Source organism: Acipenser ruthenus, chromosome 50 (genome assembly GCF_902713425.1).
Source record: "Acipenser ruthenus chromosome 50, fAciRut3.2 maternal haplotype, whole genome shotgun sequence".
NCBI classification, from domain to species: domain Eukaryota; kingdom Metazoa; phylum Chordata; class Actinopteri; order Acipenseriformes; family Acipenseridae; genus Acipenser; species Acipenser ruthenus.
In genome coordinates this window covers 1,225,474-1,297,562 of record NC_081238.1, presented here as the reverse complement: position 1 = coordinate 1,297,562, position 72,089 = coordinate 1,225,474, and the positions used below count along the sequence as shown (strand labels likewise).

The 72,089-nt window shown below is 41.2% G+C and overlaps 5 protein-coding genes across 6 annotated transcripts in view; 3 read left to right on the top strand and 2 right to left on the bottom strand.

Annotated features, from left to right (window-relative positions):
- Window positions 1-5,376: 5,376 nt before the first annotated feature.
- Window positions 5,377-8,304, bottom strand: LOC131722047 (probable G-protein coupled receptor 148). Its single transcript, XM_059015622.1, has one exon. It carries the CDS (start codon window positions 7,986-7,988, stop codon window positions 7,050-7,052), a length of 939 nt encoding a protein of 312 aa, XP_058871605.1. The 5' UTR covers window positions 7,989-8,304; the 3' UTR covers window positions 5,377-7,049.
- A 6,482-nt stretch (window positions 8,305-14,786) lies between these two features.
- Window positions 14,787-22,598, top strand: LOC117967923 (cornifelin homolog A-like). Its single transcript, XM_059015623.1, has 4 exons — window positions 14,787-14,841; window positions 19,202-19,417; window positions 20,246-20,382; window positions 21,122-22,598. The coding sequence occupies exons 2-4, from the start codon at window positions 19,222-19,224 to the stop codon at window positions 21,254-21,256; spliced, it is 468 nt and encodes a 155-aa protein (XP_058871606.1). The 5' UTR covers window positions 14,787-14,841; window positions 19,202-19,221; the 3' UTR covers window positions 21,257-22,598.
- Window positions 22,599-25,682: 3,084 nt separating this feature from the next.
- LOC117404430 (E3 ubiquitin-protein ligase RNF217-like) lies at window positions 25,683-31,767 on the top strand. The gene is made up of 4 exons (XM_034007262.3): window positions 25,683-25,834; window positions 28,193-28,278; window positions 28,592-28,741; window positions 29,706-31,767. The coding sequence occupies exons 1-4, from the start codon at window positions 25,729-25,731 to the stop codon at window positions 30,159-30,161; spliced, it is 798 nt and encodes a 265-aa protein (XP_033863153.3). The 5' UTR covers window positions 25,683-25,728; the 3' UTR covers window positions 30,162-31,767.
- Window positions 31,768-61,166: 29,399 nt separating this feature from the next.
- Window positions 61,167-67,462, top strand: LOC117967608 (zinc finger protein 501-like). 2 transcript variants are annotated; one of them, XM_034914829.2, is made up of 3 exons: window positions 61,167-61,305; window positions 64,250-64,757; window positions 65,237-67,462. In XM_034914829.2, the coding sequence occupies exons 2-3, from the start codon at window positions 64,277-64,279 to the stop codon at window positions 66,079-66,081; spliced, it is 1,326 nt and encodes a 441-aa protein (XP_034770720.2). In that variant the 5' UTR covers window positions 61,167-61,305; window positions 64,250-64,276; the 3' UTR covers window positions 66,082-67,462. The 2 variants fall into 2 exon arrangements, with proteins under 2 accessions (XP_034770720.2, XP_058871290.1); XM_059015307.1 differs by having other exon boundaries at window positions 64,247-64,757.
- Window positions 67,463-70,975: 3,513 nt separating this feature from the next.
- Window positions 70,976-72,089, bottom strand: part of LOC131721944 (zinc finger protein 79-like) — a 1,714-nt gene continuing 600 nt past the window's right edge. The window contains exon 2 of the mRNA XM_059015310.1: window positions 70,976-71,672. Coding sequence (XP_058871293.1) covers window positions 71,332-71,672 — 341 coding nt within the window. The 3' untranslated portion in view covers window positions 70,976-71,331. The remainder of the gene's footprint in view (window positions 71,673-72,089) is intronic.

Sequence of the window (72,089 nt, the reverse complement as noted above, 5' to 3'; positions counted from 1 at the left end):
GAAATGTCTTTATAATATCTAGCGCTAGACCCTGATATTGATGGGATCCAGCCCTCTGAAATGTCTTTATAATATATAACACTAGACCCTGATATTGATGCGATCCAGCCCTCTGAAATGTCTTTATAATATATAACACTAGACCCTGATATTGATGCGATCCAGCCCTCTGAAATGTCTTTATAATATATAACACTAGACCCTGATATTGATGCGATCCAGCCCTCTGAAATGTCTTTATAATATATAGCACTAGACCCTGATATTGATGCGATTCAGCCATCTGAAATGTCTTTATAATATATAGCACTAGACCCTGATATTGATGCGATCCAGCCCTCTGAGATGTCTTTATAATATATAGCACTAGACCCTGATATTGATGCGATCCAGCCCTCTGAAATGTCTTTATAATATACAGCACTAGACCCTGATATTGATGCGATCCAGCCCTCTGTAATGTCTTTATAATATACAGCGCTAGACCCTGATATTGATGCGATCCAGCCCTCTGAAATGTCTTTATAATATCTAGCAGACCCTGATATTGATGCGATTCAGCCCTCTGAAATGTCTTTATAATATATAGCACTAGACCCTGATATTGATGCGATCCAGCCCTCTGAGATGTCTTTATAATATATAGCACTAGACCCTGATATTGATGCGATCCAGCCCTCTGAAATGTCTTTATAATATCTAGCAGACCCTGATATTGATGCGATCCAGCCCTCTGAAATGTCTTTATAATATCTAGCAGACCCTGATATTGATGCGATTCAGCCATCTGAAATGTCTTTATAATATATAGCACTAGACCCTGATATTGATGCGATCCAGCCCTCTAAAATGTCTTTATAATATATAGCGCTAGACCCCGATATTGATGCGATCCAGCCCTCTGAAATGTCTTTATAATATCTAGCACTAGACCCTGATATTGATGCGATCCAGCCCTCTGAAATGTCTTTATAATATCTAGCAGACCCTGATATTGATGCGATCCAGCCCTCTGAAATGTCTTTATAATATCTAGCAGACCCTGATATTGATGCGATCCAGCCCTCTGAAATGTCTTTATAATATCTAGCAGACCCTGATATTGATGCGATCCAGCCCTCTGAAATGTCTTTATAATATCTAGCAGACCCTGATATTGATGCGATCCAGCCCTCTGAAATGTCTTTATAATATCTAGCAGACCCTGATATTGATGCGATCCAGCCCTCTGAAATGTCTTTATAATATCTAGCACTAGACCCTGATATTGATGCGATCCAGCCCTCTGAAATGTCTTTATAATATCTAGCACTAGACCCTGATATTGATGCGATTCAGCCCTCTGAAATGTCTTTATAATATATAGCGCTAGACCCTGATATTGATGCGATCCAGCCCTCTGAAATGTCTTTATAATATATAGCGCTTGACCCTGATATTGATGTGATCCAGCCCTCTGAAATGTCTTTATAATGTACAGCGCTAGACCCTGCTATTGATGTGATCCAGCCATCTGAAATGTCTTTCTAATCTATAATGTGCTCAGATACGTCAGTAATTTCTATCCCACGGTTGCAAATTCAAAATCAGAGCTATGAAAAAGTAGATGAGCATGACTCACACAAACAGTATATACAGAACAGAATAAGAAGAAGGGACATTTACAGAAGAGCTATTAAGTAAGATGATGGATTGTGAAGCCATGGTTAGCAATCCTCTAGCCAGTGATAATGCTGCGGGTGCTAACAAGAGGAAATCCAATCGATTTCAAAGCCTTGTTAGTAATTATTTTAAAGAGGGGCAGTGCTAATGTTGCTTGCACCAGTAATAAAATACATTATAAAGCCTGGGTTTGCATTCCTATAAGGGGAGGGGGTGAGCACACTCCTTTAAGGATCATTTGACCCCTCAGGATTGTCTGTGCGATTTTAGTTTTAACTCCATCACTGTATTGTTCAGTAGTTTGTTTCCAAACAGAAGTTGTTTGTCAAGCTCTTTTCACTTCTGCTTTCAAGTCCCAGTCCAACAGTTTGAAGGATTTGCGATTTTTTTGGTTTTAAAGAACTACTATTACAAATGATAAGCTTTTTTATATTTATCTTCAGCGTTGGTGGGGGGTCTAGTTGTGCCACAATCTCCTTTTATTTCTGGCTGTGTGATTAAATATAGAAACTGTGCATTGAATCCAGCTCTGGCCAAAAGTTTCACCTATAGAATTTTAGGATTGAGACATCATTGAAAAACTATATCATATATATTTATTTTATTTCACATCATGCAATCAAAGAAACTACTTAATGATCTTGCAAAAGTCTACCAGAAGCCATAATAGTGGTATAGTAGTATTTCATGTTAGAGTTTGAAATGTCACATTTTTCCATTGTCAGTTTTTCGTTCAGTATATGGAAAACTACAAAGCGGTGTGTAATTCAATATGTTAACGTGACATTATTCAGCAGGTTTCATTTTTATGAATCATAATGAGTTAATTATATAGGATGATGCAAAGTGTTTGGCCACAGCTATACACAAAGTAAGAGGGAAGTATTTGTTTTCCCTGGATCTGGATCTGGTCTTAATTATTATTATTATTTATTTCTTAGCAGACGCACTTATCCAGGGCGACTTACAATTGTTACAAGCTATCATATTATTTTTACATACAATTACCCATTTATACAGTTGGGTTTTTACTGGAGCAATCTAGGTAAAGTACCTTGCTCAAGGGTACAGCAGCAGTGTCCCCCACCTGGGATTGAACCCACGACCCTCCGGTCAAGAGTCCAGAGCCCTAACCACTGCTCCACACTGCTGCCCATTTAAAAGTGCTCTAAAGGACATTATAAGGACACATGCACGTACGAGAGAAGGCCATTCGGCCCATCAGTGCTCTTCCGGTTCCTAGCAGCTGATTAATCTCATTACTCAAGTGAGTCTTTAAGGAGCCCAGTGATTCAGCATCAGCAACATGACAAGGTAACCCCTTCCATCCCCTCCCCACTCTCTGTGTGAAGCAGTACACTGCTGTGAGGGTACATACAGTATGAAAGCATACAGGGCCCTATTTAGCAAATATGTGCGCAGCCGCTATCGCTAGGGCAAAAATGACTGCGTTTGTGCGCGCTGCGATAGCTCACGAAAACGTGATTTTGAAGTCGGGTCTCACGTCTCATCAAATAGCGAATCATGCGCCCCCAGCCAATCAAAGCATAGTGAGCGGAGCAAGGTTAGCACCAATAAGTATTCAACATTCCCTTTAAGAGGACCTGTGCGTCTGCAATAGCGAATGTAGGTTATTTTGAAACCAAAAAAAGGAAGGAAGGAAGGAAGAGAATTAAGTGTGTCAAGCAAGGCTATATTTATTTATACCTTCGCCAGGGGTCCTGGGGTTGAGCAGCGGTCTCAGTCGTCACCGCTTCAGGAGATACCCGTTGTCAACCAGCCTCTCAGACTGCCATACCGCTGAAACGCAGCTCGCCACTTGCAAATTGGCATGGATAACGAAGTCATGAGCTCAACAACGATAGCTTGCACACACGTTTGTGATGTGGCTGTTTGCGTCACAGATCACACACTACTTGCACGTTGACAGAAGTGCCTCTTCTGTGTTGGTGCGTGTACTGTAATGCTGTAGATAAACAGTGTGCTCTCCGAGGGTCTCCTTCCAGGACAGCCTGAAGCAGATATCTGAGACTGTGGAGGTGAAATTGCTGCATCCATTGTGCGTCAGACAGGCTCAGAAAAGACAGATACATTTTAAATATTTGGGGACGTCTCCTCCACTCTTTGTCTGGCCACGTTGAAATAATAATAAATAAATAAATTAATAAATAAATAAATAATAATTATTGATGTTGTAATAATAATAAAAACAATAATTATAATAATAATGACATTATTATTATTATTATTATTATTATTATTATTATTATTATTATTATTATTATTATTATAAACCTTAATTATTTTATAACATAAAAGTTTTTTTATGGATTTCACTTCGTTTCTTATAAAATTATTTTTGAATTTTAGTAACATTAAAATGTTATTACAAGGATCGACCTCTTATTAATAACCGGTCAGAACTATTAATAACAGCTATAGATGCAATTCAGAGTGAAAGAGGTTGTTTCATCGTGCAAAGAAATTGAAATGAAACCCTCGATGCGCACTCATCACACAGCGATCCACAGAAATAGGAGAATTCAACTTCCTAAGGAGACAGAAATGCGTACATTTCCCTACTTCCGTGTTTTAATGGAAGCGTCGTCTTTCACCAGCTCCGGTGTTCTGTGTGGTGTTTAGCATTATGAGATGTGGTAAATAATTAAAGATGTATTGTTTTAAAGATCACACTAAAAACATACTGTGGGGGAAAATTGCACATGGAAATAAATAAGACAATAGTCAAGTTCTGCAAATACATCCATTCTGTGTAACCGCTTAATCCTATAGAGGGTTGCGGTGAGCCAGAGCCTAACCCGACAGACAGAGGGGCGCAAGGCAGGACTGCACCCTGGACGGGACGCCAGTCCATCGCAGGGTCTGCAAACACAGCCGTGTGCAAATGCATTAGAACCCCCCCATTGCTTCTGGAGTGCTGATTGGCTGTGCGTATGAAATCAAACCACTGGAACCGAAAATCTAGGAAAACTGTCAGATTAGTGGTTGTCTAATTTAATTGTGTGCCCACACATACGATTTAAAATAGGAAAAGGAACACACAGCCACAAATGGTAAAATGCCTGAGACTCTTTAAAAGTTGTTTCAGCACAAAGTGGTCTAACATTTTTACACACCACTGCCTATTGTTTCTATATAGCAGGCTGTGTGGTCCAGTGGTTAAAGAAAAGGGCTTGTAACCAGGAGGTCCCCGGTTCAAATCCCACCTCAGCCACTGACTCATTGTGTGACCCTGAGCAAGTCACTTCACCTCCTTGTGCTCCGTCTTTCGGGTGAGACGTAGTTGTAAGTGACTCTGCAGCTGATGCATAGTTCACACACCCTAGTATCTGTAAGTCGCCTTGGATAAAGGCGTCCGCTAAATAAACTAATAATAATATATCACTGATTACTGAGTGGAAATTGAAATTCTCGCACCCAGAGGTGTTCATGCAAGAGGGTATATAAAGGATATCAGTGACACATCTTGAGGTGTTCGCATGCATTGGCACACGGCTGTATATTCTATGGCAGTACCATTAAATATGTCATTTTTGGCCATCAAGACCTTTGTCCTTTTATATATGGCTAATAGTTTATTTAAATGCAACAGCTTCACGACACAGCATCTGACCTAACAAGCATATATTCATGATATGTAGTCACATTTTTTTTTTTTTACAAACCTAAATTACTGGAATTGGAAATCAATCAATCAATCAATCAATATTTATTTTATATAGCGCCTTTCATAGTGGACCACCATCACAAAACGCTTTACAAGATAGTGAGGAACAATGTATAATACATGCGCTATCAAAGAAGTGCAGCTTTTAAAAAGCATTTCAGCGTAGTCATTAAGACGTTTACTCTAATTCCTGATCACATCATAGAGAGGGATGGTAAAGCACAGGGAAGCATTGTAAAGCACAGAGAGGTGTGGTAAAGCATAGGGAAGCATTGTAAAGCACAGAGAGGTCTGGTAAAGCATAGGGAAGCATTGTAAAGCACAGAGAGGTCTGGTAAAGCATAGGGAAGCATTGTAAAGCACAGAGAGGTCTGGTAAAGCATAGGGAAGCATTGTAAAGCACAGAGAGGTCTGGTAAAGCATAGGGAAGCATTGTAAAGCACAGAGAGGTCTGGTAAAGCATAGGGAAGCATTGTAAAGCACAGAGAGGTCTGGTAAAGCATAGGGAAGCATTGTAAAGCACAGGGAGGTGTGGTAAAGCATAGACAAGCATTGTAAAGCACAGAGAGGTCTGGTAAAGCATAGGGAAGCATTGTAAAGCACAGAGAGGTCTGGTAAAGCATAGGGAAGCATTGTAAAGCATGGAGAGGTCTGGTAAAGCATAGGGAAGCATTGTGAAGCACAGAGAGGTCTGGTAAAGCATAGGGAAGCATTGTAAAGCACAGAGAGGTCTGGTAAAGCACAGGGAAGCATTGTAAAGCACAGAGAGGTCTGGTAAGGCATAGGGGAGCATTGTAAAGCACAGAGAGGTCTGGTAAAGCACAGAGAGTTATGGTAAAGCACAGAGAGGTGTGGTAAAGCACAGAGAGGTATGGTAAAGTATATTAAAAAAACAAACCATGGTAAACTAACCCTTATAAAAGTTCACCATAGTAAACGCACAGCAAAGTTTTATAAAGCCCAGTGAAAGCATGGTAAAGCATAGTGAAGAATAGAGTTATGGTAAGGCATATTTTAAAAAAAAACTTTTATAATGAAAAAGTATTTTTCAATGTCTGCGTCTATACTTGTATTGAACACATTTAAAAAAATGACTTTCAGACACAACGTTTTACTAAGTTTCTAAATTAGTGTTTTATAGTTCTGAATAAAGCTGCACTGGACCTAAGATAAATACTGGAAATAATTAGAAATAAATGCTGATAAAACTGAAAATCTAGGTTATAATTCAGGTTTATTATTCAAACCATTTGAAATGCAATTCACAGAATCCACGCCAAGGTTTCTGAATTGTTCTCAAAGTCATCAAAACGTTTTGAAAGTATTTGTGATGCAATCCCGTTGAACACTTCATTCTCCCCCACGTTTGAGTTTATAGAAAATGAAATCCCTTGCTTATTGTTTATTGCATTCTTCCATAATATATCCTCGTGTGTGAGGCAAGACTTGTTGGCACTCCAGTTTGTTTACAGCCAGTTTTTTTCAAGCCCATAAAATCAAAAATATTTAAATCCATTTTTAATATCAAATATGTTTTTTTATATTCCAATAATTCCATATTTCGCTTTACATGAAATCTTTTTGATAGCATTTGGAGAAGACACTACTTATTTTCTTAGTTCATCTTCTCTGTGCAGTTTGAATATTCAATATATCCGTCCCGAGCCGGCAATCCTTGTCAAAAGAATGCCCTTGTCCGTCACCTGATATGAAAACAGTGTCTCAAACTAGCGGTGCGAGCCATCCACTCCAAAAACCCCTTGAGGTTACAGGACAGGCAGGGAAACTTGTGATAAAGCTCTTCCAGTAGCTCCTCCTTGCGCAGTCCGTAGATCACAGGACTGATGCACTGGGCAAGGCTGAAAAAGGCAAAATTGACCTCCCCGAACAAGTCTCTGGTCTTACTGTCCAAATACCCGGCACGGGCCAACAGAAAGATAACATAAAGGACAAAGTTTGGGAGGATATAGACAGCCAGCTGCACCCCGTGCATCAGAATAGTTTTTCTCCCAATCCGGTTGCGTCTGTTCAGAACTCCGATTCGTCTGCCTTCAAGAAGGATCTTCACGTAGCTGTATACAATCAAACAAGTGCAACAGGAGATTAGTAAAATCTTTAAAAGCTGCCCGTCTTTCATTTGGGCTCGTGTGCATCTTGCTTGATCGTCTGGTTCTCTGTCCTGGGTCACCAGGTATAGCGGGATAAGCAGTGCCAGGAGCCAGGTCACCGCTCCCAGTAGCCAGGGCCGGTGCTTTCCGCACAGGGCACTGTACTTGAGCGGGAAGCAGATCGCGCTGTAGCGGTCCAGCGCCATGGCGGTGAGGGTCAGCAGGATGTTGGAAGCGCTGGTCATGAGGATGGTGATGAGGGTCAAACAGGAGGCCTTGGATATTTGGAAGCGCATGTAGCTCTGCAGGTAGAAGGCACTGCTCAGGCCGAAATAGACCAAGCCGGAAAAAAGCAGGTGGAATATGAGGACGAACCTAGCCTGGGTGCGGAGCCGCTCCTCGCTCACAATGGTGAAGTTGATGACCAGGTTGAAGAATGCGAGGAGGATGAAGGATATCATGGACGCGCACAGCCGCACCTCGGGGTACTGGTTGCCAGACTCGTTGGTAGAAGAGCTGCTCTCGTTCATTTTGAGATTTTATTTTTAGGTGATAAACGAGATGAGCAGAAGATGTAGTTTTAGCATGTCTTCAGATCTTTCCAGCGAAAAGAAAGTCTGTCGAATACAAATTCTTCAGCGTCCACGTTTGTCTCGGGAGCAACACAGAAGCGAATTAAAGAAACTCTTCCTCCTTCTTTTCTGAGCCGGCTCTCTGAAAACCCCCTTCTGTTTGTTAATTCATTTTTTAATTTTTCTTTTTGTAAAACAAATTTAAAAGCATCATTTTTTTTTTCTTAACACGGTGTTTTCCGTCTGTCTGTGTGTGTCTCTCTCTCGCACGCTCTCGCTCTCTTTCTCTCGCTTTCTCTCTCGTCCCCCCCCCCCCCCCCCTCTCTTCCTGTGTGCAGTTCAAATGTTTCCATTTGTGCTTCTCTGATAAAACCACACGCAGAACAGTAGTCGTGAGCAAAACAGCTGAAAGCTGTGTTAAAAATGAAACATTTCCATTGTAGTGGCGCTGTCCTTTTGCATCGCCATTGAAGATCATTTGGGAAGGGTATAGCCAGCAGACTGTGGTCCCATTCTACCAATACTAGCCTCATCCCATTGTAGCTGCCCTAGACTTGTGCTAGCACTAGCTCTTCTTTTTAAAAATAGTGAGTTTTCAGTTTATCAATTATTTTTCTTCGTTATTTATATATAATATGAGCTCCTAGAACTCTCAAAACACATTGATTAGATTAATTATTCGAAGGAACTGGAATTTCTATTTTAGAAACCTAGTTATTGATTTTTCAACGGCTTTCATTTGAAACCGCTTTAATGGAGAACAAACTTTGACTTCAACTGAAGTAAAATGTCGCCACTGTGAGAATTTTTTTTTAACAGAATGGGAATGGGGAATTTGAATCGGAGTTTAAATGTGAGATCGGGGAAGTGAAACTGGAATTGAAAAACAGGCATTGATCCCAACCCTGATTCGCACTGTAGATTCGTTTAGATCTGTCTGTCAGCTTCTTCCACCGTATAGAAAAGAGAGAAACAGCCAGTGGAGGGGATATCCATTTTAACGCCTGCCACTTGCTACTAAAATAGTTTTAGGAAGAGGACATGCATTTATTATTTTTTTTGAGGAACTTATTCAGCATGTGACAGGCGCAGCTGGAAACGGTTATATTTAGAAAACTCCGATTCCAAAGCTTAACCCCTAACAGACCATTTATTCTCTATTCCGCAGATGCTGAATTCTCTAATTCTGGACTGCCTTACCTAAGGTTCCATTAGGTAGTCCAAGATTAGTGCTAATCGGGGTCTGTGAAACCAGCCGTGAATGCTCCCCTGTTTTTCATTGCGTTGTCTATATGTTGTTTAACCTTTAATGGAACTGCGTGTATCACACCCAGTGTAGGCCCTTGCTGCTATTGAGCTTACTTTAAAGTCTGTTTTTGTTTTGTTTTGTTTTGTTTTTTAATCTGAGCGTTACCTTTAAAGAACTCATATGTCATAGATATTATTATTTATTTCTTAGCCGACGTCCTTATCCAGGGCGACTTACAATTGTTACAAGATATCACATTATACAGTTATCACATTATTTTTGCATACAATTCCCCATTTATACAGTTGGGTTTTAACTGGAGCAATCTAGGTAAAGTACCTTGCTCAAGGGTACAGCAGCAGTGTCCCCCCCACCTGGGATTGAACCCACGACCCTCCGGTCAAGAGTCCAGAGCCCTAACCACTACTCCTAATAATAGATAATTATTAGCTCTGATAGATATTAACAAGGGATATTGTTCAAAGATAGCGCAAACATTTTTAAAAATGGATTCCAAGTCTATATGACCTTAAAATAAACATATTTGCACCTGCAAACGATTCTGTCACTGGTCTATTGAAAAAGTTTTTTGTTTTTTTTATGGTTTGGAAAATCTCTAAAACTTCCTGGACTTCCCCCGCCCCCTTGTCAAATTGACAAAGGACAGTCCTTCTCTTCAGGGAACGAAATCAAAAACATTGTTGTAGTGTTTCACTGGGAGCAAACTACAATAGCGTAGTGGTTAGATCTGGGGGGGGGGGGGGGGGGGGGGGGAGGGGAGCAGTGTGGCTCCAGTGGTTACAGTTACAAGTGGGGAGGGGAGACAGTGTAGTTTTCAATTATTATTTATTTATTTTACAGTTAATTGCAATTAAATGGGAATGTTGCCCTCTAGCGGATTTCGTAGGGAGTGCCAGATTTTCAAGTGGTATTGCAATGCTTTTCTATTGAAATGCAACAGTTTGCTGCAGTTCAATGATTAGACATTCCCACGGCAGTTTATCTTACCCACGTGGTAACGCCTGCAGCCACCCCACATCAGAGCCCATAGACTCTAAAGAGTGTGTAGCTTCAGGGGTGCAACACCAGACTGTATTACAATGTTTAACTGTCCAGTCTCCATGCCTCAAGCCTGCACTGAACTGCAATTTCTTCAAATTCTTGGGTACCGTTCTACAAGTGAAAACAAGCTATTTTTAAGAGACGTTTTTCATGTGCAATTAAAATACAGATCTAATTCTACAAGAGGCGGAGATAGAGACCGCGGAGTCGTACTTTGTAATGACGTGTGTTGAAATCTAGGGGAAATGTTTCCCTTGGACTAAACCCGGTGCCGTTTCATTTTCATTACAGCGCGTGAACCAAATGAGAATAGGGCATTTAAAACCATCTCCACAACAAGGTGCTAAAGTTCAATATACTTCTAAATATGTTATCCCTAAATATTATCCCTAAATGTCAGGAATTGTGAGACTGATGCTGCGTAATAAGAGAACTCGCAGCCTGGGAAAGCAGGGCGCTTCTCTGTCTAGCTTCACAGAGCGCTCACCCGCCTCAGTTTTGAATCGACCCCCCTGTTGTTTACCGAGATGGAGCGAAATATCGCAAGGTTACCACTTCTCGAAAAGATAAAAAAAAGAACGACACTACATTTTTTTTTTCCAGAGTGGTTATACACACATTGGACACAATTCTCAGAAGGCCTATGCCAACAATAGCGGACTACTACTACTACAACGACAGTTCCCGTTTCAATATCTCCTTTCATCACAGGGACCCCAAAGCGCCGCACACGCACACGCACACGCACACGTTTGCATTCCTATATCTATGGGGACTTCTCAATGACTCTCACTATATTTTTAGTTACTATTTCTAACTCCAGTCAGACAAAACTCCACACAGAGTGAAAGTCGACAACAAACTAAATATTTTGGCACTTTTTTTTTTTTTTTTTTTTTTAAATGCATATTTACTTCTTAAAAAGGTGTTTTACAAAGTGGGGCGCCCCCACAACGTCGTTATTTCAGGAGTTACTATCTTTGTGGGGACATTTTCTCAAATTTTGTCCGCACATTGACAGTAATACCTGCCTACGCACGCACGCACGCACGCACGCGCACGCACGCACGCACGAACAATTAAACCATTACATTACATTAAAACAGTCGAATACAGAATCTGATAAGACTGACATTTAAAACGAGATACACATTTGGTTTTGTAGAAACAGACCCATTAAAATAGTCTAAAACGGATATTGAATAATACATTTGGAATTTTAAAAAAGGACAGAAAGCAAATAGGAAAGATAGAAAGATATTTAAGAAAAAAAAACACCTTTTCACTCTTGATTTCAAAACAGTAAGCTTTCCTGTGAGAAGGCAGAGCGTTCTATAATTTAGGAGCTTTACAGAAAAGTCCCTTCACCCTATTATTGTATACCAAAGTACACTAGATACAGCTATACAAGTGTGAACGACACAGAATCTTTAATAAAACGCGCAGATTTGGTGTACTTTATATTGCGCTTCAATTGTGTTGAGACACAGTAACCAAACACTGTTTAAAACACGCTTAACCCAGCCTCGGCACAACACCGACATAGGGCTCAAATCGCTACCTACGCCCTATTCACTTCGCCCTACGTAGTGTAACTCCCTTCGGCAGCAATTTAAGGTGTGGGGCGCTTGGCAAAAATATTCACTTCGGGACACACGTCTGGATCAAGCGGTTTAATGGACGTCGGATGTTGTAGCCGCTAGAGGGCGCTAAAAGCGATGTTGAAATAATAGTAAAAATGACTTTAATATGAACACAGTTTAGGGGTTGAGATTAGGTTTAGGGGTAGAGACTGGGTTAGTGGTAGACATTAGGTTTAGGGGTAGCGGGTAGATTTAGGGGTTAGGAGGCTAGTAGGTACCTACTGGCCCATTGATATGGGCTGATTTTGCTTGATAACGTGCCACTGAATCGACTGATCCAATCGTGTATAAAGTCCTATAGGTAAAGTTGTGTTTGGTGTTCTTTGGTGTGATACAGTGCGCATTTTATTCTTGCTTAGATGTGTTTTGCAGTAGTTTTTTTTAAAAAAAAACGGGACTCCTCATATGTGCTGGAGCAACTTTGAAGCTGTGAAATATATCGGAGAAAATATATATTTTTAAAAGCGTTAGTGGTAAACTGACTCGTTTTGACAGTACAAAAACCTCTAACAACCCCAATCAGATGTAAATTCACCAATTCGACCAAACGACCACATTGTTTGAAACGCCCTTCTGGGACGTTTGCCCCATGAGACAAAAAAAAAAACACAACATTTTCATTTTTTGTATTTAAAAAAATTAGTTTTTGTGCCTCTGACTCTATCGCAACATCGATGCCTTTTGTTTCCGTAAAAACGAAATATCCATTTCGCATTTCCATACAGCTTTGGCAAAAAGGTTTTATATCACTATATAATTAGCTGATTTTGCTTCATAAAGTCGAATTAAACCTGCTGTTTGTTACGTTAACATATTGAATTACATACCGCTTTTTTCATGTACTTGACAAAAAATTTCAAAATCTAACATGAAATACTGCTGTACTATGGTTTCCGGTAGACTTTTGTGATATCATTTTTCTTGATTACATGATGCTAAATAAAATATCTAAATTATGTTCATACGCTTCTTTTTAAAATGATGTCGCAATCCTAAAAGTCTAGGTGATGCAAAACTGTAGGTCCCAAATGTGTAGTTTTAAAAGAGACGCGTGTTATAGAACGTTTTATTTTCAAAAGATATGGGGAATAAACATGTATAATATTTTGAATTGGTTCATTTACTCCAGATTTTGTATACTCGGTATGTTGTTATTATTAGTTTATTTAGCAGACACCAGAGACAGAGACTAGGGTGTGTGAACTGTGCATCAGCTGCAGAGTCACTTACAACTACGTCTCACCCGAAAGACGGAGCACAAGGAGGTTGAGTGACTTGCTCAGGGTCACACAATGAGTCAGTGGCTGAGGTGGGATTTGAACCGGGGACCTCCTGGTTACAAGCCCTTTTCTTTAACCACTGGACCACACAGCTTCTGTATAATGATCTAACTGCTGTTTATACACGTGCTATGTGTGAGTACCATAAGACAGCAAAATAATGACATTTCTTTCGGCATCAGCATTTTAAATTGATGTATACTGTGAAAGAAATACCGTATTTTTACGGTAAATTTAACTTAATAATGACTTAATAAAAGTCATTATACAGTATTTTACACTAATATTGAACAACTATTAACCCATATATATGTGTGTATTTATATATATATATATATATATATATATATATATATATATATATATATATATATATATATATATATATATATATATATATATATCAAATGCTTTATTATTATTATAATTATTATTATTATTATTATTTATTTATTTATTTATTTATTTATTTATTTATTTATTTCTTAGCAAACGCCCTTATCCAGGGCGAAAGTCTGTATTTTCTCAACTATGATGAAATATGAATTTCAATAATCCTGATTAATATGAAACGTAATTTCCTTTCACGGAAGTGTCCGTGTTCTTTGTATTTATAGTTTGTGCTTGCACAGTTTTCCTGTTTATTGAGGATCGTTTTTAATGTAACAGTTCTTATGCGTTCATTTATATCAACTTTATAATGATCTTATTATAAAATAGTTTTATATGCATGGATTATATGTAATAAATGTTTTATTTTGACTGTGTAAGCATTTAAAAATGAAACTTTATTGCTGTCATACCAGACTGTTTATAAGCTGTCGCATTCTAAGCAAAGGATAAACATGATCATGGTTTTAGATGACATGTTAAGCTTTTGTATTGTAGCTACAAAAGGTATTCATCTTTTAGAAATCTCATTGTGTCTACATGTTTAATTACATTTATAACTGCCTTTAGTTATTTAAAAAACAAGGTTTTGCAGAGTGTTGCTTAGTTATGACTAATACAATCAGGCAAAGTCGATATACAAAAAGGGGGTACAATTAAATAGGGGCAGGTGACATTATTACAACAGTGTGATTTTTTTCCAGGGGAACAAAACGGAATTATGAAACGTGTAATCTATTCTGTGCTGGGTACTCTTTATATGTGTGATCAATATGTTGAAAGAATTGAAAAAATATAACCTTAGAACCAAACCATATTACGCGGTTCTTTAAATGGTTTAAAATGAACCCACGTGTTCAGAAAAAAAAAAAAACGTTATTATAAGGTTAGGTTCTTAATTAAAGGTTATTCCTGGAACTAATTCTTCTGAGGGTGGGGGACAATGAAAAGTCGCCGTTTTGGCACACCAGCCGCAGCGAAGGGGTTAATTTAGAAGCGGACTTGGTTTATCATTTTAATTTCGGCACGCTGGTGTGTACAAACCACACGCTGCGTGGTCGTTGACGTACAGACGCGGCCGTCTTCAGCTCCTTATAAGGAGCGGTGTCGGTGTTCTGTATTAACTCTGAGGAGCACGCGTGTGACGGACAGTCTTCCAACACAGAGACAGACGAAGCATAACTAAGGTAAGGGGACTCCTCGGAGGTAACTGGCTTGTGCCATTTTAAAAAACACTGCGCATATTGATTTATTTCATATTCAGAATAATGTTGTGTCTTTAATATTTATCACAGCACCGTTATTATTATTATTATTATTATTATTATTATTATTATTATTATTATTATTATTATTATTAGTAATACATGGTAAATATTTTAGCCTTTACTATACAGTATCATATTCCTCTTTCTTCATCCCTGATGAAGTCGTAATGGCCGGTTTTCTACATGTGAATATCGTGGTATACATTTACAACGGGATACTGTATTACGACACACAGACGACTTTGTTTCATTTTAAATAATAATGTATTTTTATATAGTACTATTATGTGAGGAAGCTATCGACACTGGTTAATTTGTTTAATGCTGACAGACAGACAGCAGCAATCGTATAGAATGTTTTGTGTGATTCTGGGCTCTATTCAGTCGTGTAAAGTGAAGTCTCACGCCTGTGATGCGATTGTTGCTGATGCGTCCGACTCTTCTTTCTCGTTTCTTACAGTACCGTGCATTTTAGAAATAAATATCGCTATTTAATATATATATATATATATATAGAGAAAACACCTCTGTTGGGTAAATAGCGGATTCGATCTGTTTTAGACTCGCTCGGTTGATTTGTAAGTTCTGTAAATAAAGGCTGTCCGCATAATTAAGCGAGTGAGTATTTAGCTTTTTTGTGAAAAGTGAACATACTGATGAACTTGGTATGACATGAAAAAAGACGGAGTTTTATTTTTTATTATTATTATTATTATTATTATTATTATTATTATTATTATTATTATTATTATTATTATTATTATTATTATTATTATTATTATTATTAATCAACACTATAGGGGCAGCAGTGTGGAGTAGTGGTTAGGGCTTTGGACCCTTGACCGGAGGGTTGTGGGTTCAATCCCAGGTGGGGGACACTGCTGCTGTACCCTTGAGCAAGGTACTTTACCTAGATTGCTCCAGTAAAAAACCCAACTGTATAAATGGGGAATTGTATGTAAAAATAATGTGATATCTTCTAAGTCGCCCTGGATAAGGGCGTCTGATAATAAATAAATAATAATAATATAGCAGAGTGCCAGACATCCTAGAAATATCACCTCAAACGAAATATTAAGAGAGGAGGTTACAAAACAAGTCAAGCCCCTTCAAAAACAAAAAGGAAAGAAATTGCTATTAAAATGACACTGAAAGGCTATGGGCAGAATGTGTAAAATTTGGTTACTGTCTCTTTAAATAAAAAAAATATTTAAAAATAATTTAAAATACAAAAATCTATGTATTTGATCAGCTTTGTTAGTTTCACGCTTGCAGAGTCGTGTTGGGTGTACTTCGGTGTGATACAATGGCAATTATTTCATTTCGTTAATACTTTTTACTTTTTAAAAACTGCAAGCGCTATCAGCCCTACAAGCAAGCCCAGAATCCAGTGCGGGTGTCTCTTGAGTTTTCGTTCTCATAATTTATCCCGCTGTATCTAAACTAGATTTAATCTCACCGCTCGGTGTTGGAAAACAAGTATTTATATTTAAAAGCGTTAGTGGTAAACGGACTCATTTTCACAGTAGAAAAACCTCTAAGAACCCCAATCACATGTAAATTCGACCAAACGCCCACACATGGAACGCCCTTCTGAGAATGTTGTGACAGAGTACCATTTTCTGACGTGTACCACATTCTGACGATGTACCACTTGCTGATGCTACGGTAACATCAATCCCTGGTAGTTTTGGCTTGCACCGTTTGGACAGTGAAAAACACAGACACGTCCGGTATTGGAGGGTATGATCACTCCCCAGGAAAGCGATCATTAGTCCACATTGCCTCCATTTAAAGAGCTCATATTATCAAGCTAACGTAAAAATTCACCGCTGTTTACTGAAAACATTTTGATACTCGCTCTATAAATATCCATTCGTTACAAAAAACAATTCCAATGCGAAAAAACGCTGCGAATCTGGCGCAATTTCTGGTACTGCTTTATCTCGATTTATCTATTTGGGCTCCTAAGAAGTCTATGTGAGAAAAACACAAACTAACAGAAACTAGATGCGCATCACCAAACGCGACCACATGTTCACGCGGTTTTGTTTTATCAGCGTGTTTAATGTTGCCCACAAGCACCCAGAACAGCTTAAGATAAACCGGATCCTGCTGTCAGAGGGGCGCTTTTGAAATTTTTGATGTTGGCCCTTAGCAAAGGACAAGTGTCGGCAGGATTGGAATTATAATTCGAAATATTTAACCAAGTATAATATTTGAAGGTCATTTTTCTTATTTTTTTTCTTATCTTAAAATAACTTCAAGTTGCATTGCCTAACATTCAGAGGTATTATAGAACAATAAAATATATTATTATTTATTTCTTAGCTGACGCCCTTATCCAGGGCGACTAACAATTGTTACAAGATCTCACATTATTTTTACATACAATTACCCATTTATACAGGTTTTTACTGGAGCAATCTAGGTAAAGTACCTTGCTCAAAGGTACACTCCACCTACAGAGCTCATTCTACATGCTGATACCAAACCAACCATGTCTGCGTTTGTACTCGTCCCCTACTCCCAGGAAACTCGTCCTGTACTCCCAGGAAACTCGTCTACAGTTCAACACAGTGTCCGTCTCATTCTCTGCAACTGCACAGCAAGACACCACACTGTGTACATCCCTGATTGTTAAATATCACAAAATAATTTCTTACAAAGGTGATATATTGGGACACAGAGTCAGTCAAGATGTGAAAAAAATCTGGTTCTTCTGGTTGACGGATCCCCTTGCACGCCGGCGTACTGGAGATGAACTTGGGAACGTAGCACTCCAATTCGTTATTTATTTTTTTCAGTTTAATTGACACATGCAACAACATCCTATGGCCACTAGGGGCTGTAGAGAGGGACACATGCAATTATTATTATTATTATTATTATTATTATTGTTGTTATTATTAATTTTTTAGCAGACGCCCTTATCCTGGGCGACTTACAATTGTTACAAGATATCGCATTATTTCACATTATACACATTATACATTATTTCACATTATAAAGATATCACATTATTTGTACATACAATTACTTATTTATACAGTTTTTTTTTTTTTTTTTTACTGGAACAATCTAGGTGAAGTACCTTGCTCAAGGGTACAGCAGCAGTGTCCCCCCACCTGGGATTGAACCCACAACCCTCCAGTCAAGAGTCCAGAGCCCTAACCACTACTCCACACTGCTGCCCCATATTATGTAAACATGACGCTAGCATAAAACAGGATTCAAAGTGTAGGAAAGACCAGCTTCACTAATTTTAAGAAGCGTGTTTGCATGTAATCTATAATGCAGAGAGCTAGTTACCAGAACTAGTTATTTTTTTCTTCCAAATTTACTAAAGATTTGCAAAGGTTCCGGTCCTAAAGTTGTCTCTTAACTCATTTGAAGACATTGAAAATGACTTCTAGTCGAAAGGTTTGCCATTGAATGTTCGTTTCTTTTACTGTTTCTAAATCCAGCACGATTTAGTTTTTAATAGTTATGGATTATTAATTCCAGCTAATAAACTTAGAGGTCTCAGATGTGCAGTTCTGAAAGAAGCACATAGTATAACAAGCGTGCATTCTCATCTTACAACATCTGGTACTGCCCGAAGTTCTCAGTTTGCTTGCGTTGCCTTTCAGGAAGTCTGTTACTGCTTCGCTTACTTGGTCACTCCAGCAGTGTCTTCTGGGTCATGTCACTGGCTGAAAGCCTGTCAGTCAATAGGGAAATCGGCTGATTGGTTATTGACAGGAAAGAAGCCAGTGAAGGGGCGGGGACAATTATTATTATTATTATTATTATTATTATTTATTTCTTAGCAGACGCCCTTATCCAGGGCGACTTACAATTGTTACAAGATATCACATTATACATTATTTCACATTATACAGATATCACATTATTTTACATACAATTACCCATTTATACAGTTGGGTTTTTACTGGAGCAATCTAGGTAAAGTACCTTGCCCACTGGGGATTGAACCCACAACCCTCCGGTCAAGAGTCCAGAGCCCTAACCACTACTCCACACTGCTGCCCACAATGTCATTCACCGGGTGACCCAGGAAGACCATCTAAAAGCATGGCTTGTACAGAGTTTTCTTTAAACCAGTACAGCACCAGATATCATGCTATGAAATGATAATACATGTGTTCTATGAACTGCACATTTGATATCTGTGTAGCGAATGGCTGTGCGTGGGGCAGAGATTTGATGAAACTATCTTGTTAGCTACAAGGACCTTAACTCACTTGGATATTGTCTCCCCGTTTTGCTTGTTTAGGGTCTTCATATCCTGTGGCAATGGCTATGGTAGTGGCGCAGCCTGTGGCAGTGGCGCAGCCTGTGGCAATGGCGCAGACTGTGGCAGTGGCGCAGCCTGTGGCAGTGGCACAACCGCAGGTCATGCTACAGCAATCTCAGACAGTGGCACATCTTCAGGTGAACCCCAGAAAGTGGGACTCTGGCATATTAAGCTGTGCCGAAGATATGCCAAGCTGTAAGTCCATCATATCTTCTTACATCTTAGAATTTAAGGATTGAGACATTGTTAATATATATATATATATATATATATATATATATATATATATATATATATATATATATATATATATATATATATGTGAACATAATTGAGATCTTTTATTTAGCATCATGTAATCAAACAAGAAAAAAATGATCTCTCGAAAGTCTACCGGAAGCCATAATAACAGTACAGTAGTATTTCATGTTAGATTTCGAAATGTCACATTTTTCCATTTTTGTCAGTTTATCGAAAACTACAAAGCGGCGTGTAATTTAAAGTGTTAACGTAACATTGCTTCAGCAGGTTTATGAAGCAAAATCAGTTCATTATAATCCGGTGAGGCAAAACTTAGCTGTCTGTAGATTTGCTGATATCTTAAGAGATGTTAATACATATTTCCAATCTGATAAAGTTTAAATATGTTTCATACTAAAGTTTAAATGTTTCGGTAATGAAACAGACTCCCCCCCCCCCCCCCTCTAATTGGACTGCATTACCTGTATTTCTGTGTTCTGTGTTCTGTATTTCAATGTGCAGTGTTCTGTGTTCTGTATTTCAGTGTTCTGTGTTCCGTATTTCAATGTGCGGTGTTCTGTGTTCTGTATTTCAGTGTTCTGTGTTCTGTATTTCAATGTGCGGTGTTCTGTGTTCTGTATTTCAGTGTTCTGTGTTCTGTATTTCAGTGTTCTGTGTTCTGTATTTCAATGTTCTGTGTTCTGTATTTCAATGTTCTGTGTTCTGTATTTCAGTGTTCTGTGTTCTGTATTTCAATGTTCTGTGTTCTGTGTTCTGTCTCAGGCTGCTTTGGAATGCTGTGCCTGCCTCTCCTGCAGATGGAGGTCGCACAGGCCATGGGAGAGAGCTGTTTGGTGACCCTGCTTTGTGGGACCTCTGTGGCTATGAGGACTGGATTCAGAGAGAGACACAAGATCGAGGTATTATTATTATTAGTTTATTTAGCAGACGCCTTTATCCAACGCGACTTACAGAGACTAGGGTGTGTGAACTATGCATCAGCTGCAGAGTCACTTACAACTACGTCTCACCCGAAAGACGGAGCACAAGGAGGTTAAGTGACTTGCTCAGGGTCACACAGTGAGTCAGTGGCTGAGGTGGGATTTGAACCGGGGACCACCTGGTTACAAGCCCTTTTCTTTAACCACTGGACCACACAGCCTCCCATGAAAAAAATCGAGGATGCGCCATGAGGCTCATAGTCCTGTCGCCGTTCCACGAACGAGACTGAAATAAACACCGCGCTTTGTGAATATTCATGGGATATTCTGTACAGCTATGGCCAAAATTTTATGATTGAGACATGATTTAAAAACTATAGGAACATCATTTTTTATTTAACATCATGAAATCAAAGAAACTGCATAATGATCTTGTAAAAGTCTACACCGGAAGCCGTAATCGTAGCTCAGTAGTATTTCATTTTAGATTTGGAAATGTTACATATTTTAAATTGGTTTAAGTATATAGCAAAACCACAAAGCGGTTTGTAATTCAATATGTTAACGTAACGTTATTCAGCAGCTTTCATTCGACTTTATGACTTAAAACTTTTGATAGCTGTAAACTGTTTCATTAAATGAATCGCTGTCATTAATCAGCTGATTGGTCAAATCACCTGTCCATCCCGTTTTGACCCCGCCTGTCTTCTGTCTCCAGGGATCCATTGCCGATGACTGGTTTAATATGTGTTTGTTCCACCCTTGTGCCTGGTGTCAGATGGCTCGGGAGGCCAAAAAGCGTAAGACGACAGTAGTTGGTCTTGCTGGCCCAACCATGTTTGTCGGACGCTAGAGCCCAGGATCGGAGCAGGAGGAGGGGGCTGGGAGCCCTGCAGGAACCCCCTCAGCTTACAGCACAAGCAGATGCAGCAGCAGCTTTCTCATCGAGTTTATATGGAAGTGTCTATATTCACAGCACGACCTGGCAGCAATATAAAAATAGCAATGTTGTTTATGGAATAGCCTGTGAAAAATGTGATGAAATCAAATATGTTGGAGAGACTGGAACTACTTTATATAAAAGAATTCAGAACCACCTTTCATTAATTAGAAATAAAAAAATGAATGAACCAATAGTACAGCACTTCACCGGTCAGGGACATGACATAAATGATGTAAAGTTTGTAGTATTAGAACAGCTCAAATTAGACAATGCGACATACAGAAGAATAAAAGAAAGTAAATGGATAAATAGACTGAACACGATTATGCCAGCGGGACTCAACAGAAAAGAATGAATTAATTAACTTCAATAAATATATAACATTTAAATAAATAAACAAAATTCATTCAAAAGTTGTGCATGCTGATGCGCTGGGGAGGCCAAATCTAGACTGATCCTCAGAGCCAGCATCGCATGATATAATAAAAATATAAGTTTATATAAAGTAGTGTTAATTAGAATTAATACAGATTCAAAGATAGAAGTACAAATGATGTCACAATATATAGAACACCATTACATCATGTAAGAATAAATCATGAATTTGAATGTAAACAATAACAAGTAGTTGTCATGCTGTCAAAAACCTATAAATACCTCCAATGTTTGGATTCAAACACAGGCTCCCTTGAGAAAGATATGTACAACATATCGAAACGTTGGGCAGCTGGCTCTTTGAGCTAATATATATATATATATATATATATATATATATATATATATATATATATATATATATATATATATATATGCATTTCTAAGTGATTCTAAATAATTGATCACCAAATAGGGTTGTATTGTGGAATTGCTTTTCACTTGAGCATTCTCTTGTAGCGTTTGGTGCACCGAATCTGTGCCCAGGATTATATGCAGTGGGAATTTGACAGGCTGGTTTCACAGATTTCACATCACGGATATACCAGCGCTGTCCGAGGTGCTGAAAATAAATTGACACACAAGCTGTGTAAGTTTCTTAATTGACCCGTACATTTTAATGCTTACAAATTTGCTTCTGATTGCACCTATATATGTATTTATATATAGTTTATATATAGTTAGTTTGTTACCCTAATTCCAGGTAATTGTTATACATAAGGTGCACATTTAACCTTTATATAATAAGGAGCTGTTTATGTATTTCTGTAATAAATAAACAACACATTTTTGAAAACGGTATATTTTAATAAAATGTTCATTTTCAATAAAAGAATTGCATTTTTTTTTCAAGCAAAATAGCAATGATTCCATGACAATATAGAATGCGGGTGACGTACAAGCTGTTAATTGACAATGACACTCGTCATCGCTGAAGAATCTACACCCCTATCTGCATATGTGCCTGAGAATGCAGTATCAAATATATCCAGCAGGTAGCGCCAAACTGCAAAGTAATTACTGTATGATTTAAAGGTGTATTACCAAAGGTTAAGAATTACAACTTTGTGCCCGATGTCATCACAGTTTAGTTTTTCCTTTATTTTCACCATTTGACCTGTTGTCATCACTGTTGTCATGAATTCTTCTAGGTACACTTGCACACAGTTTTTGAAGGAACTCGGCAGGTAGGTTGGCCCAAACATCTTGGAGAACTAACCACAGTTCTTCTGTGGATTTAGGCAGCCTCAGTTGCTTCTCTCTCTTCATGTAATCCCAGACAGACTCGATGATGTTGAGATCAGGGCTCTGTGGGGGCCATACCATCACTTCCAGGACTCCTTGTTCTTCTTTACACTGAAGATAGTTCTTAATGACTTTTGCTGTATGTTTGGGGTCGTTGTCATGCTGCAGAATAAATTTGGGGCCAATCAGATGCCCCCCTGATGGTATTGCATGATGGATAAGTATCTGCCTGTACTTCTCAGCATTGAGGAGACCATTAATTCTGACCAAATCCCCAACTCCATTTGCAGAATTGCAGCCCCAAACTTGCAAGGAACCTCCACCATGCTTCACTGTTGCCTGCAGATATTCATTCGTGTACCGCTCTCCAGCCCTTCGGCGAACAAACTGCCTTCTGCTACAGCCAAATATTTCACATTTTGACTCATCAGTCCAGAGCACCTGCTGCCATTTTTCTGCACCCCAGTTCCTGTGTTTTCGTGCATAGTTGAGTCGCTTGGCCTTGTTTCCATGTCGGAGGTATGGCTTTTTGGCTGCAAGTCTTCCATGAAGGCCACTTCTGACCAGATTTCTCCGGAAAGTAGATGGGTGTACCAGGGTCCCACTGTTTTCTGCCAATTCTGAGCTGATGGCACTGCTGGATATCTTCTGATTGCAAAGGGAAGTAAGCATGATGTGTCTTTCATCTGCTGCAGTAAGTTTCCTTGGCCGACCACTGCGTCTACGGTCCTCAACGTTGCCCGTTTCTTTGTGCTTCTTCAAAAGAGCTTGGACAGCACATCTGGAAACCCCTGTCTGCCTTGAAATTTCTGCCTGGGAGAGACCTTGCTGATGCAGTATAACTACCTTGTGTCTTGTTGCTGTGCTCAGTCTTGCCATGGTGTATGACTTTTGACAGTAAACTGTCTTCAGCAACCTCACCTTGTTAGCTGAGTTTGGCTGTTCCTCACCCAGTTTTATTCCTCCTACACAGCTGTTTCTGTTTCAGTTAATGATTGTGTTTCAACCTACATATTGAATTGATGATCATTAGCACCTGTTTGGTATAATTGTTTAATCATACACCTGACTATATGCCTACAAAATCCCTGACTTTGTGCAAGTGTACCTAGAAGAATTGATGCTGTTTTGAAGGCAAAGGATGGTCACACCAAATATGGATTTGATTTTTATTTTTTTTCTGTTCGCTCACTTTGCATTTAGTTAATTGATAAATATAATCTATTAACATGTCTATTTTTGAAAGCATTCTTTATTTACAGCATTTTTTCACACCTGCCTAAAACTTTTGCACAGTACTGTATATATATATATATATATATATATATATATATATATATATATATATATATATATATATATATATATATATATATATATCCACAAGAAGTAATAACATTATTTTATTTATTTATTTATTTATTTTAAGACACAGTGTTGCTTGTTTTAATAAGACGTTAGGAAATGGATTTTTAAAACCTGGATTAACGCATCTTTAAAGGGGATAGTGTTGCTAATCAAATAAGAGTTAGGAAAACAGGTCCTACAGCCTTGCTTGGCCCTCCCTTAGAGAGGGGGCAGCGGTAATGTTGTCAGTGATAATAAGGAGTAAGAAAACTAATCTGATTACTGGTGGCGCTCCTTTAAAAGTGGATCAACTGGTTTGTTTGTTGTCAGTGCTAATGTAGGGATTTAGATTTTAAAGCATAAGGTTTTTTAGAACATAAGAAGAACATAAGAAAGTTTACAAACGAGAGGAGGCCATTCGGCCCATCTTGCTCGTTTGGTTGTTAGTAGCTTATTGATCCCAGAATCTCATCAAGCAGCTTCTTGAAGGATCCCAGGGTGTCAGCTTCAACAACATTACTGGGGAGTTGGTTCCAGACCCTCACAATTCTCTGTGTAAAAAAATGCCTCCTATTTTCTGTTCTGAATGCCCCTTTATCTAATCTCCATTTCCCTGGTCCTTGTTTCTTTTTTCAGGTAGAAGATGTCCCCTGGGGTCGACATTGTCAATACCTTTTAGAATTTTGAATGCTTGAATCAGATCACCGCGTAGTCTTCTTTGTTCAAGACTGAATAGATTCAATTATTTTAGCCTGTCTGCATACGACATGCCTTTTAAACCCAGGATAATTCTGGTTGCTCTTCTTTGCACTCTTTCTAGAGCAACAATATCCTTTTTGTAACGAGGTGACCAGAACTGAACACAATATTCTAGGTGAGGTTTTACTAATGCATTGTAAAGTTTTAACATTACTTCCCTTGATTTAAAATCAACACTTCTCACAATATATCCGAGCATCTCGTTGGCCTTTTTTTATAGCTTCCCCACACTGTCTAGATGAAGACATTTCTGAGTCAACATAAACTCCTAGGTCTTTTTCATAGATTCCTTCTTCAATTTCAGTATCTCCCATATGATATTTATAATGCACATTTTATTGCCTGCGTGCAGTACCTTACACTTTTCTCTATTAAATGTCATTTGCCATGTGTCTGTCCAGTTTTTATAACACTCCTTTAAAGCGGACTGGTGTTGCTAGTGTTAATAAACACTTCAACGTGTTTTACCTCTGATAAACATATCAATAAGGGCTTGAATTCCCCTTACAGCTGTTCTTTTCCTGCCTCGGTGCTGATAAGCAACTAACACGGTTGTTTAGTTTAGTTTATGGTCTTCCTGGTTTTAGTTAAAAAAAATGGCGTTCCCGAGCAGGGATGTTGTATTTTCAAGAAAACCGAATTTGACGTTAATTCCAAACGCGGACAGAACATATCGACTCCTGGAGCCGCAGAGAAAGAGAGGTAAGCGGGGTTTGAGCTCAGAGTACAGAAACACGGGGAGAAAGTGGGAAGCCTTTTACAAATACTGAATCGAAACAGGACTCGACTTTATTACTGACATTATAACACAGCATTTCATTACTCATAATACTGCAGTTTTCCAATGCTTTCCTGATGGTTATACAATTAATTAATTGACCAAGTTTGCCATGTTTTTTAATTTGCTTTATCAGACCTCTCTGTGCTTTACAATGCTTCCCTATGCTTTACCACACCTCTCTGTGCTTTACAATGCTTCCCTATGCTTTACCAGACCTCTCTGTGCTTTACAATGCTTCCCTATGCTTTACCAGACCTCTCTGTGCTTTACAATGCTTCCCTATGCTTTACCACACTTCTCTGTGCTTTACAATGCTTCCCTATGCTTTACCATACCTCTCTGTGCTTTACAATGCTTCCCTATGCTTTACCACACCTCTCTGTGCTTTACAATGCTTCCCTATGCTTTACCATACCTCTCTGTGCTTTACAATGCTTCCCTATGCTTTACCATACCTCTCTGTGCTTTACAATGCTTCTCTATGCTTTACCACACCTCTGCTTGCCTGTGCTTTCCCCTGTGCTTTATCGAACTTTGATGTGCTTTAACTCCAGGGAACTTTGAAAAGGTCTACGTTTCATAGAAACAAAGTCTACTCGATAAACACACACACCAAGAGAAAGGGGTCTATTAATTAATACCGTTCCGTTTTCGCTGTGCTTTTTTTTTTTTTTTGTTAAGAAGGAGAAAGACGCGAAGTAAAAACAAAAAGAAAGTGAAACGTAGTTCGGTTTTATTGTGCTTCAGACAAACAAGAGAAATGACCAAAGAAGAGTTTGCAGAAGTGCATGCTTACTACAGACACACAGTCAAAACTCAGCACGGTGGAGGTGACGGGCGAAACCCAAGGTGGTTTCGCACGACTGAACAAGCACCGGCCGTCCTGAACTGCGGAAGATATGGCTGCGTATTGGTGAATGCACCTGGAGTGATAGCGATTGGGGATTGGAGGTTTATGGTGCGCATTGTAGGGTATACATGCATATGCTTTCGCTTTTGATTTTGGTTCGGTTTCAGTTTGAAACGTCTTAAATATACAGCTAGAATTACAAGAGGGCGTATAGAATGTGTAACATAGGACGGTATTGTATTGAAATAGGTACTATTTTTTTTTTTGTTTGTTTGTTTATTTAGCAGACGCCTTTATCCAAGGCGACTTACAGAGATTAGGGTGTGTGAACTATGCATCAGCTGCAGAGTCACTTACAACTACGTCTCACCCGAAAGACTGAGCACAAGGAGGTTAAGTGACTTGCTCAGGGTCACACAGTGAGTCAGTGGCTGAGGTGGGATTTGAACCGGGGACCTCCTGGTTACAAGCCCTTTTCTTTAACCACTGGACCATACAGCCTCCTCCGTACTATAGTTAGAACGTAAGACAGTTAGAAAGTTATATCAGTAAAATGCCCTCGGATTTGAGTAAGTTGTTTTTCAGTTATCAGTAGACGGCAATGCAATTAGAATACTCCCCTGACTGTGTGACTCCCCCCTGCACACCACACAGCCGTGCCTTTACCAGGGGAGACCCTCGGGGACCCCTGCGCTCCCCTGACTGTGTGACTCCCCCTGCACACCACACAGCCGTGCCTTTACCAGAGGAGACCCTCGGGGACCCCTGCGCTCCCCTGACTGTGTGACTCCCCCCTGCACACCACACAGCCGTGCCTTTACCAGGGGAGACCCTCGGGGACCCCTGCGCTCCCCTGACTGTGTGACTCCCCCCTGCACACCACGTGGCCGTGCCTTTACCAGGGGAGACCCTCGGGGACCCCTGCGCTCCCCTGACTGTGTGACTCCCCCCTGCACACCACGCGGCAGTTCCTTTACCAGGGGAGACCCTCGGGGACCCCTGCGCTCCCCTGACTGTGTGACTCCCCCTGCACACCACGCGGCCGTGCCTTTACCAGGGGAGACCCTCGGGGACCCCTGCGCTCCCCTGACTGTGTGACTCCCCCCTGCACACCACGCGGCTGTGCCTTTACCAGGGGAGACCCTCTGGGACCCCTGCGCTCCCCTGACTGTGTGTCTCCCCCTGCGCACCACGCGGCCGTGCCTTTACCAGGGGAGACCCTCGGGGACCCCTGCGCTCCCCTGACTGTGTGACTCCCCCCTGCACACCACGCGGCCGTGCCTTTACCAGGGGAGACCCTCGGGGACCCCTGCGCTCCCCTGACTGTGTGACTCCCCCCTGCACACCACGCGGCCGTGCCTTTACCAGGGGAGACCCTCGGGGATCCTGCACCAGCACTAGTTCACGTTTGTTCTTGCTTGTCTCCTAGGAAACGCCCAGTTCCCTCTCGCTTCCTGTGGCCACAGTGTCAACCCTGCTGATGTCACTGAATCTGTCAAAAGCCTCCTGGACCAGGTAGACATCTGGGGTGTGAATCACCTGTTTTATTGCATCTTTTCTTTCTGTGTGAATATGCTATACAACTGAACATTTGGGTTACGTACACCACCCGCCACTAGGGGGGTGAACTATGCATCATCAACAACTGCAATTGACCTAGACTTCCAATAGGACCTCGTTTGTTTTACGTCTCATCCGAAGGACGGAGCACAAGGAGGTTAGGTGACTTGCTCACACACAGGGATTCAGTGGCTGAGCTGGGATATGAACCTCCTGGGTTCAAGCCCCTTTCTTTAACCACTGGACCTCTTATGTTTTTTTTCTGCAGAAGAGTCTCGAGTTTCGTTGCCCGGTCTGTGGTAAGGAGTGGTCCTGGAGAGAGACCCGGAAGCTGACCCAGCTTCCAGAACCAGAACTCTGTGCCCTGGAGGAGAGGGTCAATCTGATCGCACAGGACCGGCCAGAACTCTACAAGAAGGTACCTGACAGTCTGGGTTTAAAACCCATTCACTTCCATTTACCACTGTCACTGACCCCCTGAGAGGAGAGCTCACCCAGGTTTTACCACTGTCACTGACCCCCTGAGAGGAGAGCTCCCCCAGGCTTTACCACTGTCACTGACCCCCTGAGAGGAGAGCTCCCCCAGGCTTTACCACTGTCACTGACCCCCTGAGAGGAGAGTTCACCCAGGCTTTACCACTGTCACTGACCCCCTGAGAGGAGAGCTCACCCAGGTTTTACCACTGTCACTGACCCCCTGAGAGGAGAGTTCCCCCAGGCTTTACCACTGTCACTGACCCCCTGAGAGGAGAGCTCACCCAGGTTTTACCACTGTCACTGACCCCCTGAGAGGAGAGCTCCCCCAGGCTTTACCACTGTCACTGACCCCCTGAGAGGAGAGTTCCCCCAGGCTTTACCACTGTCACTGACCCTCTGAGAGGAGAGCTCACCCAGGCTTTACCACTGTCACTGACCCCCTGAGAGGAGCGCTCACCCAGGCTTTACCACTGTCACTGACCCCCTGAGAGGAGAGCTCCCCCAGGCTTTACCACTGTCACTGACCCCCTGAGAGGAGAGCTCCCCCAGGCTTTACCACTGTCACTGACCCCCTGAGAGGAGCGCTCACCCAGGCTTTACCACTGTCACTGACCCTCTGAGAGGAGAGCTCACCCAGGCTTTACCACTGTCACTGACCCCCTGAGAGGAGAGCTCACCCAGGCTTTACCACTGTCACTGACCCTCTGAGAGGAGAGCTCACCATTCTTGAAAAATCAATTTCCTTACTTTTTATTTGTTAAAATTCCCATTTTTAAGACTGTGAAATGCCGTTGACCGCCTATTGACATGAACCTCTCTCTCTCTCTCTCTCTCTCTCTCTCTCTCTCTCTCTCTCTCTCTCTCTCTCTCTCTCTCTCTCTCTCTCTCTCTCTCTCCCTGCCCAGTGCCCAGCCTGCAGCCTCCTCCTGCAGCACCCTGGTGATGATGACGCCTCTGTGGCTCTGTGCGTCGCCTGCCCTGGGTGTTCCCGCAGCCGAGGGAAGCCCTGTCTCTTGTGCTGGGCCTGCCTCAGCCCCTGGCAGGGGGGAGAAGAGGCTGGAGAAGGGGCCGGCTGCACTAACAAAGCCTGCGGTCTGATCTCAGCCCTGCTTTCCTGCAGCATTGTCACAGACCCTGCTAGCAGGGTGCTGGGGTGCCCTCTGATTCGAGCCTGTCCTAAGTGCCACCAGCTCACCATGCACACAGGGGGGTGTAAGTACGTGTGCTGCCAGGGCTGTAGGCACAGGTTCTGTTTCATCTGCCTGGAGAGAAGCAAGAACTGCAAGAGAACTGGGCCTGGCCTTTACTGGGCGTTGCAGTGCTCCAAGCCCAGAGCAGAGAGACAGAGGCTGGACTGTTAAAGAGGTCCATTCTGTTAATCCCAGGGAGCACAGGAGAGAGAAATGGGGAAAGAACTCAATCTACTGAGACTGGAACAAAGACAAATTAAGGAGGATCTTAAAATAAGTTGACAAACCCTGACCAATACGTGAAGCGCAGATACCAGGATCAGAGGACGCAGCTGGAAAGTGGAGACGTAGGACAGAGGGAAGGAGACGCTTCTTCACACAGAGAGCTGGTGAGGGGATGGAATGGGTTACCCAGCCATGCTGTTGATGCTGAATCTCTGGGATCCTTCATTCATGATATTTGGTTTCTAATTCTTATTTTGATTAAATTGATCATCACATCCTTATTTTAAACAGTTCATCATGAGTCACAGCCATATCTACTAAAGACCCAAGTTTGTTCTGCAAGGGTTTTTTAAAATACTGGATAGAACAAAAATGAGGTTTTGTAATAAAACTTCTAGATTCACTTCGTGTTTATTTTTTTAAAGCCTGTGTAAATGCAGAGAGGGATACAGTTATATTGTTGCTGGTGCTAAGATGAGTGAAGGAATGGATCATTAAGGGGGGGGGGGTAGTATTAACGTCACTATAGGTAAGAGAATGGACCCTAAAGATCAGGCTGTGATTTCTCTGCCTGATTTTTATAAATGATGTACATTTTGTCACTCCTTTAAAAAAGGATATTAATTAAGTATATTAATTTATTTTTTTTATTTTTTTTTGATCTGTAAAAACGCTATATAAGAAATAAAGGGCAGCAGTGTGGAGTAGTGGTTAGAGCTCTGGACTCTTGACCGGAGGGTCGTGGGTTCAATCCCAGGTGGGGGGGCACTGCTGCTGTGCCCTTGAGCAAGGTACTTTACCTAGATTGCTCCAGTAAAAACCCAGCTGTATAAATGGGGAATTGTATGTAAAAATAATGTGTAAAAAATAATGTAATTGTATGTAAAAAATAATGTGATATCTTGTAACAATTGCAAGTCGCCCTGGATAAGGGCGTCTGCTAATAAATTAATAATAATAATAATTGCAAGCTGTAATTACAGACTCAAACTGATCCATGCATGACAGGATACCGAGTCATTTCCTAAACATGTTATGTGTCCGAGAAGTCATTCTGCGGTCCTGTCATGAGTTTGCAGGACTGTATCGCTGCATCGGTAGTAATTCATATTCTCGCTTACAAGTTCGAGCACGATAAAAACCATTCTGATTGGTTGTTGCGGCTGGGTTTCTACGCAAACGACCAATCAAAATGCCTGATACATGAGAAGGGTTCAGGTATATGAGAAGATACTGTCTTATCACAGCCCGGCAAAGCTCTCCCTTCTCTGTCTCTCTCCTCCAGTCGACCAGGTGAGACGCAAACATTGGATTGCATTCTAGTTTTCTAAAAGTGACAGGTGGTGTTTTGTTTTTTTTTAAATAGGAGTTAATTACAGATTCAAAGAAATGCTGGTTGTGTTCTAATACTTTTGTTTTTTTAGGGTAATTTTTTTAATCATTTAGAAGCACCTATTTGTTTCTGTGTGTTTTGTCCCTTGTACGGATAATTCTTAAAGATATGTAAATATATATATTATTATTAATATTTATTTCTTAGCAGACACCCTTATCCAGGGCGACTTACAATTGTTACAAGATATCACATTATTTTTACATACAATTACATTATTTTTTTTTTTACATACAATTCCCCATTTATACAGTTGGGTTTTTACTGGAGCAATCTAGATAAAGTACTTTGCTCAAGGGTACAGCAGCAGTGTCCCCCACTGGGGATTGAACCCACAACCCTCCAGTCAAGAGTCCAGAGCCCTAACCACTACTCCACACTGCTGCCCTATTGGCAATATAAAGTTGTATATTTTTGGTACATACATTATATATATTAATGTGTTGCAATACACTCTAATACATCTTGAAATATGCAGCTTATTTCTGTTGTAATGTATAAATATATTGACTAAATATATAGTTTTTGACATGTTAAAATAGATTTGGAAATATAATATATCAATATAATTTGGAAACAATGTGTCATTATATAGATATATTCATACATACTTACTTAATTATAACATGTAATATATTAAAAGACACTACACCCTGGCTGAATACCTGACCAGGGTGAAAAACAGTAAACAGAGACAGACCTTAACAAAGTACAGGCTCAGTGAGCACAGCCTGGCCATGGAGAAGCAGCAACTGGCTGTGGTTGAGACGGAAAGATTCTGGCTGGGGATCTCAAGCACAATAGAAAGAAAGAAACGCTGATGTACGGGTAAGTAAGCTGGGCTGAGTTGAGTGGGGGACGGAGGGGGCTGATGCTGGGATGCCAGAATCACCGTCGAGCCCTCTTGAGGTGTCGTGGGCTAGTCTACGAAACACTGGAAGGTGCTCACTTGAAGACCCCAGAGATGTACCCTACTTAGCTCAATCCAGACGGTTGTCATGCTGATGCACTCGGGAGACCGCACTGTGGTTGATCCCCGGAGCCAGCATCGCAGCCGTTGTGTGTGCTGATGCGCCAGGGAGGCAAAATAAGCTGATCCCTGGAGCCAGCATTACACTTCAGCCATTAACACCAGACAGAAGGATATCTACATCATCATATGGAAGGAAGCATAAATGGATGGAGACACATGGATCACATTAGTTTACTGTAAAGCTACGTCTTAGTTGGTGCTTATCTTGGCGAGAGCCGAGTTCAAATCAGCATGAAGTTTTAACATCTACTCTTGTGTAATGGAAATCATGAAGGCACTAGAGCCCAAACGCTGGTCTGCTTGACTCAGTCTCTTCTAGTTTCAATAACACTGATGAAGGCACTAGAGCCCAAACGCTGGTCTGCTTGACTCGGTCTCTTCTGGTTTCAATAACACTGATGAAGGCACTAGAGCCCAAATGCTGGTCTGCTTGACTCGGTCTCTTCTAGTTTCAATAACACTGATGAAGGCACTAGAGCCCAAATGCTGGTCTGTTTGAATCAGTCTCTTCTAGTTTCAATAACACTGATGAAGGCACTGGAGCCCAAACGCTGGTCTGCTTGACTCAGTCTCTTCTAGTTTCAATAACACTGATGAAGGCACTAGAGCCCAAACGCTGGTCTGCTTGACTCGGTCTCTTCTGGTTTCAATAACACACTCTCTCTCTCTCTCTCTCTCATGTCTGCTGGTGCTGTTAAACACATCTGATATTTTGCACATTATTATTATTATTATTATTAATGACATGTTCATCGAGTCACTGACTCACAATCAACATCCATTAACCTTCACCCTGCCCAGCTGCTCTCTCAGTGGGTGTGAGCACTCTCCCCACAAGACTAATCTAATAGACACACACTGCTCTTATAACTTATTAGGAACGGCTTAGTGAGCTCATGAATAGCTGTAACCTGGATACTGAACGTCCACGGATCACTGCAGTCGTTCTATTGGAGCGGATGGTCTATTATAGTTCAGGGTTTGGAGGTTAAGTTTTTAGCCATTGTTAAAGACATGCATGTCAGATTCAAAGGTCTGCTGTATTCTGTATACAGCAGGATGTGTGCAGAGTCAGCTTATTTATTCCAAGTCTTTTTCATGCACACGCACACACACGGTGCACACATGCAGACTCATCCACATTAATATGAGAGAGCATTCAAAACATCCATGCTAATGAAGGGCTCCTCATGTTGGATAGCTAGACATGCACAGACAGACAGTTATATACAACGATAGACAGACAGTACATAGACAGACAGACAGACAGAGAGCACTGTTATTTTGTAATATATAAATGTCCAATATTTTGACATTTGCTGCATTAACTTTGGCAGTACTTGTTTGTGGCAATAAAGACCATTTGAATTTGAGACTTGGAATTTCATTTCAATGCATTATTTTATTACGAAAATGCACACATACGATTTATAAAATGTCCTAGATGTGTAATTGTCTCTGTCTTGACTGTCCAAGGAAGTGTCTGAAATCAGGGCTTGCAAACAGAGACTGCTGTAACTTAGTGTAGTACCAGGTGTTTTAAAATGAAAATACAAGTTATGGAATAATTGTATTAGTTACAAAAACTTTTTGGTTTTTGCCATGTTACTCAGGGTGTAGATCTGAAGGTTGTGTATTAGATTATCTGTGATTTGTAATAAAACTGCACCACTCAGGTTCGTTGCCCCTTTAAAAACACTGATCCAGGACACAGAAATTGAGTTTTCCAGCACTGACGCGCTCATTTTTCTTTAATAAAAAACCGAACACAAAAACAAAACAAAGAAAACAAACACCTAGCTCCTTCGGAGTGCTTACTACACGGTATGCTGGTCCCTGACTAGCTTGCAGGACGGCTAAGCCGTTTACCTGGCATATGTAACACCCTTGCTGTTTGGAGGCTGTGTGGTCCAGTGGTTAAAGAAAAGGGCTTGTAACCAGGAGGTCCCCGGTTCAAATCCCACCTCAGCCACTGACTCATTGTGTGACCCTGAGCAAGTCACTTCACCTCCTTGTGCTCCGTCTTTCGGGTGAGACGTAGTTGTAAGTGACTCTGCAGCTGATGCACAGTTCACACACCCTAGTCTCTGTAAGTCGCCTTGGATAAAGGTGTCTGCTAAATAAACTAATAATGTTACATATATAGTTGATTTGGATGTTTACTTGAATGGCATTCTGCTGTGAGTTTCTTCCCAATGCTTAAAACTACTCTTTATTATTATTATTTATTTCTTAGCAGACGCCCTTATCCAGGGCGACTTACAATCGTAAGCAAATACATTTTAAGTGTTACAATACAAGTAATACAATAAGAGCAAGAAATACAATAACTTTTGTTCAAGCAAAGTACAAGTGTGACAAACCACAATTCAATAATACAGCAGATAATAGTGATAGTTACATCAGGATATGATTAAATAGTGATAGTTACATCAGGATATGATTAAATACAAAGTACTACAGGTTAAACACTTGGCAGATTACAGTATTCTGAAATACAGGATTAAATGCAGTAAAATAGGGGGCAGATAAGAGCAAAATAAAGCACATTTACATGAAGGGTGATAGTGTCCCAGGATACAAACAGAGGAGTTCTACAGGTGCTCTTTGAAGAGGTGAGTCTTAAGGAGGCGCCGGAATGTGGTCAGGGACTGGGCAGTCCTGACATCTGTAGGAAGGTCATTCCACCACTGCGGAGCAAGGGTGGAGAAGGAGCGGGCTCTGGAGGCAGGGGAGCGTAGCGGAGGTAGAGCTAGTCTTCTAGTGCAGGCGGAGCGGAGAGGTCGAGTGGGGGTGTAGGGAGAGATGAGGGTCTGGAGGTAGCTGGGTGCAGTCTGGTCAAGGCATCTGTAGGCTAGTACAAGAGTCTTGAACTGGATGCGAGCGGTGATCGGGAGCCAGTGGAGCGAGCGGAGTAGTGGAGTAACGTGGGCGAAGCGAGGCAGAGAGAACACCAGGCGGGCAGCAGAGTTCTGGATGAGCTGGAGCGGACGGGTGGCGGACGCAGGGAGGCCAGCCAGGACTCTTCCGATAACCGGGTCTCTTCTTTACACTTCTTTAAGTTTCGCTCTCGGGATGTACTGCCAGGAGGTGGGCGAATGATCCAGATCCTCCTGGACCCCCATGGAGTGCAGTGCAATGGCACTCAGGAGTGGTGTCGACTCTTCCTGTGGAATGGAGACCCCTTGTATCGTGGTCGTTATCACACCCGGGCTTACTTCCTCCGTACACTGCGAGATTAATCCATCGATGTTCAGAGGCATTCTGGACAGCCCATCAGCATCTGCATTGGCTCTACGCGGACGATACTTGATCTCGAAATTAAAGTCTGCAAGCTCTGCAACCCACCTCTGTCCAGTAGCATTCAGTTTCGCTGTCGTCAGGATATATGCGAGTGGGTTGTTGTCTGTATAGACCGTGAAGGATGGTGCACGGAACAAATAATCACGAAAGCGCTCACATATTGCCCACTTCAATGCCAAGCACTCAAGTTTCCCTGAATGCAGATGGTAATTCTTCTCCGGTGGTGTGAGTGTCCTTGACCCATACGCTACAACCTTCAATTTTCCTTCTTGTCGCTGGTATAGTACAGCCCCGAGCCCTTCCTGTGAGGCATCACAGTGTAGCACGAACGGCTGATTGAAGTCCGGATATACCAACATGGGCGGGTTGGAAAGGAGATCCACTAACTGTTCCAACACCTGCTGGTGTGTACTTGTCCATGTGATGGGAGCCCAGCTTGGCAACTGCCCCTGCTTCCCCATTTCCCTCTCTTTCTTTTTCTTATCCTTAAGCTTTTGTGTCTCTGTCCACTGTTTTCCTGCGTGGGGTAATGAAAGCAGGTCATACAAAGGCTTTGCAAGCCTTGTGAGCATCACTGAAAAAGCATCCCTCATCATGTTAACGGTGCCATCAATCAGTGTTGCTCCCTCTAACGTTCTTGGCCCCTTTACAATCTCTTCGATGACATTGAACCCAATGATCGGTTCCTCTGCTACGTTGGGATCACTAGAAACCAGCACTGGGATGTGCAAGCGCTGACTTTGGTTCAATTTGCCATTCAGTTGAAACTCCACCTCAACCCAACCCACAAATGGTATCTCAGTCTGATTGGCTGCCATCCCAATGAGTGTGCCAGGCCCCAGCAGCTCTTCGACTGGCCTAACTGCAGTCTGGGGTAAAATGCTGGCTTCTCCACTCTTCACTGATTATACTGTCCCGGGCACCCGTATCCCACAACACTAATGTCAGCACCTTGTCCAGTGTGCAGAGCACCAGGCATCTCCTCCCAATCATCTTAACCAACCGGGCATCCTGCTTTGGGGTGAGGTAGCTGGTTTTGCCTAACTCTGGGTTTCTGCCCTTAGGGTTATCCTTGCTGGCCACCTTCACCTCTGGCCCACTGATGGCACTGCAGAGCACCGGCTGGCTCTGGGTGTGTTGTCTCTAACCAGTTCTAGTCATATCCGGCTGATGTTGGGACAATGCCTGTGGGGTTGCTGCTGGTCCCATCACAGCGACCGCTCCCCGTTTCCCCGAACCTGGCGGTGAGCACGGCATCCCCGGGATACATGTACCTCTTGACCGCACCTGAAACAATGGTTGCACTGCTCTCCTGGCTCAGCTTCCTGGCACGCTCTGCACCCCCTTTGCAGTGGTCTTCTTAATGGCAGGGCCGGTGTCGCTCTCTCTGATACTTTGTCTGTGTCCCCTGCTCCTAACTTCACACTCATAGCCTTAACCCTTTGCGGTCCTATGGCGGACCTGGTCCGACGTTGCAATTATTCCTATCCGGTCCAATGTCGGACCCTGTCCGACATCATCAAAAAGACGCAAAAAACAGGTTTCTAGTCGTTTTTTCTCCGGAAAAAGCCAAGAAAACCATTCAATGGCCGAGTGGGAGCGACAGGAGCCGAGACAAGCCAGGGGGAAAAAAAGGGCGTATCTCATGAATAGTCATACTTGCCCCTGGCATCAGATAACGGGAGCCATAAGGAAACAAGCTGGCTGCTATTGCATCAGCGCTCAGAGAATATCACGGACATTTGCAGAGCTTTTTTGAGATGTTATAGTTATAAAATAATGACTTGGATCGCATTATTGAGGCATTATATTGGTGATAAAAGGAGTGATCAGGAGATGATTGATCGGTATGTATGACTATTATTATCATTTATTTCTTAGCATATGTGAAAGCTATAGCTTTAGGTTGGGGCGGGGCTGGAGATGCCCCTATATACGATATATAGAGATATGATATATTATTATTATTATTATTATTATTATTTATTTCTTAGCAGACGCCCTTATCCAGGGCGACTTACAATCGTAAGCAAATACATTTCAAGTGTTACAATACAAGTAATACAATAAGAGCAAGAAATACAATAACTTTTGTTCAAGCAAAGTACAAGTGTGACAAACCACAATTCAATAATACAGCAGATAATAGTGATAGTTACATCAGGATATGATTAAATAGTGATAGTTACATCAGGATGTGATTAAATACAAAGTACTACAGGTTAAACACTTGGCAGATTACAGTATTCTGAAGTACAGGATTTAATGCAGTAAAATAGGGGGCAGATAAGAGCAAAATAAAGCACATTTAAATGAAGGGTGATAGTGTCCCAGGATACAAACAGAGGAGTTCTACAGGTATTGTTTGAAGAGGTGAGTCTTAAGGAGGCGCCGGAATGTGGTCAGGGACTGGGCAGTCCTGACCGTGTTTACACCCCACTAGGCCCTGTTACTGTTTATATTTATTAATTCCATTTCCCATATGAAATTACATTACCTAACAAAACGAAATTGCTAAACAAACTACATATTACTGATATTGGGACATTTTGGATAAATATATTGATAACATAGATAATAATATTTTATTCACTCTTAATACTCTTATTCACTAAGCTACACTGCACTATCAGGTCTAATATACTAACCCAACCTCCAGTGTACCTGCTGCTGCTCCCTAGTGGCTGGAGGCCGTCATAACTACCTTATATTATTAGATACGAGTTTCAGGTTACTTTCATCCACAGGACTACTCACTATAATAAGACAAGCAAAAATACTTTATGGGGGTGTCTATTCTAAGGTCCCTACACATACACAAAAACAAACAGTTTTTCCATTGACTGCTTGGACACAGAACACACTACCTGGCTCCTTCTACACAGCAGCCTTGAGCCAACTGACTGCACTCTTTAAATACCCTGCACCTGGTTCTAATTTAACAATAACTAGCAGGTGCTGGGGGATAATTAATAATAAAACAATTAACAAAACTAATTAAACAATAAAGCAAAACAACAATTAACAAATGAAACAATTAAACAAACAAATGTGCCTACGCACATGTTTTCCTGCAGGGAGGATTTAACCCCCTCCCTGCTGTTTTACAGATTATATATATATATATATATATATATATATATATATATATATATATATATATATATATATATATATATATATATATATGCATGTGTGTAATTTGATATACAAAGGTAAACCAGAACACAATAACAGGCTTCTGAGGTATTGAAATACAGGGATTTTACAGGGATCATCGTTGATTACGTGTTCCTGTAATCTGATTACATTTTTCAGTAATCTGTAACTGCAACGATTACTTTTTACGGATTACATTGTGTGTGAAAAAAATAATTGTTACTTCAAGGACTAAGAAAGGACTGCGGCTAACACATAAAACCACAAAGCACTTGAGCAGCGCGAGTGAAGCCTCCCGCGTCACGCGAACGCGCTTTTCAGATCATCTCGCTAGAGGAGGGAGCGAGTGGGTTTCGATAGCCGGGTCTTCAGAGAATATAAACTGAAACCAATAGCTCTGTAAAATGTGAGCCATAGAAGTAACTATTTGTAACTGTAACGCATTTAAAAAAAAAATCTAAATAATAAGTTTACAATAACGAGTTACAATTTTGTAACTTGTAACTATAATGAATTAGCTTGGCCTGTCTTTCTACATCTATGCCACAATAATGCCACATCACTGGATCCTCAGCTGCTGCGCTATCCTTGCACTATTGCACTGCTAATCTGTCACTGTAGATATAACTCGCTGTGATCCTAACTCGCTGCATCCTAGTTCATATTGTATTCTAGCAGTATTATTATTTGCACTGACTGTAAACTACACTGTATTTCAATACAAAGCTTGCATTGCAACCCTGTGCTGCCCTGTAACACCTGTGGATAAAGGCATCTGCCAAATAAATACATCAATTCTAACAGTAATGAATCTAACAACATCAGGTCCTCAAGCGCAGTGTCTCTGGTTCAGTCCTCGCTCTCAGGGGGAGCTTCCCATCATGCCGTGCAGCTCCTGAGCCTGGTATCCCAGCAGGCTTTGCAGGTCGCACACGAAGCGGTAGACGTATTGCTTGCCCGCAGTCTTGTGAATGATGTTCTTGTCGTAATAATACCGCAGCCCACGGCTCAGCTTCTCGTAGTTCATCTTGGGCTTTTTCTTCCTGAGTCCCCACAACCGGGCCACCTGAGGACATTAGAATCAACGCCATCATTCGTATTATGAATTAGCCATTTAGCAAACGCTTTTATCCAAAGCGACTTGCAGAGTCTAGGGCAGGGCTAGATAACTTTGGTTCTTCCAATCCATTCCACTGCAGGACTTTGTTTCAACCAGACCCTTGGTTATTGTTGGGGGTCAATTAAATAATTAAAGGTCTGGTTGGCACAAAGTCCTGCAGTGGAATGGATTGGAAGAGCCAAGCTTGCCTACCCCTGGTCTAGGGGGTGAACTATGAGTCACTTCCAATAGGAGCTCGTTTGTTTTACGTCTCATCCGAAGGACGGAGCACAAGGAGGTTCAGTGACTCGCTCAGGGTCACACACACACACAGGGAGTCAGTGGCTGAGCTGGGATTTGAACCTCCTGGTATCGAGCCCTTTTCCTTAACCACTAGCTCACCAGACCACGGCTCCCTTTTAAAGGAATGCTAACCCAGGCTTTACAGTCTGATACTTATTAGCTAACATTATCACTGGTCCCACTTTAAATTAATTCTGACCAGAGCTTTAAATCCATATTCTTCTCTCTTATTAGAACTTTCCATCTCTCTCTCTCTCTCTCTCTCTCTCTCTCTCTCTCTCTCTCTCTCTCTCTCTCTCTCTCTCTCTCTCTCTGAAGATTAAAGTTATCAGATAACTACGTTTCCCACAATTCTACTCACCTCATGCGGGTCGGTCAGTTTGAACTCCCAGCCATCCCCAGTCCAGCTGATGAATGATTGACAGGTCCGGTCTGTCAGGAGCTCCAATAGGAACTGCCACAGCATGATGTGGCCGCTTCCTGCGGAGAAAGGGGGTGGGCCATCATGTTTAGACCAATGTGGGTCAGTTGAACTGCTCAGGTAATGGAATCAATTAGCCTGTGTTACATAGATCTAGTATATATATATATATATATATATACAGACGTGCTCAAATTTGTTGGTACCTCTCCACAAAAAACGAAGAATGCACAATTTTCTCTGAAATAACTTGAAACTGACAAAAGTAATTGGCATCCACCATTGTTTATTCCATATTTAATAGAAATCAGACTTTGCTTTTGATTTTTTATTCAACATAATATTGTAAATAATAAAACAAATGAAAATGGCATGGACAAAAATGATGGGACCGCTAACCTAATATCTTGTTGCAGAACCTTTAGATGGAATCACTTCAATCAAACGTTTTCTGTAGCTCTCAATGAGACTTCTGCACCTGTTAACAGGTAGTCTGGCCCACTCTTCCTGAGCAAACTGCTCCAGCTGTCTCAGGTTTGATGGGTGCCTTCTCCAGACTGCAAGTTTCAGCTCTTTCCATAGATGTTCGATAGGACATGTGTTTTGGGTCATTATCCTGTTGGAGGACCCATGACCTGCGACTGAGACAGAGCTTTCTGACACAGGGCAGTACATTTCGCTCCAGAATGCCTTGATAGTCTTGAGATTTCATTGTGCCCTGCACAGATTCAAGGCACCCTGTGCCAGGCGCAGCAAAGCAGCCCCAAAACATAACCGAGCCTCCTCCATGTTTCACTGTAGGTATGGTGTTCTTTTCTTTGAAAGCTTCATTTTTTCGTCTGTGAACATAGAGCTGATGTGACTTGCCAAAAAGCTCCAGTTTTGACTCATCTGTCCAAAGGACATTCTCCCAGAAGGAATGTGGCTTGTCAATCTGCATTTTAGCAAATTCCAGTCTGGCTTTTTTATGTTTTTCTTTCAAAAGTGGAGTTCTCCTGGGTCTTCTTCCATGGAGCCCACTTTTGCTCAAAAAGCGACGGATGGTGCGATCAGAAACTGACGTACCTTCACCTTGGAGTTCAGCTTGTATCTCTTTGGCAGTTAGCCTTGGTTCTTTTTCTACCATTCGCACTATCCTTCTGTTCACTCTGGGGTCGATTTTCCTCTTGCAGCCGCGCCCAGGGAGGTTGGCTACAGTTCCATGGACCTTAAACTTCTTAATAATATTTGCAACTGTTGTCACAGGAACATCAAGCTGCTTGGAGATGGTCTTGTAGCCTTTACCTTTACCATGCTTGTCTATTATTTTCTTTCTGATCTCCTCAGACAACTCTCTCCTTTGCTTTCTCTGGTCCATGTTCAGTGTGGTGCACACAATGATACCAAACAGCACAGTGACTACTTTTCTCCATTTAAATAGGCTGAATGACTGATTACAAGATTGGAGACATGTGTGATACTAATTAAAGAAACTAATTAGTTTGAAATATCACTGCAATCCAATTATTTCTTATCTTTTCTAAGGGGTACCAACAAATGTGTCCAGGCCATTTTAGAATATATTTGTAGAATAAGCAATAATTCATCTCTTTTCACAGCTTCTTTGCTATTCTATGACATACCAAAGGCATGCAAGTATACATGATAAAATAGCTTTTAATTTCATCACTTTTCAGGAGGAATGAAGCATTATTTCAATGAGCTGTAAGGGTACCAACAAATTTGAGCACGTCTGTATATATATATATATATATGGTAATGATTACTGATATATATATATATATATATCAGTAAGTATTGGACTGATGTCTTACCAATATAGCTTGCCAGTATTGCTGCTGGAATTACTGGACTCCCAGCAGCAGGGAGATCACTCCTGTCTTCCACAAATTCTTTGAATGTTCCGTGGGGGTGGGGCAAGAACACTGGCCCCCTGTGTGGCCCTTCCCCCTGTCGAACACTGTCCTCTAGCGGTTGGCCAAACGAAGATAGGGGCGGGAACAGCTCTGTGATGTCATAGCCCATTGAGCCAGCCTCCAAGGCACAGCCTATTGAAAAAAAAGACAGGGTTAGGGTTAGGGTTAGGGGGTGCCACACTGAACTGACCAGAGTATAATGGGGGTCAATGGGACTCTGATAATATAACATATCAGTGTTGGGCAGTAACATACAACACATTTTCTCAGTAACTTGTAATAGACTTGTGGTTTATGAATCCACGCTATTGTAATCAATGCAGAGGATATTTGTGAACTCCTGATAAAGTCAACCCTCACTTACTGTCATTGTTTTTGCAATTTATATTTAGTTTGCTTCCAGTTACCAGTTTTTTTAACAGTCAGTTTTTTTAACAGACAGTTAGGGCAGCAGTGTGGAGTAGTGGTTAGGGCTCTGGACTCTTGACCGGAGGGTTGTGGGTTCAATCCCAGGTGGGGGACATTGCTGCTGTACCCTTGAGCAAGGTACTTTACCTAGATTGCTCCAGTAAAAACCCAACTGTATAAATGGGGAATTGTATGTAAAAAATAATGTGATATCTTGTAATAATTGTAAATAGCCCTGGATAAGGGTGTCTGCTAAGAAATGAATACTAATAACGGTCCCCTTATTTTTATATGCTGTTTGTGTTGCTTTGACTGTGAGTTCAGGAGCTGCTCTTCAGTTCTAGTTGCCTGCTATAGATATATGGGACACAGGCTAGATCATCTTTAATGCAGACCAAAGTAAATCCTGAACTGCAAAGCAATTGATCAAAATGACTTTAGAAAAAATGTCCTAAAAGTTTTTTGAATAAAGCCTTCGTCTGAACTTGAATGTTTTTGAAGGTTTATAAAAATTAAAAATAACTTAATAAATATTATGTTTATGCAATAATTCTGCTATTAGAGAGAATTACTTACCCGTGTCACCTGATTGTGTGAAGGTGGCACTCACTTCCTGTACTTCCTGTTTGACCTGGAAGTACTCTGGGGGGGCATTGTCAAGGGGCAGGAGCGAGTGGGATTCTGGGTAACCCCAACTGACTGGGCACTGAGCATCCTCAGAACTATAACCTGAAAACAAGACATTTTACATTCATGCTGTGAGCGTCATAATACTACAACTCCCAATGCAGAGCAGTTTCAGCCAGTCCACATTTTACACTAAGTGAACCCAATAGAAGCTTTTCTATTTGTTCTGCCTAATCATTTTTTTCCCTAATTTAGCCTGTTCAATTATGTTCTCTCACCGAACTTCCCACAACAGCTGAGGAGAACTGAAGGTCAATCGCCTCTTTACACTCAGGAGCTCCACAGCGGATATGAGCTACTGCCCCCTGGAGGGCAAAGGCCAGCCCTGCAGATGTTAAGTGCACCAGGTGCCTGTAGTGTGCTGTAGCGCAGTGAGGAGAAGCTGTCCCTGTTGATTTTGCTTCCCTAACCCAGCGCCACAGCCAATGATCCCTGTGGAATCCCCAGCAAAGATCGACACAGACAGGAACCTGCGCTCCCCTGACTGTGTGACTCCCCCCTGCACACCACGCGGCCGTGCATTTACCAGGGGAGACCCTCGGGGACCCCTGCGCTCCCCTGACTGTGTGACTCCCCCCTGCACACCACGCGGCCGTGCCTTTACCAGGGGAGACCCTCGGAGACCCTCGGGGACCCCTACGCTCCCTTGGCTGTATGACTGAGGGAAATCAAAATGTTGAAACCTCATTTGAAGTATTTGATTTTTAATTTGAATTGAAAGACAGAGATCACTTACTGACATTGACTGGCTGAGAGACAGAGTGGGTCGACAGGGAGGGCTGATGAAGAGTTTCAAACGTAGATGTGTTATGATCCACGTCACACTCTGAAGAAAACAAACATTCAGACACAGTGTTAAAGTAATGGGCGATAACCAAATAATTGTGACAATCTTCTCCATTTTGAACTTCCATTCACTATATAGGTTTCTACAAGAACAATTCTTTTGGAAGAAGTTAACTCTAACAAACACAAACCAGGACCAAAGGACCTAATTATGATATTGATGCTGAATCACAGGGATCCTTTAAGACTCGACTTTAACCAGCTACTAGCAACTGAGCATTGATGGGCTGAATGGCCTCTTCTATTCTATTAAAAAGGAGCCCTAAGCCTAGTACATCTAAGGATTATGGGGATTGTAGTCCTTATAACCAGGGTCATAATGTAACTCATAGGAGCTTGAGCTCATAAAGAACTACATTTCCCACCTCTCATCGTGGTCTCCAGGTGTTCCCACATGCTCTCTCTTACAGTGCAGTCTGGGATGAGGTCCACAAAGCGCTGGTGCCCCAGAGCACAGAGCTCAGCCCCCCCCACTGCAACCAGACCAAGGCTCAGGCAATCCAGCCTGAACTCCGACTGGCACCAGTTTAACCAGTGAGAGACCTCCAGGGGTGACCACAAGCGCGGGTCTGAGAGAGAAAGAGAGGGGGCATTCAGATACAAAAGATATGTATATGCATGCATGGTAACTACAGTGCAACGGTGTTAGAAATTAAACCCAGAAAGAATGTGGACAGACAAACAGGACGACAGACAGACAGACAGACTTCTTCAGAGTGGTGTGTGTAAGGAATGGGTTACCTGGTCACGTTGTTGATGCTGAATCGCTGGGATCCTTTCAGACCCAACCTGAAATCAATCATCTACTAGAAACCAAACGAGCAAAGACGGGCCAAATGGCCTCCTCTCGTACGATGTTATATATAAATGTCAGATGTTTCTGTATTTGCTAAATTTACTTCACAATACTTGTCATGCCAATAAGTGCCATTTTAATTGGATTTTGAATTAGAGAGGTGAATTAGCTACACTGCATTTACACTTACAAAAATAAATTGCATGAACGGGAAACTTTCTTACATACTTCAAATGTGTCCAGGCTTTAACATCAATGGACAGACAGACAGACAGACAGACAGACAGACAGACAGACAGACAGACAGACAGACAGACAGACAGGTAGGCAGGCAGGCAGGCAGGCAGGCAGGCAGACAGACAGGCAGGCAGGTATTACCTTTTGGTATGTTCAGACGAGTTTGTTCTTTAACAAACCCAGCGAAAATCTCTTTGAACTCTTGGCTGAGGAAGTCTGCACTGATGGGAGTCAATAAAGGCCCTTCCAAGGAATCACAATCTGAAAGCACACCAACCATGTGTACAGTAACCTGGCTCTGATTCAGTGTGAGCGAGTGCGGCAATCCTTCAAAACACTCACTCAGAAAGGTCATCAGGGTTATTGAAACTGAGTCAAGCAGACCAGCGTTTGGGCTTTAGTGCCTTCATCAGTGTTATTGAAACTAGAAGAGACTGAGTCAAGCAGACCAGCGTTTGGGCTCTAGTGCCTTCATCAGTGTTATTGAAACTAGAAGAGACTGAGTCAAGCAGACCAGCGTTTGGGCTCTAGTGCCTTCATCAGTGTTATTGAAACTAGAAGAGACCGAGTCAAGCAGACCAGCGTTTGGGCTCTAGTACCTTCATCAGTGTTATTGAAACTAGAAGAGACCGAGTCAAGCAGACCAGCGTTTGGGCTCTAGTACCTTCATCAGTGTTATTGAAACTAGAAGAGACCGAGTCAAGCAGACCAGCATTTGGGCTCTAGTACCTTCATCAGTGTTATTCAAACTAGAAGAGACTGAGTCAAGCAGACCAGACTTTGGGCTCTAGTGCCTTCATCAGTGAGTACTGAACTGACGTCTTACCAGTATAGTCTGCCAGTATTGCTGCTGGAATTACTGGACTCCCAGCAGCAGGGAGATCACTCCTGTCTTCCACAAATTCTTTGAATATTCCGTGGGGGTGGGGCAAGAACTCTGGCCCCCTGTGTGGCCCTTCCCCCTGTCGAACACTGTCCTCTAGCGGTTGGCCAAACGAAGATAGGGGCGGGAACAGCTCTGTGATGTCATAGCCCATTGAGCCAGCCTCCAAGGCACAGCCTATTGAAAAAAAAGACAGGGTTAGGGTTAGGGTTAGGGGGTGCCACACTGAACTGACCAGAATATAATGGGGGTCAATGGGACTCTGATAATATAACATATCAGTGTTGGGGAGTAACATACAACACATTTTTTCAGTAACTTATAACTGTAATCTGATTACATTTTCTCAGTAACTTGTAATTATAATAGTTCCTTTTTCAGACAGGTAATGAAACGGTGTAACGGATTACATTTTATGTGAAAAAAATGAACATACTTACCTGTTGGGGTTTCCATGTCAGAAAGTTGCTGTACAGTATTGAAATGTATTCTGATGTGTAAAGCATACAGAACACTGGGGCAGCAGTGTGGAGTAGTGGTTAGGGCTCTGGACTCTTGACCAGAGGGTCACGGGTTCAAATCCCGGTGGGGACACTGCTGCTGTACCCTTGAGCAAGTTACTTTACCTAGATTGCTCCAGTAAAAACCCAACTGTATAAATGGGTAATTGTATGTAAAAATAATGTGATATCTTGTAACAATTGTAAGTCGCCCTGGATAAGGGCGTCAGCTAAGAAATAAATAATAATAAATAAATAACTGTTTACAGCTCTCTTATTGTACAGTGAGTTGTATTGTAATAGACTTGTGCTTTATTAATCCACGCTATTGTAATCAATGCAGAGGATATTGGTGAACTCCTGATAAAGTCAACCTTCACTTACTGTCATTGTTTTTACAATTTATGTTTAGTTTGCTTCCAGTTACCAGTTTTTTTAACAGTCAGTTTTTTTAACAGACAGTTAGGGCAGCAGTGTGGAGTAGTGGTTAGGGGCTCTGGACTCTTGACCGGAGGGTCGTGGGTTCAATCCCAGGTGGGGGACACTGCTGCTGTACCCTTGAGCAAGGTACTTTACCTAGATTGCTCCAATAAACACCCAACTGTATAAATGGATAATTGTATGTAAAAATAATGTGATATCTTGTAATAATTATAAATAGCCCTGGATAAGGGCGTCTGCTAAGAAATGAATACTAATAACAGTCCCCTTATTTTCATATGATGTTTGTGTTGCTTTGACTGTGAGTTCAGGAGCTGCTCTTCAGTTCTAGTTGCCTGCTATAGATATATGGGACACAGGCTAGATCATCTTTAATGCAGACCAAAGTAAATTCTGAACTGCAAAGCAATTGATCAAAATGACTTTAGAAAAACCGTCCTTAAAAGTTTTGTGAATAAAGCCTTCGTCTGAACTTGAATGTTATTTTTTTAAAGGTTTATATAAATTAAAAGTAATGTAATAAAAATTATACAAGACATTTTACATTCATGCTGTGAGCTTCATAATAATACAACTCCCAATGCAGAGCAGTTTCAGCCAGTCCACATTTTACACTAAGTGAACCCAATAGAAGCTTTTCTATTTGTTGTGCCTAATCATTTTTCTCCCTAATTTAGCCTGTTCAATTATGTTCTCTCACCGAACTTCCCACAACAGTTGAGGAGAACGGAAGGTCAATCGGCTCTTTACACTCAGGAGCTCCACAGCGGATGTGAGCTACTGCCCCCTGGAGAGCAAAGGCCAGCCCTGCGGATGTTAAGTGCACCAGGTGCCTGTAATGTGCTGTAGCGCGGTGAGGAGAAACTGTCCCTGTTGATTTTGCTTCCCTGACCCAGCGCCACAGCCAATGATCTGTATCCCCAGCAAAGATCGACACAGACAGGAACCTGCACTCCCCTGACTGTGTGACTCCCCCCTGCACACCACGCGGCCGTGCCTTTACCAGAGGAGGCCCTCGGGGACCCCTGCACTCCCCTGACTGTGTGACTCCCCCCTGCACACCACACGGCCGTGCCTTTACCAGGGGAGACCCTTGGGGACCCCTGCACTCCCCTGACTGTGTGACTCCCCCCTGCACACCACGCGGCCGTGCCTTTACCAGGGGAGACCCTCGGGGACCCCTGCGCTCCCCTGACTGTGTGACTCCCCCCTGCACACCACGCGGCCATGCCTTTACCAGGGGAGACTCTCGGGGACCGCCGCGCTCCCCTAACTGTGTGACTCCCCCCTGCACACCACACGGCCGTGCCTTTACCAGGGGAGACCCTCGGAGACCCCTGCGCTCCCCTGACTGTATGACTCCCCCTGCACACCATGCGGCCGTGCCTTTACCAGGGGAGACCCTCGGGGACCCCTGCGCTCCCCTGACTGTGTGACTCCCCCCTGCACACCACGCGGCCATGCCTTTACCAGGGGAGACCCTCGGAGACCCTCGGGGACCCCTGCGCTCCGTTGACTGTATGACTGAGGGAAATCAAAATGTTGAAACATCATTTGAAGCATTGGCTTTTTAATTTGAATTGAAAGACAGAGATCACTTACTGACATTGACTGGCTGAGAGACAGAGTGGGTCGACAGGTAGGGCTGATGAAGAGTTTCAAACGTAGATGTGTTATGATCCACGTCACACTCTGAAAAAAACAAACATTCAGACACAGTGTTAAAGTAATGGGCGATAACCAAATAATTGTGACAATCTTCTCCATTTTGAACTTCCATTCACTATACAGATTTCTGCAAGCACAATTCTTTTGGAAGAAGTTAACTCTAACAAACACAAACCAGGACCAAAGGACCTAATTATGATATTGATGCTGAATCACAGGGATCCTTTAAGACTCGACTTTAACCAGCTACCAGGAACCGAGCATTGATGGGCTGAATGGCCTCTTCTGTTCTATTAAAAAGGAGCCCTAAATCTAGTACATCTCAGGATTATGGGGATTGTAGTCCTTATAACCAGGGTCCTAATGTAACTCATAGGAGCTTGAGCTCATAAAGAACTACATTTCCCACCTCTCATCATGATCTCCAGGTGTTCCCACAGGATCTCTCTGGCAGTGTAGTCTGGGATGAGGTCCACAAAGTGCTGGTGCCCCAGAGCACAGAGCTCAGCCCCCCCAACTGCAAACAGACCAGGGCTCAGGCAATCCAGCCTGAACTTTGACTGGCACCAGTTTAACCAGTGAGAGACCTCCAGGGTTGACCACAAGCGCGGGTCTGAGAGAGAAAGAGAGGGGGCATTCAGATACAAAAGATATGTATATGCATGCATGGTAACTACAGTGCAACGGTGTTAGAAAGTAAACCCAGAAAGAATGTGGACAGACAAACAGGACGACAGACAGACAGACAGACAGACTTCTTCAGAGAGTGGTGTGTGTAAGGAATGGGTTACCTGGTCATGTTGTTGATCCTGAATCGCTGGGATCCTTTCAGACCCAACCTGAAATCAATCAACTACGAGGAACCAAACGAGCAAAGACGGGCCAAATGGCCTCCTCTCGTACGATGTTATATATAAATGTCAGATGTTTCTGTATTTGCTAAATTTACTTCACAATACTTGTCATGCCAATAAGTGCCATTTTAATTGGATTTTGAATTAGAGAGGTGAATTAGCTACACTGCATTTACACTTACAAAAATAAATCGCATGAACGGGAAACTTTCTTAAATGTGTCCAGGCTTTAACATCAACGGACGGACAGACAGTCAGACAGACAGACAGACAGACAGGCAGGTATTACCTTTTGGTATGTGCAGACGAGTTTGTTCTTCATCAAAACCAGCGAAAACGTCTTCGTACGCCTGGTTGATGATGTCTGTACTGTTGGGACTCAATAATGGCACTTCCAAGGAATCAAAATCTGAAAGCACACCAACCATGTGTACAGTAACCTGGCTCTGATTCAGTGTGAGCGAGTGCGGCAATCCTTCAAAACACTCAGTCAGAAAGGTCATCAGGGTTATTGAAACTAGAAGAGGCTGAGTCAAGCAGACCAGCGTTTGGGCTTTAGTGCCTTCATCAGGGTTATTGAAACTAGAAGAGACTGAGTCAAGCAGACCAGCGTTTGGGCTCTAGTGCCTTCATCAGTGTTATTGAAACTAGAAGAGACTGAGTCAAGCAGACCAGCGTTTGGCCTCTAGTGCCTTCATCAGGGTTATTGAAACTAGAAGAGACTGAGTCAAGCAGACCAGTGTTTGGGCTCTAGTGCCTTCATCAGTGTTATTGAAACTAGAAGAGACTGAGTCAAGCAGACCAGCGTTTGGGCTCTAGTGCCTTCATCAGTGTTATTGAAACTAGAAGAGACTGAGTCAAGCAGGCAAATAGAATTGCATATACTCTTCATTTTACCCTGGCTAAATTATTTTTAAAGACGAGCCAGTTATCTATTCAGGATTGCTATGCGGAAAGTTTTAGTAAGTGAGGAAAAAATGGGCAATAAAATTATGAAATATTAAATAATTAAGACATTGTAAATTAACATGAAGGTAGTTTTTTTAATACATTGAAAAATCGTTAGAATATTTAAAATAGGCCAATTAAAAACAGGAAGCTTTACGTTAGAGAAAACATTTAGAAATCAGTCCAGGATAAATAGTAAATCAATAGAAGTCAATCTTATTCTACACTTGTGCATTAACTTAAACTGAAGCTTATTAGAGGATGTTTAGGGAGAAGGACATCATTTTAAATGTGAATAATGATTAACTAACAAAATCAAAAGTTTGATTTATAACGTTTCAAGACTAAACGTTTCAATTCAGGCTTACAAATTAAATGTCTTATAGAAATTGATACTTGTATTGTAACATCCTTTATAAATTAGACAGTAATTGTGCAGTCCTCCCCCATGATTTTTTCATGGTTACCATGGTTTGTTTTTTAATATACTTTATCTTTTTAATATACTTTATTGTACCAGTGCTTTACCAGATCTCTCTGTGCTTTATAATGCTTCCCTATGCTTTACCAGACCCCTCTGTGCTTTACAATGCTTCCCTATGCTTTACCAGACCCCTCTGTGCTTTACAATGCTTCCCTATGCTTTACCACACCTCTCTGTGCTTTACAATGCTTCCCTATGCTTTACCACACCTCTCTGTGCTTTACAATGCTTCCCTATGCTTCACCAGACCCCTCTGTGCTTTACAATGCTTCCCTATGCTTTACCAGACCTCTCTGTGCTTTACAATGCTTCCCTATGCTTTACCACACCTCTCTGTGCTTTACAATGCTTTCCTATGCTTTACCAGACCTCTCTGTGCTTTACAATGCCTCCCTATGCTTTACCAGACCTCTCTGTGCTTTACAATGCTTCCCTATGCTTTACCACACCTCTCTGTGCTTTACAATGCTTCCCTATGCTTTACCACACCTCTCTGTGCTTTACAATGCTTCCCTATGCTTTACCAGACCCCTCTGTGCTTTACAATGCTTCCCTATGCTTTACCAGACCTCTCTGTGCTTTACAATGCTTCCCTATGCTTTACCAGACCCCTCTGTGCTTTACAATGCTTCCCTATGCTTTACCACACCTCTCTGTGCTTTACAATGCTTCCCTATGCTTTACCAGACCTCTCTGTGCTTTACAATGCTTCCCTATGCTTTACCACACCTCTCTGTGCTTTACAATGCTTTCACTGTGCTTTAGTACACCTTGATGTGCTTTTATTATGGGAAGCTTTTATAAGGAACCAAAATACATCAAATTAGAAAAAAAAAACCTACTGTTATGCAATTTGATGTTACAATGAAATATTACATTGATAGCACTGCGGGACTAACACAGGGTCTTCATGATCAAATATTCTTTTTAAATTTTAAACAAACATTACAATGACTTTTTAAATCCCGAATTAGCTTGAAACCAAAATGTAGAATTTATATCATCTTACAGTAAAATAAATCACAAGTAATATAAATCCAGCAAAATATTTAAAAAAAAGGGAGAGCTGTACAGTAGAATTATTTATTTCAGATCTTATTCATGCACTGGCTTCCTTTGCATGTGTTTGATACAGTCATTTATAAATTATATTATTTGAACATTTTCAGCACTGAATAGATTTCAAGCAGTTTATTCAAATAAAGGATCCAATACTAGTTGATAGTTAGATAGACAGACAGACAAAATCATTGATATTTAAAATGCACAAGTCACTGTAGATATAACTTGTAATCCTAACTTGCTGCATCCTAGTTCATATTGTATTCTAGTAGTGTTATTATTTGCACTGACTGTAAACTACACTGTGTTTAAATATGAAGCTTGCATTGTAACCCTGTGCTGCCCTGTAACACCTGCGTGAGTCGCCTGGGATAAAGGCGTCTGCTAAGAAATAAATAAATAATAATAATAATAATAATAATAATAATAATAATAATAATAATAATAATAATAATAATAATAATAAAAGTCTGCCAAAAATAAAATAAATAAATAGATGAGATTTTACTTTAAAATCATTTAAAATCATTTTGATCAATTTGATATGACACAGATACTGTATACAGACTTTACAATGCTTCCCTATGCTTTACCATACCTCTCTGTGCTTTACAATGCTTCCCTATGCTTTACCACACCTCTCTGTGCTTTACAATGCTTCCCTATGCTTTACCAGACCTCTCTGTGCTTTACAATGCTTCCCTATGCTTTACCAGACCTCTCTGTGCTTTACAATGCTTTCACTGTGCTTTACCACACCTCTCTGTGCTTTACAATGCTTCCCTATGCTTTACCACACCTCTCTGTGCTTTACAATGCTTCCCTATGCTTTACCACACCTCTCTGTGCTTTACAATGCTTCCCTATGCTTTACCAGACCTCTCTGTGCTTTACAATGCTTTCACTGTGCTTTACCACACCTCTCTGTGCTTTACAATGCTTCCCTATGCTTTACCAGACCTCTCTGTGCTTTACAATGCTTCCCTATGCTTTACCAGACCTCTCTGTGCTTTACAATGCTTTCACTGTGCTTTACCACACCTCTCTGTGCTTTACAATGCTACCATATGCTTTACCACACCTCTCTGTGCTTTACAATGCTTCCCTATGCTTTACCACACCTCTCTGTGCTTTACCATGCTTTCACTGTGCTTTAGTACACCTTGATGTGCTTTTATTATGGGAAGCTTTTATAAGGAACCAAAATACATCAAATTAGAAAAAAAAAACGCAATTTCCTACTGTTATGCAATTTGATGTTACAATGAAATATTACATTGATAGCACTGCGGGACTAACACAGGGTCTTCATGATCAAATATTCTTTTTAAATTTTAAACAAACATTACAATGACTTTTTAAATCCCGAATTAGCTTGAAACCAAAATGTAGAATTTATATCATCTTACAGTAAAATAAATCACAAGTAATATAAAGCCATCAAAATATTTTAAAAAAGGGAGAGCTGTACAGTAGAATTATTTATTTCAGATCTTATTCATGCACTGGCTTCCTTTGCATGTGTTTGATACAGTCATTTATAAATTCTATTATTTGAACATTTTCAGCACTGAATAGATTTCAAGCAGTTTATTCAAATAAAGGATCCAATACTAGTTGATATTTAGATAGACAGACAGACAAAATCATTAATATTTAAAATGCACAAGTCACTGTAGATATAACTTGTAATCCTAACTTGCTGCATCCTAGTTCATATTGTATTCTAGTAGTATTATTATTTGCACTGACTGTAAACTACACTGTGTTTAAATCTGAAGCTTGCATTGTAACCCTGTGCTGCCCTGTAACACCTGCGTGAGTCGCCTGGGATAAAGGAGTCTGCTAAGAAATAAATAATAATAATAATAATAATAATAATAATAATAATAATAATAATAATAATAATAATAAAAGTCTGCCAAAAATAAAATAAATAAATAGATGAGATTTTACTTTAAAATCATTTAAAATCATTTTGATCAATTTGATATGACACAGATACTGTATACAGACTTTACAATGTTTCCCTATGCTTTACCACACCTCTCTGTGCTTTACAATGCTTCCCTATGCTTTACCACACCTCTCTGTGCTTTACAATGCTTCCCTATGCTTTACCAGACCTCTCTGTGCTTTACAATGCTTCCCTATGCTTTACCAGACCTCTCTGTGCTTTACAATGCTTCCCTATGCTTTACCACACCTCTCTGTGCTTTACAATGCTACCCTATGCTTTACCACACCTCTCAGTGCTTTACAATGCTTCCCTATGCTTTACCACACCTCTCTGTGCTTTACAATGCTTCCCTATGCTTTACCAGACCTCTCTGTGCTTCACAATGCTTCCCTATGCTTTACCAGACCTCTCTGTGCTTCACAATGCTTCCCTATGCTTTACCACACCTCTCTGTGCTTTACAATGCTTTCACTGTGCTTTAGTACACCTTGATGTGCTTTTATTATGGGAAGCTTTTATAAGGAACCAAAATACATCAAATTAGAAAAAAAAAACCTACTGTTATGCAATTTGATGTTACAATGAAATATTACATTGATAGCACTGCGGGACTAACACAGGGTCTTCATGATCAAATATTCTTTTTAAATTTTAAACAAACATTACAATGACTTTTTAAATCCCGAATTAGCTTGAAACCAAAATGTAGAATGTATATCATCTTACAGTAAAATAAATCACAAGTAATATAAATCCAGCAAAATATTTTAAAAAAGGGAGAGCTGTACAGTAGAATTATTTATTTCAGATCTTATTCATGCACTGGCTTCCTTTGCATGTGTTTGATACAGTCATTTATAAATTCTATTATTTGAACATTTTCAGCACTGAATAGATTTCAAGCAGTGTATTCAAATAAAGGATCCAATACTAGTTGATAGTTAGATAGACAGACAGACAAAATCATTGATATTTAAAATGCACAAGTCACTGTAGATATAACTTGTAATCCTAACTTGCTGCATCCTAGTTCATATTGTATTCTAGTAGTGTTATTATTTGCACTGACTGTAAACTACACTGTATTTAAATACGAAGCTTGCATTGTAACCCTGTGCTGCCCTGTAACACCTGCGTGAGTCGCCTGGGATAAAGGAGTCTGCTAAGAAATAAATAATAATAATAATAATAATAATAATAATAATAATAATAATAATAATAATAATAATAATAATAATAATAAAGGCGTCTGCCAAAAATAAAATAAATAGATGAGATTTTACTTTAAAATCATTTAAAATCATTTTGATCAATTTGATATGACACAGATACTGTATACAGACAGACAGACAGACAGACAGGCAGACAGACAGACAGACAGAGGGTTGGTACCGTATGTCTGCCACTCCATTTTGCATGAAAGAAGAAATCCACTAGAAGAGAAAGCGATGGAGAGGTAGAAGGATTGAGCGAAGAAAATGTTGAAAAGGAGGGAGCAGTTCTTAAATACAAGAGGAGGGAGTGAGGGACACTTGTCAGTCACTTTGAAAGGGCGGCACATAGAAAAGATGAGAGAGAGGAAGTGGAAGAGAGCGAGAGAGAGAGAGAGAGAGAGAGAGAGAGAGAGAGAGAGAGACCTGAACACCCCCTGCCTGCCTTCCTGCCTGTCATTCAGTCCCGGGACTCTCTCAAACAGAGACTGACAATTGTGCTGAACTGTGTGCTGGTGTTTGTGTTGTGATGTGGATTACACTGACGTCCACTGTCTGTCTGTATGGGGGCTAAGACCACTGACCAAACTCAACTGTGACCTGAGCAAACTGAAACCCTGCCCTCTAGAGGTGAAAGGCAGGAATAACAGGCTAGGGAATTAGCCCGGGGTCTGTCTGTCTGTCTGTCTGTGCCATCAAGCCCCCCAGACTGAAACCCAGGCCTGCAGAGGAAGGTAAAAGGCAGGCTAGTGAATTAGCCCACTAACTCCTCACAATAATGCAGGTATTAAGCAGGAGAGAGAGAGATGGAAGCCCTGCTAGGAGGTAATGTATAGGATTATAAGATCAGGGAGGTGTGAGTAATGGGTTTATATACCACTAAAGAAAACAGACAGCACAATCATTACACCTCATGCTCCCTCCCACCTGAAGAGGAATATAAATGTCTTATTTTTTGTTTAAAAGCTCTTTAAAGTGTAGCTCATAAAGTAATTCCTGCATTTGATGCACACAGGCTGTGCGGTCCAGTGGTTAAAGGAATAGGCTTCCAACCAGGCGGTCCCCGGTTCACATCCTGGCTCAACCACTGACTTCCTGCGTGTGACTCTGTTCAAGTCTTTCAAGTGAGATGTTGTTGCAGCTGATGCATAGTTCACACACCCTAGTGTAAAGATTACATTATCCATTTTTTTTAACAGAATTGGTTGCATGTATCTGTAGAAAAAGATATAGACATACTTTTGGTGTAGCAGAGAGGGTGCTTTGACTGTGAGTTCAGGAGCTGCTCATCAGTTCTAGCTGCTTGCCTAGACTTCATCTGAAAAGATCTCAGTGAATCACCACTCTGTGAAAAAGTCTGTCTGTCTGCCTGCTTTCTGGGTTTAATTTCAAACACCCCAGCCTAAACAAATCTCTGATTCATTTAAGATACATTTTACCTGAACGACATACATAGGGCAGCAGTGTGGAGTAGTGGTTAGGGCTCTGGACTCTTGACCGGAGGGTCGTGGGTTCAATCCCAGGTGGGGGACACTGCTGCTGTACCCTTGAGCAAGGTACTTTACCTAGATTGCTCCAGTAAAAACCCAACTGTATAAATGGGTAATTATATGTAAAAATAATGTGATATCTTGTAACAATTGTAAGTCGCCTGGATAAGGGCGCCTGCTAAGAAATAAATAATAATAATAATAATAATAATAATAATAATAATAATAATAATAATAATAATAATAATAATACAGTTGCACTGTATTTAAAACCATTAGATGGCGCTGACTTTATAATTCCACACACTGCCTTGGCCACTTTATTAGGATCTGCCCCTAATATCGGGTCACCGTTGGCCCCCGATCACAGCCCTGACGTGACCCAGACTCCACAAGACGCTGGAAGATCCATTCCCTCGTTAATATTGAGTGCAGAGAGGCCGGCAGAGGATCGGGATGACGAATCCTTCACACAGTCGGATTGAGATCGCTGTGGTGTCCGTGGAAGAAGTCTCTGTCGTGATCCTCAATCCATTCTGGCTCAGTGGAGGGGGGCGTTATTGAAAGCAGCCATCAGGGCTCAGTTAAGTTAAATATTCATTTGGTCTTCCAAATTCTTAGCTGTATGACTCAGGGAAGCCAAGCTAAATGTAATCAAGTTAACCAAACCCTTTATGCATATTGTAGTCCCCTAGTTCAAGATGAATTGTCTGATTGAGATTAGGAGGAATTTTCCTCATAACAGGAATGTTTTTGCTGGTCCCTTAAAAAGATAGTTGCCAGAAAATCTATATGTTAAAACCACACACTAATCGTCCATAATACCGAACAGAAATGTAAAATAAAACGTTGACCTACTGTCTCATAATTAAGACTTGCTGTCTCGCAGACTTGAAGTCGGGTCTTCACTGTCCGAGTCCTTGAAACAAACTCAAATCAATGTTTTATTATGAACAATACAACTGCGCGGTCTAACGAAGGATTCAGAAAAAGCTCAGACGACAAACCTTAAAGCTCTCTCTATTGTTTATTTCCCCAACATGAAATATGTAAATTATCAGCATGAAAAAAAAAAGTCTAAAAATCGTGTGTGCTAACGGTGAATTGTCTTTGCAAAGTGATACACTCAATACAACAGCTGGTCAGTTTATTACATATTTATTAGCAGATGCCCTTATCCAGGGCGACTTACAATTCTTTCAAGATATCACATTATTTTGACATACAATTCCCCATTTATACAGTTGGGTTTTTACTGGAGCAATCTAGGTAAAGTACCTTGCTCAAGGGTACAGCAGCAGTGTCCCCCACCTGGGATATATATATATAAAGAGAACAATTTCACTGGAACTTATAACGCAAGGTTAACGTTTTTTTCCTAATGAGAGAAGTCCCACTGAACATTGTCTTTAGAGTTTATCTCTTGTGTGAATTCGCTGGTGTTTTACAAGGCTGTTGATTGTACTGAAACTCTTCCCACAGTCAGAGCAGCAATACGGTTTCTCTCCTGTGTGAATTAGCTGGTGTGTTTGCAGGCTTTGTTACAAACTGTTCATCCCATTCTTCATCGCTAATAAAGGTCAGAATACAAATTTGCTGTTGACAAGTGATATTCTTGCAGACTCTGTCTAAAGGCCTGGACACGCCGCCCGATACGATCAACAGGGACGCGATTTTTCATTCGCGTCGGGCAGTGTGTTAATATTGTAGCGTTTCACGGGGCAACCAGAAAACAGGAGAAGAGACCGACACGCGTGTTCCTTCTTCCAAAGCTTTATTCAGACTCTTTCTCCACACACACACACACACACACACACACACACACACACAGACACACACACACACACACAGAGACACACACACACACACACACACACTCACACAGAGACACAGACACACACATACACACACACACTCACACAGAGACACACACACACACATACACACACACACACACAGACACACACATACACACACGCACTGACACACACACACACACACACACACACTCACACAGAGACACACACAGACACACACATACACACACACACACACTCACACAGAGACACAGACACACACAGACACACACACACTCACACAGAGACACAGACACACACACATACACACACACACTCACACAGAGACACACACACACACAGACACACAAATACACACACACTCACACAGAGACACAGACACACACAGACACACACATACACATACGCACTGACACACACACACACACGCACTGACACACACACATACACACACGCACACAGACACAGACACACACACACACACACACACACACGCACACAGACACACACACACACACACACACACACACTCACACACACACACACACGTGTATTTCTATACTTGTGAGGACCTGCCATTGACCCCCATTATACTTCACCTTACGATTTCTAACACTAAAGAAGAAAAAAAAATACTCCACATAATGAAAGTGCAGAACAAATAAAGTGTTTTCAAACTTTTAGGGTTTTTTTTTTAAACGCATATTTACAAGTCGGCCCATTCAACGTGTTTCTTTCCGCAATGGACTTAGCAGAGTGGGCTCCCACCTAAGCCCCGCCTACTCTGTCCTATCTTTTCATTACCCATGGTCACCAACCGAGGACTATATAAAGAAGGATAGGACAGTCAATCCCGGGATGCAGTTCGGTACTCAATTACAGGCTCCATTTTTGGAGCCCACTCAGTACTGAATACATTGCGGCGATGCTGTGTTGCAGCGCCAGGTCATACCGGTATTTTTTAAATAACAACACAAAGTATCGTAAATATAAAGTGACTGACTGTTATTTATGGGAATTAATGCTTGATTATTTCAAGAAACATTTTGCCAGGGCGAGCGGCTCCACTGCTTATAACTCCGCCCACTTGTGACATCATTTTCCTATCAAATTCAAATTCAAAATTCAAAAAATGCTTTATTGGCATGACAAAATTGAATTGAGTTTTGCCAAAGCAATTCAGCAATGAACATTATCACAAAACAACCCAGACAATACAACAACAACAGCAACCCTTCCATTTCCCTCTCTCTCTCCCTCCCTCTCTGTATTTACAGTGGACATGTGTGCGCATGAGTGCCTGGTCCCAGTGCTCCAGGGTGTCTACACCAGGGTCTGTCTCGCTGTCTCTCTGTCTCTCTGGCTGTGGCAGGCAGCTACATACTGGGCAGCTAGCTCTGTGTCTGCTGCTCCTCTCCTAACAGAACTGGCAGTTTTTCTAAGTCAGAGTGCAGCTGGAATGTTGTGGCCTGACTGGCCAGTTTGGGGAAGTACGTGTCCCTGATTTGCTTATGGGGACAGTGTAACAGGAAGTGCATTTCTGTCTCTACCTCTCCCAGATCACAGTGACAGCACAGCCTTTTTTCTTTGGCAATCCTGTTTTTTTGTGCCGGCCAGTTTCGATGGCCAGGCTGTGGTCACTGAGTCTGGACTTGGTCAGGATCTGTCTGTGTTTTGTGTTTTTGACCCTGATCAGATATTCTGCCAGGGTAAATTCTTTTTTTAGGGCCAGATAGCATTGTATTTATTGTGTGATTCAATTTCGTTATTCCAATGTACTTTATAAAATCCTATCCTATCCTATCCTTTACCAGCCTTACTTTTCCACCGAGCGAGGTTCCCCGCGGTCAGGCTGGGGCCCCGCCCCCTTCCTTTTAGAACGTTCTGGGGGGATTTCCCCACTGCTGTCAGCCTGGGATTTTCCAGCCAGGTGAGGTGTCAGCTCCGGATTGGCTGGAGCGGGCAAAGCCTCCCTCCGCTCCATAAAAGGGAGTGGGCGTGGCCACCAGGGTCGAATTGAAAAGAAACAGCAGCTGTGGACACGATTGTAATGCGACCTGTCAGAGAAATTAAAAATAATTTAACCCTTGAGAACTTGCCTTGTGTTTTCCTTCTTAACATCGCTACAGTGTCTTCAGATTGGTATACATTATAAATACCAGCATACCTAGGTAAGTTGAATTTGATTTTAATCTTTGGTTTTTAACAGAGCCTTTTCAGTGTATTTTAAAAATACACGGACAATCGTAATTATTATTATTATTATTTATTTCTTAGCAGACGTAATGTAGGGAAATGCTCTCAATAGCAATAACTACTCTGTTTATTATTGTAAATACATTATGGAAGTATGTGCCTGTAAATTCACTCGCTGCTTTTATTTTCTAATCTTGAACAGATAAACAAACAAATCGATAATAAAGTGGTTTGCAGATTTCAGAGTGTAAAGTATAGCACTGTGCCAACATGCAACGAAAAGAGAACGAGGAAAATACACAAATAAACCAACCATAAATAATTAAATGAAAGGGGAATCGAAAATGAGGTAACGTTGTTTTCAATATATTTAATATTTTAGAAATTAACTGGGGTACTTGAGTATAACAAGACAAAATATAGTTGAGCGAGTAGCATTAATAATTGCATATACTAATTATTCCCTCTTATTTCTAAATTATTAAGTTTGGAAGCATTTACATATACTAATAAAGAAAAGAATATATATTTCGAGAAGAGCCGTAAGTGGCTTTTAGAATGGATGCAAATTTAGCTGCCATTTTGGTCCATGTAAATGCAACTCAGTGGTCCTCAAAGTAATTTGGCCACGGGCATAAATTGATCTTACTTGGCTGTTTGCGGGCATGCGGACTATAACATATTTATAAATAGCATGTTTACACAGATAACCATGAATAAACTAAAATAAGAGGCTAGATAGCGTCTCGCTTTGTTTCAATTTGGCAAATCTGTCAACACACATACCGTGAACGGTCTGTGCTTGCTTATGATTGGACAGCTGCGTAAAACTTTGGCAGATATTTGACTCTCCTAATGGTCAAACTTACTGTCAGTACCTGCAACAGAAACAGACGCAGTTTATGTCCCACCCAGCTAACTTATGATTGGGCTGCCGCAGAGGAAATGCAGATATTTGAGACCGTATCGCAGAGGCCCTTCAGGAAAAAAAAACAAACAAGAAAACGTGTTTAAAGATTTATTTATTTTATTATTAATTTCTTAGCAGACGCCCTTATCCAGGGCGACTTGCAATTGTTACAAGATATCATATTACTTTTACATACAATTACCCATTTATACAGTTGGGTTTTTACTAGAGCAATCTAGGTAAAGTACCTTGCTCAAGGGTACAGCAGCAGTGTCCCCCCCACCTGGGATTGAACCCACGACCCTCCGGTCAAGAGTCCAGAGCCCTAACCACTACTCCACACTGCTGGTTGTGAGACTGGTACAACGTTATATAAAATAATACAGAATCAGACTTAATATCTCCCACAAATACATTATCCACCTGCCCATCAATACAATATCTCCAACAAATACATTAACCACCTGCCCATCAATACAATATCGCCCACAAATACATTAACCACCTGCCCATCAATACAATATCTACCACAAATACATTAACCACCTGCCCATCAATACAATATCTCCCACAAATACATTAACCACCTGCCCATCAATACAATATCTCCCACAAATACATTAACCACCTGCCCATCAATACAATATCTCCCACAAATACATTAACCACCTGCCCATCAATACAATATCTCCCACAAATACATTAACCACCTGCCCATCAATACAATATCTACCACAAATACATTAACCACCTGCCCATCAATACAATATCTCCCACAAATACATTAACCACCTGCCCACCAATACAATATCTCCCACAAATACATTAACCACCTGCCCATCAATACAATATCTCCCACAAATACATTAACCACCTGCCCACCAATACAATATCAACCACAAATACATTAACCACCTGCCCATCAATACAATATCTACCACAAATACATTAACCACCTGCCCATCAATACAATATCTCCCACAAATACATTAACCACCTGCCCACCAATACAATATCTCCCACAAATACATTAACCACCTGCCCATCAATACAATATCTCCCACAAATACATGAACCACCTGCCCATCAATACAATATCTCCCACAAATACATGAACCACCTGCCCATAAATACAATATCTCCCACAAATACATTAACCACCTGCCCATAAATACAATATCTCCCACAAATACATTAACCACCTGCCCATCAATACAATATCAACCACAAATACATTAACCACCTGCCCACCAATGTAATAATCTCTTTCAACTTTCAGTTCTTATTTATTACAAAAACAAGTGATTCACGGGCATTATCATGGAGACATTATATATGTGAACAGCTGGTTATTACATTTGTGGGAGAGATTACATTTGTGGTTTGTACAGTGTGTCTGTATCTGGCACCACTGTAGGACACAGCCCTGAGGAACTGGCACAGCAGCTGCACATGCAGATTTCAAATGCAGTTCAGGGAGGCTTCAGCGGGTTCAAAGTACAGTACATGAACATGTTTCTGCAATGCATACTTTTAAAAAGTTCACTTCCAATCGTATTTCCAACAGCAATGTCAATGTAGAATAGTTTTGATTGTACTGCAGTTGAAATTTGATTTCAGTGTTACTGTAACTTCAATTCAGACTGACAGGATGCATTTGGCTTAGACTCCTGATTATAAGAATTACTGATGAGACACATTTCTTATCCTAGTCCTTTTGAAATTCATATTAATGAGAGTTAACTGTATATATAATACTGGTATATATAAAAAAAGTAACTGAAACAAATGTATTGAACAGTTTGCATAAATGCATGAAAAATGAATAATATATTGAATAGTTAAATACATTGTGTAAACTTTTTCAGCAGTTAAGTTTATAACACCATGGGATTGCATTACAATAAATTCTGACCCTTCTATAGTAAAGCCACCCCTGCTATTTTGTCAGTCCCTTGAATGGCCTTAATAGCTCTTTAAATTAATAAATCCTTTTTTTTCCCCAGCAGCTACTAAACAGAATCCCGTGTGCTGCCATGGACAGTGTGAAGATGGAGTCTGTCCAGATTAAAGAGGAGTTCCCTGAACTTGAACCTGTCCCCATTAGAGTGGAGTCTCCTGGACTGGCTTCCCTCCCCATTAAACAGGAGCTCTGTGAGGTGCAATGGGACAGCAGCCAGCCAGAGGTCTCTGAGATTAAAGCTGAGCACGATGAATTGGAGATCCCCCAGACAGAAGAACCCCTTCCTGTGAAACAAGAAGAGGGGCTGGAAATTGTCTGTATTAAACAGGAGCCCCCTGAAGTAGAGTTTGACCACATGGAACCAGGGAAGGAAGAATCCGAGGACTTCAAACCAAACATCCCTGAGCTGGAGCCTGTACGCCTGCGGGAGTGTAGCGTGGTGCTGGAGAGAATCTGCGTGAGAGAGCAAGGCGCTGGAGAGGATGACTCTCCCAACAGCACGCAAGGAGGTGGAAAGGAAGACTGGCAGTCATATTCACAATGCAGTCCTGCAGGTGAGTGACTCCCAGTAGCTGTGACATTGTCATTCTAGATTGCGTGATATCCACAGTGTGCTTGAGAGGCAGGGAGCATAGCAGTTAGATTACTAGGTATTTGTTTTTCTTGTACCATTCCAGCCAGTTCAAGATAGGACTCACTACTGGTGAACTTAAGATATAGGTCTAATATTGCTAGAAATATATAATTGAGAAATTGCATAATTGCATTGTGTGTTAGGGGAAATAGACCTGAAGCATTACAGGAGAACTTTGAAGGCAGATTTTGATCCCAGGGCTCGGTTTCACCAGCATCAGTCTTTACTGGCTTTGCTTTTACAGGTTTTAAGTTTAACTTTGTGTTTTTAAGCTGGTGTAACCCAGTGCAAGCCCTCACAGATGAAATATACATGCTTGAATCCACTCCTCCACCTAGCCACACGCCATAAGCCTTCAAGCAGTCTCTCCTTACTTTCTTTCCTGTTCATATTTTCCAGGTGGAGGATATCCTGACTGTGGAAAAGGATTCAGTCCGTTAGGAAACCTTGAAATACACGAGCGAATTCCCACAGGAGAGAAGCCGTATTGCTGCTCTGACTGTGGGAAGAGTTTCGGTCAGTCAGAAGACCTCAAAAGGCACCAGCGAATTCACACAGGAGAGAAACCGTATCGCTGCTCTGACTGTGGGAATAGTTTCAGTCGCTTAGGACACCTTAAAAGGCATCAGCGAATTCACACAGGAGGGCAACCGTATGGCTGCTTTAACTGTGGGAAGCGTTTCAGTCAGGCAGGAGACCTGAAAACACACCGACAAATTCACACAGGAGAGAAACCGTATCGCTGCTCTGACTGTGGGAAGAGTTTCGGTCAGTCAGGAGACCTTAAAAAGCACCAGAAAATTCACTCAGAAGAGAGACCGTACTGCTGTTCTGATTGTGGGAAGAGTTTCATTCGATCAGGACACCTTAAAAGGCACAAGCGCATTCACACAGGAGAGAAACCGTATCACTGCTTTAACTGTGGGAAGCATTTCAGTCAGATAGGAGACCTGCAAACACACAGACAAATTCACACAGGAGAGAAACCGTATTGCTGCTCTGACTGTGGTAGGAGTTTCGGGCAGTCAGAAGACCTTAAAAGGCACCAGCGAATTCACACAGGAGAGAGACCGTATCGCTGCTCAGACTGTGGGAAGAGTTACAATCGCTCAGGACACCTTAAAAGACACCAGCGAATCCACACAGGAGAGAAACCGTATGGCTGCTCTGACTGCGGGAAGAGTTTCAGATATTCAGGAGACCTTAAAATGCACCAGCGAATTCACACAAGAGATAAACTCTAAAGACCATGTTCAGTGGGACTTCTCACTCATTAGGAAAATACTTAAACCTTGCATTATGAGTCCCTGTGTAATTATTATTTGAGTGTGTATCACTCTGGTAAGGATGCACGCAACGAGTCGCACTGTGGTTGTTTCAGAAAGTGGGCGGTGACGTCACAAGACGCTTCTCTGCTGTCAGTTTAACTCCGGCTGTCTCAGGTCATGGGAGCGGTAATATACAAAAATGAAACTATTCCTCAATTTATCTGATGTACGAGTCAGGAGAAATCGATAACTCAGTGTGGGAAACGACTTTCAGGGTTTAGCATTTAAACGTCATTAATCTGAAAATAAATAAATTGATCGGAGCGATTAAACCGATTGCACCTTCCTTGCTTTGAAATCGCCTGGATGATCAGTCTTGTAAATTCATCACGTTTCTAAAAACGAATTAAATATTCTAGTGTCCCGATGCTGTATTATGACCGAATATTGCACGAGGTTTGCATGTGCATTGTCCATGCATTTTATATTTCAGCCTGCTTTTGTAAACTTCACTCAATAAACCAAGTATAGTTGGGGGGGGCAATGCAAGTTAGAAATTTTATTTTTGATTTTTTTTTACAATCCATCCTGTTTCTTTTGGAGTTTTTAAATTTGAGTTTCATCCGTTTTATTTTGTCTTTGTGTTGTGCTAAAGCGAAACTGCCATGTTATTATTCAGAAACAAATTTTGTTGCAGGTGACGGATCTCAACGGCGTCTCCTGGTCTGTAAAGCATCGTTTCTGTGAAACTCGACACAGCCGTGCTGCGGCTTTCCCCTGCTGATGATAACTTTGTCAGGTTAATATTTGAAGTAAACTCATTAGAAATTGCAGCAGCGCGATATCTTTTTTGGAAACACGGCAATACAACTAAAAAATCCTTTGTTTGCAAAGTGTTTGTAACAAACACACAAAAACGCCCCTCAGAGACGCTGCCATGCTGGTCTGAACAGGAAGTACCACTTTATTTACAAGTTCAAACGCATGTTAATGAAAGAAATGTCCACCAGCCTCTTCATATCTGCCTGCTTGTCAGATTCCGCTTCAACCTTTTAGCATGTTATGTGTTCCCTTTGTGCAGTCGTTCATTCATTCATGTTTTCACTTGATCTGAAAATAGCCCGCCATGTTTCTCCCTGTGTGCAGGTAAGGGACGATCGCAGATGAAGCTTGTCTGTAAGTTGTGAGGCTGTATATAGAAAGAAAAACAAGCAGATCAATAAAAACAATGTTTATAAAATGACTCGCCTGTGTTTTTATTATTTTTTTTATTTTAAATAAATATGCAGCACTAACTTATGCTTTTGTAAAGTCTTAATTATAAGTACTGGTTTTTGGTTTTTAAAAAAAACACAATTTGACTCGAGGGCCAAACCTGATAGGATCTGGCGAATCCGAGTGCGGTGAACCCGGTCCGTTTTATGTTTTTAATTCTTTGTAAATGCTGTCAGGTACAATTTCTGAAAAATAGGGTACAGCTGCATGAAACACCGCCAGGTAATCCTTTATTTTGCACAGATCACGGCTGCAGCACAGAGACCCTCCAACATGAGTCATTGCATCTCCTTTGCAACACAGCCTGACTCCTACCCTTCTGTGATTGTACATGATTGGTGAACACAGCGGGCAGTAAAGGTTTCCCCCTAGTGGTATTGTGTTTATATAACAATTACAATTGATGGAAGAAGTTTAATCCTAAACTAAACATTTGGCAAGTGGCTCACTAGTGTGAGTTTCTGGAACGGGTTCACGCAGAGTGATACACACTCAATACAACAGCTAGTCAGTTTAATACTTTATTAAATTTACAGAACAGCAAGCAGTGGAAGAATGTATTCAAATGCACATTTCTTAACAATCTTAATCTAACAAGAGGTCTACACTGCTCATATTTATACTGGTTTAAGTCAATGCCTAGGGGCAGCGGTGTGGAGTAGTGGTCAGGGCTCTTGACCGGAGGGTCGTGGGTTCAATCCCAGGTGGGGGACACTGCTGCTGTACCCTTCAGCAAGGTACTTTACCTAGATTGCTCCAGTAAAAACCCAACTGAATAAATGGGTAATTGTATGTAAAAATAATGTGATATCTTGTAACAATTGTAAGTCGCCCTGGATAAGGGTGTCTGCTACGAAATAAATAATAACATTCATAATACACACACACACACACACACATATATATATATATATATATATATATATATATATATATATATAAAAAGTTTGAGAAAAATGAAAACTGCTGTGTACCAAAATGATCAATAAGAGAAAAGGATATTTCAGGAACTTAAAAAGGTAGAATAATTGATTACAAATCAATTATCAGGACGTGTCGGACTACAAGTCCTTCATCGGCTGAATATAAGCACTGTTTTTTTGTATTCAGCCGATGAAGGACTTGTAGTCCAAAACGTCCTGATAATTGATTTGTTATCAATTATTCTACCTTTTTAAGTACCTGAAATATCCTTTTCTCTTTTATTCATACACACACACACACACACGATTGACAGACAGACAGACACATCACAGTCGGTGTGATCAATCAGTGCTATGGAACAAATGTTGCTCGGAAACAAAAGGAACGAGAGTTTATCTTCAAACTGGGAACTTTGGATCCTCTGGGAATGAACATTCTATTCTAATAATCATGACATCATCCACAGAATTTTGTAGAATTACAAATTTTGACTAACAACAAGTTTGCTGCACTGTTTACACCGAATCTTCAGCTGCTCTGCCTGTAAATGAATTTTGCATTTTTCTGAGATACGTTTTGATGTTTTAAAAGTACATCTCATTTATAATACCGAAAGCTCACATTTTAAAAATACATTATTAGCGTAAGTAATGAAACACTAAAGCCTGTGCATATCTCAGAATAATGCAAAACAGATGGCCAGTGGTGCTTATGCAGCATACAAGTAACACAGCTACCTGTGTGACTATGAAGGGGAGTTATTACATTCAAATCAATGTATTTAATTTGTAACTGTCTTTAAAAACGAGGAATTAGTTTCAGGATTGCTCTATTAAACCGTTTCAGTTCGCTTATACTGTCAGTGTGTCATTACATTAGCGCATAGTCAGTTTATAAAAGTATTCTCCAAATCAATCCATTATTTTTTTTCTGCTGTGTGTTCGTAGTGTTAAATAACACAAGGCGACAGCAGGAAACAGCATGAGACCAGCTGTTTAGATCCCTGAAGAATGAGAAGCTGCATACTCTATGAGTTCTGTTTTTGTTATTGTATTATCTCTAACACTTCTATTAATACATCTAATACGCAACAATAAGCAATTTCGTTTTATCGCAAAACTGTTGAAGCCCTGATGTGTTATACACAATTGAATTATTTATGTTTTAAGATTGTTTCATAATAAATCATGGTCATAAATTGTCTGAAACTGTGTGTGTGTGTATATATATATATCATCATTATTATTATTATTATTATTTATTTCTTAGCAGACGCCCTTATCCAGGGCGACTTACAATTGTTACAAGATATCACATTATTTTTACATACAATTACCCATTTATACAGTTAGGTTTTTACTGGAGCAATCTAGGTAAAGTACCTTGCTCAAGGGTACAGCAGCAGTGTCCCCCACCTGGGATTGAACCCACGACTCTCCGGTCAAGAGTCCAGAGCCCTAACCACTACTCCACACTGCTGCTCATCATCCACCATCACCATCACCATCATCATCATCATCATCATCATCATCATCATCATCATCATCATCATCATCATCATCATCATCATCATCATCATCATCATCATCATCATCATCATCATCATCCTCATCCTCATCCTCCTCCTCCTCCTCCTCCTCCTCCTTTTTCAATCCACTGCTGGATGAAGGCCTCCCCAAGGCCTGTCTGCTGTGTCTCTCCTCCACGCTGCTCCACGTGTTTCCTAATTTCATCTTGCCATCTCCCTGGAGGTCTTCTCCTTGGTCTCTTTATATCTCTTGGGATCCAGTCTAGCATCTCCTTGGTCCAGCGATGGCCTCTTCTTGCTACATGTCCGGCCCACGTTGCCATTTCAGTTTTTTCGCTCTGATTATGACATCGCCTGCTTTTGTTTGCGCTCCTTCCTGTTCCTGTCTCCTTATTCCCAGCATGCATCTTTCCATACTCCGTTGAGTCGTTTGTGATTTTTGAGTCATTTTTGCATTGAGGGTCCAGGTTTTGCACTGGCAGCATGGATTGGTCAAAGACTTTCCTCTTGAGGCATAAGGGTAGGTTCCCTTTCAGAACCATGCTGAATCTTCGCAAGGGACTCCAGCCCATTTTTTCTGTTGATTTCGCACCCAACACACATTTAAGCGTGTTTCGTTACTGTGAGTTTATCTCTTGGCATATTTTTCAGCCAGCTTTCAGTCTCTCCATGCACGGGAAAGGAATTCAAACTTACTGCTGAACTGTGACCACTGCAGTTCCCTTCTCATCGTTGATCTCGAAATGCTTCTGTAGTTGTGTCTCAACTACCACTAGATCCTAAAATAGTAAGAAGAAACTATTTTAAAACCGTTCAGTACAGCAAAGGAAGAACAGGATTTCAAATAAATGCTCATTCGCCAGACATTGAGATACCAGTATCCTGATATGTGGGGGGCAGCAGTGTGGAGTAGTGGTGAGGGCTCTGGACTCTTGACCGGAGGGTCGTGGGTTCAATCCCAGGTGGGGGACACTGCTGCTGTACCCTTGAGCAAGGTACTTTACCTAGATTGCTCCAGTAAAAACCCAACTGTATAAATGGGTAATTGTATGTAAAAATAATGTGGTATCTTGTAACAGTTGTAAGTCGCCCTGGATAAGGGCGTCTGCTAATAAATAATAATAATAATAATAATAATAATAATAATGTGCCATTGCTTGCTGCATATACAATGGTTAAATAATACTTTAGTGTGTGGTGTTTGCCTAAGAGACTGATCGCGATCGCTATGTATAGGGTTTGTTGTATATTAATATAATAAAAACTTGATTATACTGCGTTTATATTTTTAGCAGTATTAGCAATACAAATTATGCCTCTATGACAGCCATATGGAAATTATTGATATCATATCAAAATATACATATTGGTGCCCATGCCTAATTTTTACCATTTAAAATGCAAGGTCGAGGCTGATACACAACATAATTACACAGAGACTCATAATGCAAGGTTAATGTATTTTCCTATTGAGTGAGAAGTCCCACTGAACATGGTCTTTAGAGTTTCTCTCCTGTGTGAATCCGCTGGTGCATTTTAAGGTCTCCTGAATATCTGAAACTCGTCCCACAGTTAGAGCAGTAATACGGTTTCTCTCCTGTGTGAATCCGCTGGTGTCTTCTCAGGTTTTGCAATAAATTAAAACTCTTCCCGCAGTCAGAGCAGCGATACGGTTTCTCTCCTGTGTGAATTTGCTGGTGTGTTTTCAGGCCCCCTGCTTTACTGAAACACTTCCCACAGTCAGAGCAGCAATACGGCTTCTCTCCTGTGGGAATTCGCTGGTGTATTTCAAGGTTTCCTAACGGACTGAATCCTTTTCCACAGTCAGGATATCCTCCACCTGGAAAATATGAACAGGAAAGAAAGTAAGGAGAGACTGCTTGAAGGCTTATGGCGTGTGGCTAGGTGGTGGAGTGGATTCAAGCATGTATATTTCATCTGTGAGGGCTTGCACTGGGTTACACCAGCTTAAAAACACAAAGTTAAACTTAAAACCTGTAAAAGCAAAGTCAGTAAAGACTGATGCTGGTGAAACCGAGCCCTGGGATCAAAATCTGCCTTCAAAGTTCTCCTGTAATGCTTCAGGTCTATTTCCCCTAACACACAATGCAATTATGCAGTTTCTCAATTATATATTTCTAGCAATATTAGACCTGTATCTTAAGTTCACCAGTAGTGAGTCCTATCTTGAACTGGCTGGAATGGTACAAGAAAAACAAATACCTAGTAATCTAACTGCTATGCTCCCTGCCTCTCA

What these genes read in the sequence shown, in the direction of transcription:
- LOC131722047 (XM_059015622.1), bottom strand. Translation starts at nt 7,988, where the DNA reads ATGAACGAGAGCAGCTCTTCTACCAACGAGTCTGGCAACCAGTACCCC.
- LOC117967923 (XM_059015623.1), top strand. Translation starts at nt 19,222, where the DNA reads ATGGCTATGGTAGTGGCGCAGCCTGTGGCAGTGGCGCAGCCTGTGGCA. An exon ending in TGCCGAAGATATGCCAAGCT is followed by an intron (nt 19,418 to 20,245) that starts GTAAGTCCATCA and finishes GTTCTGTCTCAG; the next exon opens with GCTGCTTTGGAATGCTGTGC. An exon ending in GAGAGAGACACAAGATCGAG is followed by an intron (nt 20,383 to 21,121) that starts GTATTATTATTA and finishes TTCTGTCTCCAG; the next exon opens with GGATCCATTGCCGATGACTG.
- LOC117404430 (XM_034007262.3), top strand. Translation starts at nt 25,729, where the DNA reads ATGGCGTTCCCGAGCAGGGATGTTGTATTTTCAAGAAAACCGAATTTG. An exon ending in GGAGCCGCAGAGAAAGAGAG is followed by an intron (nt 25,835 to 28,192) that starts GTAAGCGGGGTT and finishes CTTGTCTCCTAG; the next exon opens with GAAACGCCCAGTTCCCTCTC. An exon ending in GGCCAGAACTCTACAAGAAG is followed by an intron (nt 28,742 to 29,705) that starts GTACCTGACAGT and finishes CTCCCTGCCCAG; the next exon opens with TGCCCAGCCTGCAGCCTCCT.
- LOC117967608 (XM_034914829.2), top strand. Translation starts at nt 64,277, where the DNA reads ATGGACAGTGTGAAGATGGAGTCTGTCCAGATTAAAGAGGAGTTCCCT. An exon ending in TTCACAATGCAGTCCTGCAG is followed by an intron (nt 64,758 to 65,236) that starts GTGAGTGACTCC and finishes CATATTTTCCAG; the next exon opens with GTGGAGGATATCCTGACTGT.